Source organism: Lissotriton helveticus, chromosome 8 (assembly GCF_964261635.1).
Source record: "Lissotriton helveticus chromosome 8, aLisHel1.1, whole genome shotgun sequence".
NCBI lineage: Eukaryota > Metazoa > Chordata > Amphibia > Caudata > Salamandridae > Lissotriton > Lissotriton helveticus.
The window spans coordinates 850,943,278-851,015,366 of record NC_136069.1 but is presented as its reverse complement, the minus strand read 5'-3'; positions in this window follow the sequence as shown (position 1 = coordinate 851,015,366).

The window sequence follows — 72,089 nt, the reverse complement described above, 5'->3', positions numbered from 1 at the left end:
CACTCTTGATTAGCTCTTACTAAATGGAGACCTCACACCATTTTGATGGCTGAAAGAGGAATTCAGCCTTCACCCAACAGAAACCTGGCGCTACATGCAATTGCAACATTGCCTGAGGAGTTGTTGGGGTCCTCACCCATGGTCCCTACAGCCTTCGCCAGTAGTGTCCTATCTAAATGTATGGGGGAAGCACAAAGGGCGATGTCAGGACTGTGCATTACACTTTCATCCCACCTCTTCTCGCAACCTCTATCATGACCTCGCTGCCCCAAATCGCACAGACGCTTGCTGGTCACATACGAAGACGAGGAGTGGGAAGATATCCTAGAGGCCCTGGACAGAGGTATGAGGGAGGCCCGTCTGAAGTTCTGTCTTTTTAAGACATTAAACAACTGGCATTGACACCAATGAAATTGAACAAAGCATGACTCCTCCAACAAGCGAACTGTTGGAGATGTGCGAACACCCACTGTGACTTAGGCCATATCATCTGTGAATGCCCTTTGACCCCACCCTTCTGGTCATATGTTGGATCAGTCTTTAGTACCTCCATGCATCTACACCTACCTATCACCTCCTCAGCTATTCTCCATGATGTACAGAACTCACCGGAACTCTCATGCCCACAGTGCCACCTCTTTCAGACAGCCCTGGCCACAGCCAAGATAAGCTTGCTCTACCAATGGAGGTCGCCAGCACCCCCATTTGCAGGAGGCTTGGCATGTGGCCAGGGTCCAAGTAGCTTCACATGAACGCGTCATTTACAATCTGCAGGATCAGACCAAATTGTTCTTCCAGACAGGGGCACAATTCCTTCATGATGAGAACACTAGCAGACACACTGCCTTAGGTGTCCCAGGCCCTCTTCCCCTCCTGGCTCCCCCATCCACACGAACCAAAAGTGGGCCACACTGAACCGTACAACTTTCTACCACTATAGCACAGAATGCTTATTTACTCTCCTCTGTCCTTTCCTTCCACTTCCTACCTTCACTGCTATTTATATAATATCACTTTCTACCTACTCCTCCTCATCCCTCCACCACTGCCTTACCCTACCCTACCACACCCTACCCAACTCTACCACACCCTACCCTCCCCTACCTCCCCGTCTCACCTACACCCTCTCTACCCCTATCTACCCCCCTACCTCCCCCATTCTCACACTCTCCCTCCCCCTGTCACCACAGACCCCTTATCCTACTCCCACCCCGTCCCATCTTCCCACCCTTTCTCTCTAACTTCCTCCACTCCACCTCCACTAACACCTCCCTCCACCACCACTTCCCCAGATATGCAGAACCACCAAACGATATGGATTACTCCCCTTTACCCCGGCAACAGCAGACAAGCCCGCCAGTACCATCAGCTCGGCCTTCTTCATCTTTATCTTTTCTTCTCATCACATCCCCATCCATTTATATAACAATGCACAGATATGTCACTGATGGCAGGTTTGGGGGGCACCCCGCCTTCCTCCCCATACTGCAATCCAACACTGAGCTTCGCCTCACACATGACCTGTGCCACCTGACCCCAGGCGCACTACCTCCTCACTCTTCCTCTACACAGAATATATCTCTTATCCAAGGAGCTCATAATCCCCTACCCATTAACATGTGACATTAGAGGCACCAAAGTACGTGTCACCTGGGAGCCAGCCCCATGCCAGCAACATAGGCCTTTACAGTTGCTCCCCCTGCGGGTCGTTGCCCTACTTCCATTGTCCTTTGGAATTACCTATGAACACCTGTTAGCATCCCCCCCGTAGTCCTTGGACATTGTCTCCTACCCTGCACCCCATGACTACCTTTACATCCCCCTCCTCATTCTCATTGTTATATGTCATCTCATCCTGTTTACTACTGTACAAAGTTGTCATACCTGTCTGTTGGATGATATTTCCTCATGCTTTATATATATATACCTTACTTAATAAACATTGCAATACAAGAAAAAGAAATCTAGACCTAGTTCATTGTGGCAGGTGAATCCAGAAGTTGACATGTGGGCTGACAAGACTCTCCTGCAGAATTGATTTTCCCTCCCTTTGAAGGGTATTCAAGTCCCCCAGGCCCATATGCCTGCCCCATAAGTTGCTCTTGATGCACATTGCGCAGAGTATCTTTGCAAAAGAAGTGGAAGAACTCTCTCATCCTTGGATGATGGAAGACTAAGCAGAGACCCAGCAACCCTGAAAACGTAGCCCTGCTTTGTGCAATATGAGCAGATCATGTCCGGACGAGCTAAAGGTGACCCCAGATAAGACAAAGAGCTTTTACTTTGTAACACTTTCTTACCCACCACAATTGTTAGAGGTTGCGTGCGCTCTGGGCCACAAGTGGTTCCACCCCCTGGTCCACTGTGGGTACAGTGTGTATTGAGACCCACGAAGTCTCTGTACCCCACATGCGAGTTATCATGTGCGGCTGGGTTTGCCTGAATTCCACTGGTCTTGAGGGACATCCAGTTGCCTTACTCTTTCCCTGACTGTCGAAGCAACATATTCATTCTAATGCACTGAGAAAGCCTACTAGAATTGAATTGTTTTCAATACTGTGTTTCCATTCATCTCTTTGAGCAATCATAACTAGTTGTACCATTGCTTCGATGTTTTTCTTTTTTTCTTCTTTGAATGAGTAAAAGAGACTCTATCTTTCTACAACAGCTTGAAGTCTTTTTGTGGTGTTTGTTCACTGTACTACAGTGTGTGTGTGTGTGTGTGTGCACAAATACTTGACATATTGCCCTTTTAGTTTAGCCTGATTGCTCTGTGCCAAGCTAACAGAGGGTGAGCACAGGTAAACTTTTAGCGTGTACTACACTTACCTTGACGAGGATTGTGGTTCCTGCTTGAACAGGTTACATATCTCTGCAAACTAGAAACCCAATTTCTAACAATACTACTAAAATGATGTGCTGGCTAAAGGTCACCCTTCCATATTACAAAGACAGTTTTATGTTGTCTTTGAAAGAACTTTTTTGGGGAGCAGATATGTTTCATTTTGAAGCAAGGTACATCTGGGATACTGTGAAAGCCAAATGTATATCTGCAATGGGTGTCCTAACTAAATCTAATAAGATGTACAGCTGCTTCACACGTGCCTCCTATTAAAGGTAATATTAACAAAGGTTGTTTCAATAGCTTTGCATGGTTCGACAATATACGTTTTGGATGTTCGGATTAAATTTGCTTTGTTAAAGGATAAGTTTATATGAAGATCTCCACAGACCACAAAGAGATGGGAAAATGTGGGTGGGCTGTGTCTGCACCAATCACCTTCACCCCTGTCAAGCAGGTCTCACAGGGACACTACTGTCCGTGCATTACCGGCTGTGCACACTCAAAGTGAAAGTGAAGAGCACACATTTGGGCATGAAGGGGGTCGTGTGGCACACAGGGTGGTGCGTGACAGAATTGCCACATATTTACCTGTGTTGTAATGGGTGGCAGTCATTGAAACAATACAGAAAAAATCAGGAATGCGGAGACACTTTTGGGTACAAGCGCATATTAGGGTGGAAACAGACATTTAGGCTCATAAGCACATTACTTGTTAACATTACCCTTAATTGGTACTTGTTTGGGAAATCAACTTTTGGTGTGAAGTCAGAAATAGTGTGGTATTACATTTAGGCACACAATGACTCAATACAGAAAGAAACGTAGAAATAAGTTTTAAAAGACATGCACCAATAATCACCTACGGCTGACAGCATATTAAGCCGTGAAATCACATGAGAAGACAAATCATATATATTTTTTTAAATTTTTTTTAAAGACTTTTATTGTATTGTACAAGAACACAGCCATAGGCCTACAACCCAAACATGGGCCGGCCGCAAATAACATCTGTCTTCCAACACCTATAGAATATATCTTTTCCGTACACAGTACTTATGCAAATAATAGTAGGTGATAATACAGAATGGAAATCTTGCAAGGATTGTGACTCAATTAACAAGCAGTCTTGTTTTATAAGCAACCCAACAGTACTTAACCATAGAACAACCCTACCATCTAACATCCCAGGTTTCAGATCAAACTCCATCAAATGCCGTATTTAAGGGTGCTGCCAGTGAGGTACTTAGAACAACTCAAAGGGCTTATCGCAATACCGCACCGTAAGTTACTGGAGCAATGAACTGTCTGCGTTGCACCATGAACATTCCTTGCGAGGGTAAACCATTCTCTTGTCGCTCACCTTCATCTGAGTTCATCCCCCTCACCAGCCCCGGCCTCCTCCACCGCCGTCCTGGACAACATGTACATTGTGTACGGACCCCACACATCTCTAGGCCGTGAGGTTTCTGGTAATTCCTCATAGTAGCATGTCAGTTGATCACGACAATACGCCATGTCTTGCAACCACAGCTTAATAGCAGGCGCTTGCCTCCCACTCCACGTCACAGCTACTCTGCGTTTGGCTACCTGCAAAGCCAACACTATCAGACGCCTAGCTCCAACAGGCACTCCAGATGCAATACCCAACAAGCACAACCGCGGTTCCGCATTCACCTCTACGGAAGTCATCTCAGTCAGTGCTTTCGTTACCGCAATCCAGAACTCGTACACCTTAGCACAGCCCCATGCCAAGTGTACGAAGTCGGCATTATCTGCGCCACATCTCACACACCTGGAGTGGTCCCGCAATCCATATCTCAACAGTTGTGCTGGTGTGTAATACCATTGCTGTAAATATTTATAGTTAATGAGACGGAAATTCCCATTGGCGGCAAATCCACCAGTCCCAGAACAGCATTCAGTCCATTCCTCATCCGTCAGCGGTTCTGGCAAACATGCGTCCCATCTCGCTTTCGCCAAAGCCCCTCCCCCGCCCTCATCCTCCTGCGAGGCCCGATATAAGCGCGAGACTAGTTTCACGCGATCCGTAGAGGTATACAGTAACTGTAAGGCACCTAACACTTGGGGTTCGTCCGGAAAGGAAGAATACAAGTCCCGCAGCGCAGCGCTTAGCCTAACGTATAGGAACGTGGCCATAGTGGGGTTATTCGTGTTATCCAAGAGAGTTTGTAACGAAAAGAACTTGGCGTTATGAAACACATGCCCAATGTTATTTATGCCAGCACCATGGAGAAGCTGGAGAGCTCCCACTTCGCTAGTGACCGAAATCTCGTCGTGAGATAGTAGCGGCATATCCGGGGCGTACAATGGCAATCTGTCTGACCTCCTGCCCAATTCCTGCCAAGCACAATGTGTGCTACGTACCGTGTCCACCTCCCCCTTCTCAAACACAGAGTGCCGATTCACTAACATGGCTTTCAGTGGGCGCGGAGTGACTGCACTAGCTTCAAGCGCTACATGTGGTGTATATGGTGGTGCTGACATCCAATAAGAAGCAAAGTGAGCCTGCGCACAGAGATACTACAGTTTCATATCCGGTACTGCAAATCCCCCAAGCTCGTACGGCTTAGTTAGAACATCCCATCTCACCCGCGTCTTCTTACCAGCCCAGGCCAGCGCGAGGAGCAACGATTGCAGTCGTGCAAAAAAGTGTGAGGTCAAAATAATGGGCACATTGACAAAATAATACAGAAATTTAGGTAGAACCACCATTTTTATGATGGATACCCTGTCCGCAAACGAGAGGGGCAGCCTGATCCATTTTTGCACCTGATCTTCCAAGTTTGAGATTGCCACTCCGTAATTGGCTCGTATGACTTCAGCACTGTCCCTGTGCACCCAGACTCCCAGACAGCCCACCGGTTCTACCGCCCATTCCAATGGAAACTCCAGCGGGAAGGGCATAGTGGCGTCAGTGAGGGGCAGCAATATGGATTTGTTCCAATTTATCGAAAGGCCAGAAAACAGTTCAAACCTTATGAACTCCCTCAATACTCTCTCTAGATGCTGAGCCGGGTCTCTAATATACAGCACCATGTCATCCGCGTACATGGAGATTGCAAAGGACCTCAGTGGGAATTTCAACGCCGTGTCAGCATACCTCTGTCGCAAAATGCAGGCCAGTGGTTCCAGCATGAGGGCAAAAAGCAGGGGCGAGAGAGGACACCCCTGTCGAGTGCCCTTCCGGATACTGAACGCCGCAGATACATGACCGTTAATCCTCACCCGCGCCATTGGCTGTGTGTACAACAAAGTTATTAAGGATGTGAAAAAGTATGGCGCACCGGATGGGTGTGCCATACTTTTTGCCCAGAGAAGGCAGCGGTTTGCCCGGCTTTGGCAGCGCCACCAATAGTGCCTCCCTCATAGTGGCCGGAAGCTGTCCCCGTTCCAACGAGTCCTCCAGGACCGCCGCCAGTCGCGGCAACAACAAATCAGCGTATTCCTTATAAAATTCTGATGGTAGACCGTCTGTGCCGGCCGCTTTGCCATTAGGCAGAGCAAAAATTGCATCCCGAAATTCCTCCTCCGTGATGTGATGCATTAAAAAATCTTGCTGCCCCTTGGACAGCCAAACTAGAGCAATGTCGTCTAAGTATTGTACCAGTTCCTCCTCACCAGCTGTGTCCCTGTAACTATACATCTGTTCATAATACTGCAGCAGCTGTAGCTTCCCAAAGGCTCCGTATCCCAACGACCAAGGAAAACCACACAAATCCGGTAAAGATAAAGGCACTTTATTTTAAAGTTGAGCTTAACAAATCTGACGCGTTTCGGGCATCCGCCCTTGCTCACAGACACTGTTCATAATACTGCGCAAAACAGTCTAGGATACCTGCAGCGCTGGTGACAGTGTCACCCTCATGCACTATTTCCTGAACTCCGCAGTACCTCGCCCATGGTTCTCTAATTCTATCAGCTAGCCCCCGACCCGCTCGCCCTCCTTCACTGTAGTAACGCGCCTTGGAACGCTTGGACAAAAAGTTAATCTCTTGGTCAGCTAGATCGTTATAGGCCGTGACTTTTTCCCGTATCTCTGCTAGCTGAGCATCTGTAGGAATTGTTCCTGCCGACGTTCCAACGTTAATAGTTCTTCCTCCAGTTTACTCATAGCATTTCTCAGCGATTTAAGCACCCCAGATTGCATACCAATACACGCACCTCTAATCGTAACATTGAACGCCTCCCATACTGTGCCCATACTCTCCACCGATCCCACATTCCTGTCAAAAAATTCTTCAATACAGGTTCTTAAGTCCTCCCGCAGTACCAGATCATGCAGCATCCCCGGATGAAGGCGCCATGAAAATGGTGCAGGGGTGTGCGACGGCCAGTCCAGCTCCATTAGCACTGGAGCATGATCTGATAAGGTCCTGGGTAAATGGCTGCTGCACGTAACCCAGCCACTGACATCACGAGTGACCAGCCAGTAGTCCAGTCTCGACCACGTGTCATGGGCAGAGGTATAGCAAGTGCCCTCCCGCACTCCCGGATGTCCCAACCGCCATACATCCACCAGTCCAAGATCACTCATCCCATCACACACTGCATCCGCCGCTTTCCTATGAACTGTCGGCCTTTCATCCTTTTTATCCAGCATCTTGTCTAATGTCACATTCCAGTCACCCCCACATACAACAGCCGACGGCGGGAGGGCGTACACCTTGTTCCACAGTTCAACATAGAAATCTGGATCGTCCACATTTGGGCCGTAGACATTTACCAACGTTATCAGCGTGCCATATAGTTTCCCCTGCAGTATAATGTACCTGCCCTCACTATCAACATCTTTATACAGCAAATCAAACTGCACATTTTTCTTGATTAAAATCATGACCCCCCGTGCATAGGATGAATAGTCCGTTGCCACTCGCACCCCGGCCCATTGCTTAGCCACATTGTCAATTGCTTTCCCCCGGAGATGCGTCTCCTGAAGAAAGACCATCTGCGCCCCATGTTTAGAGAGAAAGGCCAGCATTTGTCTAGATTTCTGTGGTCTGTTCAGACCCCGCACATTCCATGTTATCCAGCAGATCTTCCCACCTTTAGCCATGAAGCCCATACTTGTCATATTCCAGCAGCTTGTGCACAAAACCCACCTCCCAACAGTAAATGTCAATCCATGAGCAACTCATCAGACAGTTAAGTATCTTCCTCAACCAGAGATCATCACGTTGCATTAGTCTTCAGCTCGACATCACAGCCCTCCCTGACATACACACCCATACATAGCAACGTATCCATCTGAAACCTTTGAACTTCCCCCATCCACCCCCCTCCCACTTCAGCTCCCCCAACCAGCCAAAGCCTTCCCCAACCCCCCAACCTCCCAACCAATACCCCCATTCGAAGCATTACGTGGGGAACTCCCATAAGCGGAGGCGCCCGACTTCCACTAACTAGTGTAGCAGAAGAGGCTCGGAATAGACAGTCTTCCCTCCGCCCCGGTGGACCAGGCCCCATGGCCCATAATACCAAATGGATGACATCAGCTGTGAATCCGATAACTGTCCCCAGAGTTAATCGCAACCACCCGGCAGTGAGCATACCCGCAGAATTTCAAACAGTGACCCTGTACCTGTTCCAGCCCTCCAACAAAGGAGCCATATTGCCGCAAACCCAAGCATAATCCAGCAGATCAACATCATGAAGTATCGCAAGTAAATACAATGATAGGTCACGCAAATTTCAAATCTCTTGAACTAGCATGCAAGGGCCCATCCCAGTACTTTCTTCCAGGCCGGTCTTCACCCGTAAATAGTAATCACGCAGTGTGCAACATCCAAACTTAAGAATAGCGTTCATATTTATGATCATCACCACCATAGCATAGCATTCACAGTCAATGTTTATGCAGACCAGAGGCATCCAATCACTCAGTCTCTTCCAGAATTTCCTCTTCCCGGTTCCGCGCCGCATTTGCGTCTCTTTTCCTTTTCTTCTGCTTTTTCGCATATTCCATAGCTGCCTTGGATGAGGTGAAGATTTTGTTGTCAGATGGTGGCCCAATCCGCAGTCTGGCTGGGTAGAGCATTGCGTACGGGACGTCCTCGGATCTGAGAAGTTGTTTCACAGCCTGAAACTCTTTTCTTGCCGTTTGTACCGCTACAGTAAAATCGGGATAAAATTCTAATTTACTGCCTTGCCAGTCTATGGTGCCTTTCTCGCGTGCCAACCGAAGGATCGCGTCCCTGTCCTTATAATTCAATATTTGGGCAATAATTGGTCGCGGCGCCGCCCCAGAAACCGGCCTCTTAGCAGGAGAGCGGTGTGCTCGTTCCACTATGAACACACGAGACAGTTGGTCAGCGCCAAAGATGACAGTGATCTGCCGTTCCATGAAGTCCTCCATGCGACCCACATTGGTGGATTCGGGCAGGCCCGTGACGCGGATGTTGTTGCGTCTGGACCTACCTTCCAACTCCTCGTTCTTGGCTTGTATTACTGCCAGGATGCGCTCCATGTTAAAAACTTTCGTAGTGACTGTGGTCAGGCCGTCCTCCGTAGCAGACACCCTCGTTTCCACCTCCCCCATTCGCTCATTTTGTCTGTCAAATTGGGTGGCCATATGGTCCAGTCTGTGATTAACAGCCTCCATGGTGCCCTCAATAGATTGAAGCGTCTTTTGCATAGCTACAAGGACCCCTTCCAAATTTGGCGTGCTGCTCGTTGCTCCGGCAGTCTCGGAGACAGGTGGTTCTTGTGTAGCAGACATGGGGGTCTTTTTCGCCTCAAACACCAACTTAGGTTGATTTTTTTCAGTTCTACCCATGTCTCCACCCACACCGTAATATCCTTCACAGTGGTAGCACGCTTATATACAGCACCCCAGAGTCCAACACAAAGAATGTACTTATAATTATCCCGATCGTGTGCCCCTCTGCAGATGACCGACGTCTCAGGCCCAGACCTCTCCTCTAGGCTGCAGACCGTAAATTCCCAGATCGCCACGTTATTTAATCCCTGGGCTCACTTGTTCCTACAGCAAGCTCAAATCTTACCAATCACAGCTGTCCAAAAACGTGGCCCGTTCAGTCACAGCTCGATCTCATATGGCCGCTTGTAAATAGCTATGGTCGTTGTGTGTAGCACCGCCCACAGCCCGGGTTCAGGATCGCAGAAGCAGCCGCCAAACACCGCGGTTTAAATAACACTCTGCCAGGCGGTCTCAATCTCCCCTGTAGGTAGCGCGTCCCTCGCCGGCCATCACAGACCCGCCCCGCCCCCACCAGCCACAGCTTGCACGGCGCGGCCTAGTACGGTCCAGCGCCACCTCCGCAGCCGCGGGCTTTCCCAGGCCGCCACCCCACTCACCACAACCGGCGGAAGTCGGACCGGGCCCTGCACGTCGCCTCCACTGCCGGCCAGCTGTTCTCCTCCGGCAGTTCCCTCCACCAAGACTACGGCCGGATCGCGGGTAGGCACCGCAGTCTCCGCAGCTAAGGTCCCGCTCCGCCGCAGTCCCCAGAGGCAGCCTCCGTTCTTCGTCCGCAAATGGCGGGCTCACAGCCGGCGTCACACTCGTCGTTCTCAGCCCCAGGGACAGTCCGGGCAAAGAAATTACCGGCGCCGATCCAGCACCAAGCGGCACGCAACTGTATGCCACAGCTCTGGTCACCTCACCGAGGTGAAATCACAGGATAAATGCAGGATGTTGATCCGACCCGGCGGAGCCTCACAGATGTGCGGCCATCTTGCCTGGCGCCCTCCAGACAAATCATATTTAAAGGTAAAATCCCTATTAAGTGCAACATAATTTTTAGCTACAACATCTCCTTGGTGCAAAGTAAGCAGCATTGTGATATCAAATGTAAGAATAGAATCATATAAAGGCCCTAAGTTGCTTGGTGTAGATACACTTTTAGGGGCACAAATCATATTTAGGAACAAAACGCATTAAGGTAGGAAGTAATGGGCGGAACAAAATCATTGCCGAAGCAGCATCAACAGGAATAGGCAAACACTTTCAGAACCACAAATGCAGCTGCACTGCAGAGCACGAAGGTTCACGTCACTGTCCATGCACTGCAATGGAAAGGACCTTTTAGCACGTCACTGTCCATGCACTGCAATGGAAAGGACCCTTTAGCACTTCACTGTCCATGCACTGCAATGGAAAGGACCCTTTAGCGTGTCACTGTCCATGCACTGCAATAGAAAGGACCCTTTAACGTGTCACAGTCCATGCACTGCAATGGAAAGGACCCTTTAGCGCGTCACTGTCCATGCACTGCAATGGAAAGGCCCCTTTAGCGCGTCACTGTCAATGCACTGTAATGGAAAGGACCCTTTAGTGCGTCACTGTCCATGCACTGCAATGGAAAGGACCTTTTAGCATGTCACTGTCCATGCACTTCAATGGAAAGTACCCTTTAGTGCGTCACTGTCAATGCACTTCAATGGAAAGGACCCTTTAGCGCGTCACTGTCCATGCACTGCAACGGAAAGGACCCTTAGCGCGTCACTGTCCATGCACTGCAATGGAAAGGACCCTTTAGCGCATCACTGTCCATGCACTGCAACGGACAGGACCCTTAGCGCGTCACTGTCCGTGCACTGCAACGGAAAGTACCCTTTAGCGCGTCACTGTCCATGCACTGCAATGGAAAGGACCCTTTAGCGCGTCACTGTCCATGCACTGCAATGGAAAGGACCTAGCGCGTCACTGTCCATGCACTGCAACGGAAAGGACCCTTTAGTGCGTCACTGTCCATGCACTGCAATGGAAAGGACCCTTTAGCGCGTCACTGTCCATGCACTGCAATTGAAAAGACCTAGCGCATCACTGTCCATGCACTGCAATGGAAAGGACCCTTTAGCGCGTCACTGTCCATGCACTGCAATGGAAAGGACCATTTAGCGCGTCACTGTCCATGCACTGCAATGGAAAGGACCTAGCGCGTTACTTTCCATGCACTGCAATGGAAAGGACCCTTTAGTGCGTCAGTGTCCACGCACTGTAATGGAAAGGACCCTTTAGCGCATCACTGTCCATGCACTGCAATGGAAAAGACCCTTTACTGTGTCACTGTCCATGCACTGCAATGGAAAGGACCCTTTAGTGCGTCACTGTCCATGCACTGCAATGGAAAGGACCCTTTAGTGCGTCACTGTCCATGCACTGCAATTGAAAGGACCCTTTAGTGCGTCACTGTCCATGCACTGCAATGGAAAGGACCCTTTAATGCGTCACTGTCCATGCACTGCAATTGAAAGGACCCTTTAGTGCGTCACTGTCCATGCACTGCAATGGAAAGGACCCTTTAATGCGTCACTGTCAATGCACTGCAATGGAAAGGACCCTTTAGTGCGTCACTGTCCATGCTCTGCAATGGAAAGGAACTTTTAGTGCGTCACTGTCCATGCACTGCAATGGAAAGGACCCTTTAGTGCGTCACTGTCCATGCACTGCAATGGAAAGGACCCTTTAGTGCGTCACTGTCCATGCACTGCAATGGAAAGGACCCTTTAGTGCGTCACTGTCCATGCACTGCAATGGAAAGGACCCTTTAGCGCGTTGCTGTCCATGCACTGCAATGGAAAAGACCCTTTAGTGCGTCACTGTCCATGCACTGCAATGGAAAGGACCCTTTAGCGCGTCACTGTCCATGCACTGCATTGGAAAGGACCCTTTAGCGCGTCACTGTCCATGCACTTCAATGGAAAGGACCCTTTAGCGCGTCACTGTCCATGCACTGCAATGGAAAGGACCCTTTAGCGCGTCACTGTCCATGCACTGCAATGGAAAGGACCCTTTAGTGTGTCACTGTCCATGCACTGCAATGGAAAGGACCCTTTAGCGCGTCACTGTCCATGCACTGCAATGGAAAGGACCCTTTAGTGCGTCACTGTCCATGCACTGCAATGGAAAGGACCCTTTAGTGCGTCACTGTCCATGCACTGCAATTGAAAGGACCCTTTAGTGCGTCACTGTCCATGCACTGCAATGGAAAGGACCCTTTAATGCGTCACTGTCAATGCACTGCAATGGAAAGGACCCTTTAGTGCGTCACTGTCCATGCTCTGCAATGGAAAGGAACTTTTAGTGCGTCACTGTCCATGCACTGCAATGGAAAGGACCCTTTAGTGCGTCACTGTCCATGCACTGCAATGGAAAGGACCCTTTAGTGCGTCACTGTCCATGCACTGCAATGGAAAGGACCCTTTAGTGCGTCACTGTCCATGCACTGCAATGGAAAGGACCCTTTAGCGCGTTGCTGTCCATGCACTGCAATGGAAAAGACCCTTTAGTGCGTCACTGTCCATGCACTGCAATGGAAAGGACCCTTTAGCGCGTCACTTTCCATGCACTGCATTGGAAAGGACCCTTTAGCGCGTCACTGTCCATGCACTTCAATGGAAAGGACCCTTTAGCGCGTCACTGTCCATGCACTGCAATGGAAAGGACCCTTTAGCGCGTCACTGTCCATGCACTGCAATGGAAAGGACCCTTTAGTGTGTCACTGTCCATGCACTGCAATGGAAAGGACCCTTTAGCGCGTCACTGTCCATGCACTGCAATGGAAAAGACCCTTTAGTGCGTCACTGTCCATGCACTGCAATGGAAAGGACCCTTTAGTGCGTCACTGTCCATGCACTGCAATGGAAAGGACCCTTTAGCGCATCACTGTCCATGCACTGCAATGGAAAGGACCGTTTAACGCATCACTGTCCATGCACTGCAATGAAAAGGAACCTTTAGCGCACACTGTCCATGCACTGCAATGGAAAGGACCCTTTAGCACGTCACTGTCCATGCACTGCAATGGAAAGGACCCTTTAGTGCATCACTATCCATGCACTGCAATGGAAAGGACCCTTTAGCGCGTCACTGTCAATGCACTGTAATGGAAAGGACCCTTTAGTGCGTCACTGTCCATGCACTGCAATGGAAAGGACCTTTTAGCATGTCACTGTCCATGCACTTCAATGGAAAGTACCCTTTAGTGCGTCACTGTCAATGCACTTCAATGGAAAGGACCCTTTAGCGCGTCACTGTCCATGCACTGCAACGGAAAGGACCCTTAGCGCGTCACTGTCCATGCACTGCAATGGAAAGGACCCTTTAGCGCATCACTGTCCATGCACTGCAACGGACAGGACCCTTAGCGCGTCACTGTCCATGCATTGCAATGGAAAGGACCCTTTAGCGCGTCACTGTCCGTGCACTGCAACGGAAAGTACCCTTTAGCGCGTCACTGTCCATGCACTGCAACGGAAAGGACCCTTTAGTGCGTCACTGTCCATGCACTGCAATGGAAAGGACCCTTTAGCGCGTCACTGTCCATGCACTGCAATTGAAAAGACCTAGCGCATCACTGTCCATGCACTGCAATGGAAAGGACCCTTTAGCGCGTCACTGTCCATGCACTGCAATGGAAAGGACCATTTAGCGCGTCACTGTCCATGCACTGCAATGGAAAGGACCTAGCGCGTCACTTTCCATGCACTGCAATGGAAAGGACCCTTTAGTGCGTCAGTGTCCACGCACTGTAATGGAAAGGACCCTTTAGCGCATCACTGTCCATGCACTGCAATGGAAAAGACCCTTTACTGTGTCACTGTCCATGCACTGCAATGGAAAGGACCCTTTAGCGCGTCACTGTCCATGCACTGCAATGGAAAGGACCCTTTAGTGCGCCACTGTCCATGCACTGCAATGGAAAGGACCCTTTAGCGCGTCACTGTCCATGCACTGCAATGGAAAGGACCCTTTAGTGTGTCACTGTCCATGACCTGCAACGGAAAAGACGCTTAGCGCGTCACTGTCTATGCACTGCAATGGAAAGGACCCTTTAGTGCGTCACTGTCCATGCACTGCAATGGAAAGGACCCTTTAGTGCGTCACTGTCCATGCACTGCAATTGAAAGGACCCTTTAGTGCGTCACTGTCCATGCACTGCAATGGAAAGGACCCTTTAGTGCGTCACTGTCAATGCACTGCAATGGAAAGGACCCTTTAGTGCGTCACTGTCCATGCTCTGCAATGGAAAGGAACTTTTAGTGCGTCACTGTCCATGCACTGCAATGGAAAGGACCCTTTAGTGCGTCACTGTCCATGCACTGCAATGGAAAGGACCCTTTAGTGCGTCACTGTCCATGCACTGCAATGGAAAGGACCCTTTAGTGCGTCACTGTCCATGCACTGCAATGGAAAGGACCCTTTAGCGCGTTGCTGTCCATGCACTGCAATGGAAAAGACCCTTTAGTGCGTCACTGTCCATGAACTGCAATGGAAAGGACCCTTTAGCGCGTCACTGTCCATGCACTGCATTGGAAAGGACCCTTTAGCGCGTCACTGTCCATGCACTTCAATGGAAAGGACCCTTTAGCGCCTCACTGTCCATGCACTGCAATTGAAAGGACCCTTTAGCGCCTCACTGTCCATGCACTGCAATGGAAAGGACCCTTTAGTGTGTCACTGTCCATGCACTGCAATGGAAAGGACCCTTTAGCGCGTCACTGTCCATGCACTGCAATGGAAAAGACCCTTTAGTGCGTCACTGTCCATGCACTGCAATGGAAAGGACCCTTTAGTGCGTCACTGTCCATGCACTGCAATGGAAAAGACCCTTTAGCGCATCACTGTCCATGCACTGCAATGGAAAGGACCGTTTAACGCATCACTGTCCATGCACTGCAATGAAAAGGAACCTTTAGCGCACACTGTCCATGCACTGCAATGGAAAGGACCCTTTAGCGCGTCACTGTCCATGCACTGCAATGGAAAGGACCCTTTAGTGCATCACTATCCATGCACTGCAATGGAAAGGACCCTTTAGCGCGTCACTGTCCATGCACTGCAATGGAAAGGACCCTTTAGTGCGTCACTGTCCATGCACTGCAATGGAAAAGACCCTTTAGTGTGTCACTGTCCATGCACTGCAATGGAAAGGACCCTTTAGCGCGTCACTGTCCATGCACTGCAATGGAAAGGACCCTTTAGTGCATCACTGTCCATGCACTGCAATGGAAAGGACCCTTTAGCGCGTCACTATCCATGCACTGCAATGGAAAGGACCCTTTAGTGTGTCACTGTCCATGCACTGCAATGGAAAGGACCCTTTAGCGCGTCACTGTCCATGCACTGCAATGGAAAAGACCCTTTAGTGCGTCACTGTCCATGCACTGCAATGGAAAGGACCCTTTAGTGCGTCACTGTCCATGCACTGCAATGGAAAGGACCCTTTAGCGCATCACTGTCCATGCACTGCAATGGAAAAGACCCTTTAGTGCGTCACTGTCCATGCACTGCAATGGAAAGGACCCTTTAGTGCGTCACTGTCCATGCACTGCAATGGAAAGGACCCTTTAGCGCATCACTGTCCATGCACTGCAATGGAAAGGACCGTTTAACGCATCACTGTCCATGCACTGCAATGAAAAGGAACCTTTAGCGCACACTGTCCATGCACTGCAATGGAAAGGACCCTTTAGCGCGTCACTGTCCATGCACTGCAATGGAAAGGACCCTTTAGTGCATCACTATCCATGCACTGCAATGGAAAGGACCCTTTAGCGCGTCACTGTCAATGCACTGTAATGGAAAGGACCCTTTAGTGCGTCACTGTCCATGCACTGCAAGGAAAGGACCTTTTAGCATGTCACTGTCCATGCACTTCAATGGAAAGTACCCTTTAGTGCGTCACTGTCAATGCACTTCAATGGAAAGGACCCTTTAGCGCGTCACTGTCCATGCACTGCAACGGAAAGGACCCTTAGCGCGTCACTGTCCATGCACTGCAATGGAAAGGACCCTTTAGCGCATCACTGTCCATGCACTGCAACGGACAGGACCCTTAGCGCGTCACTGTCCATGCATTGCAATGGAAAGGACCCTTTAGCGCGTCACTGTCCGTGCACTGCAACGGAAAGTACCCTTTAGCGCGTCACTGTCCATGCACTGCAACGGAAAGGACCCTTTAGTGCGTCACTGTCCATGCACTGCAATGGAAAGGACCCTTTAGCGCGTCACTGTCCATGCACTGCAATTGAAAAGACCTAGCGCATCACTGTCCATGCACTGCAATGGAAAGGACCCTTTAGCGCGTCACTGTCCATGCACTGCAATGGAAAGGACCATTTAGCGCGTCACTGTCCATGCACTGCAATGGAAAGGACCTAGCGCGTCACTTTCCATGCACTGCAATGGAAAGGACCCTTTAGTGCGTCAGTGTCCACGCACTGTAATGGAAAGGACCCTTTAGCGCATCACTGTCCATGCACTGCAATGGAAAAGACCCTTTACTGTGTCACTGTCCATGCACTGCAATGGAAAGGACCCTTTAGCGCGTCACTGTCCATGCACTGCAATGGAAAGGACCCTTTAGTGCGCCACTGTCCATGCACTGCAATGGAAAGGACCCTTTAGCGCGTCACTGTCCATGCACTGCAATGGAAAGGACCCTTTAGTGTGTCACTGTCCATGACCTGCAACGGAAAAGACGCTTAGCGCGTCACTGTCTATGCACTGCAATGGAAAGGACCCTTTAGTGCGTCACTGTCCATGCACTGCAATGGAAAGGACCCTTTAGTGCGTCACTGTCCATGCACTGCAATTGAAAGGACCCTTTAGTGCGTCACTGTCCATGCACTGCAATGGAAAGGACCCTTTAGTGCGTCACTGTCAATGCACTGCAATGGAAAGGACCCTTTAGTGCGTCACTGTCCATGCTCTGCAATGGAAAGGAACTTTTAGTGCGTCACTGTCCATGCACTGCAATGGAAAGGACCCTTTAGTGCGTCACTGTCCATGCACTGCAATGGAAAGGACCCTTTAGTGCGTCACTGTCCATGCACTGCAATGGAAAGGACCCTTTAGTGTGTCACTGTCCATGCACTGCAATGGAAAGGACCCTTTAGCGCGTTGCTGTCCATGCACTGCAATGGAAAAGACCCTTTAGTGCGTCACTGTCCATGAACTGCAATGGAAAGGACCCTTTAGCGCGTCACTGTCCATGCACTGCATTGGAAAGGACCCTTTAGCGCGTCACTGTCCATGCACTTCAATGGAAAGGACCCTTTAGCGCCTCACTGTCCATGCACTGCAATAGAAAGGACCCTTTAGCGCCTCACTGTCCATGCACTGCAATGGAAAGGACCCTTTAGTGTGTCACTGTCCATGCACTGCAATGGAAAGGACCCTTTAGCGCGTCACTGTCCATGCACTGCAATGGAAAAGACCCTTTAGTGCGTCACTGTCCATGCACTGCAATGGAAAGGACCCTTTAGTGCGTCACTGTCCATGCACTGCAATGGAAAAGACCCTTTAGCGCATCACTGTCCATGCACTGCAATGGAAAGGACCGTTTAACGCATCACTGTCCATGCACTGCAATGAAAAGGAACCTTTAGCGCACACTGTCCATGCACTGCAATGGAAAGGACCCTTTAGCGCGTCACTGTCCATGCACTGCAATGGAAAGGACCCTTTAGTGCATCACTATCCATGCACTGCAATGGAAAGGACCCTTTAGCGCGTCACTGTCCATGCACTGCAATGGAAAGGACCCTTTAGTGCGTCACTGTCCATGCACTGCAATGGAAAAGACCCTTTAGTGTGTCACTGTCCATGCACTGCAATGGAAAGGACCCTTTAGCGCGTCACTGTCCATGCACTGCAATGGAAAGGACCCTTTAGTGCATCACTGTCCATGCACTGCAATGGAAAGGACCCTTTAGCGCGTCACTATCCATGCACTGCAATGGAAAGGACCCTTTAGTGCATCACTGTCCATGCACTGCAACGGAAAAGACGCTTAGCGCGTCAATGTCCATGCTCTGCAATGGAAAGGACCCTTTAGTGCGTCACTGTCCATGCACTGCAATGGAAAGGACCCTTTAGTGCGTCACTGTCCATGCACTGCAATTGAAAGGACCCTTTAGTGCGTCACTGTCCATGCATTGCAATGGAAAGGACCCTTTAGTGCGTCACTGTCAATGCACTGCAATGGAAAGGACCCTTTAGTGCGTCACTGTCCATGCACTGCAATTGAAAGGACCCTTTAGTGCTTCACTGTCCATGCATTGCAATGGAAAGGACCCTTTAGTGCGTCACTGTCAATGCACTGCAATGGAAAGGACCCTTTAGCGCGTCACTGTCCATGCACTGCAATGGAAAGGACCCTTTAGTGTGTCACTGTCCATGCACTGCAATGGAAAGGACCCTTTAGCGCGTCACTGTCCATGCACTGCAATGGAAAAGACCCTTTAGTGCGTCACTGTCCATGCACTGCAATGGACATGACCCTTTAGTGCGTCACTGTCCATGCACTGCAATGGAATTGACCCTTTAGCGCATCACTGTCCATGCCCTGCAATGGAAAGGACCGTTTAACACATCACTGTCCATGCACTGCAATGAAAAGGAACCTTTAGCGCACACTGTCCATGCACTGCAATGGAAAGGACCCTTTAGCGCGTCACTGTCCATGCACTGCAATGAAAAGGACCCTTTAGTGCGTCACTGTCCATGCACTGCAAGGGAAAATACCCTTTAGTGTGTCACTGTCCATGCACTGCAATGGAAAGGACCCTTTAGCGCGTCACTGTGCATGCACTGCAATGGAAAGGACCCTTTAGTGCATCACTGTCCATGCACTGCAATGGAAACGACCCTTTAGCGCATCACTGTCCATGCACTGCAATGGAAAGGACCCTTTAGTGCATCACTGTCCATGCACTGCAACGGAAAAGACGCTTAGCGCGTCACTGTCCATGCTCTGCAATGGAAAGGACCCTTTAGTGCGTCACTGTCCATGCACTGCAATGGAAAGGACCCTTTAGTGCGTCACTGTCCATGCACTGCAATGGAAAGGACCCTTTAGCGCGTTGCTGTCCATGCACTGCAATGGAAAAGACCCTTTAGTGCGTCACTGTCCATGAACTGCAATGGAAAGGACCCTTTAGCGCGTCACTGTCCATGCACTGCATTGGAAAGGACCCTTTAGCGCGTCACTGTCCATGCACTTCAATGGAAAGGACCCTTTAGCGCCTCACTGTCCATGCACTGCAATTGAAAGGACCCTTTAGCGCCTCACTGTCCATGCACTGCAATGGAAAGGACCCTTTAGTGTGTCACTGTCCATGCACTGCAATGGAAAGGACCCTTTAGCGCGTCACTGTCCATGCACTGCAATGGAAAAGACCCTTTAGTGCGTCACTGTCCATGCACTGCAATGGAAAGGACCCTTTAGTGCGTCACTGTCCATGCACTGCAATGGAAAAGACCCTTTAGCGCATCACTGTCCATGCACTGCAATGGAAAGGACCGTTTAACGCATCACTGTCCATGCACTGCAATGAAAAGGAACCTTTAGCGCACACTGTCCATGCACTGCAATGGAAAGGACCCTTTAGCGCGTCACTGTCCATGCACTGCAATGGAAAGGACCCTTTAGTGCATCACTATCCATGCACTGCAATGGAAAGGACCCTTTAGCGCGTCACTGTCCATGCACTGCAATGGAAAGGACCCTTTAGTGCGTCACTGTCCATGCACTGCAATGGAAAAGACCCTTTAGTGTGTCACTGTCCATGCACTGCAATGGAAAGGACCCTTTAGCGCGTCACTGTCCATGCACTGCAATGGAAAGGACCCTTTAGTGCATCACTGTCCATGCACTGCAATGGAAAGGACCCTTTAGCGCGTCACTATCCATGCACTGCAATGGAAAGGACCCTTTAGTGTGTCACTGTCCATGCACTGCAATGGAAAGGACCCTTTAGCGCGTCACTGTCCATGCACTGCAATGGAAAAGACCCTTTAGTGCGTCACTGTCCATGCACTGCAATGGAAAGGACCCTTTAGTGCGTCACTGTCCATGCACTGCAATGGAAAGGACCCTTTAGCGCATCACTGTCCATGCACTGCAATGGAAAAGACCCTTTAGTGCGTCACTGTCCATGCACTGCAATGGAAAGGACCCTTTAGTGCGTCACTGTCCATGCACTGCAATGGAAAGGACCCTTTAGCGCATCACTGTCCATGCACTGCAATGGAAAGGACCGTTTAACGCATCACTGTCCATGCACTGCAATGAAAAGGAACCTTTAGCGCACACTGTCCATGCACTGCAATGGAAAGGACCCTTTAGCGCGTCACTGTCCATGCACTGCAATGGAAAGGACCCTTTAGTGCATCACTATCCATGCACTGCAATGGAAAGGACCCTTTAGCGCGTCACTGTCAATGCACTGTAATGGAAAGGACCCTTTAGTGCGTCACTGTCCATGCACTGCAAGGAAAGGACCTTTTAGCATGTCACTGTCCATGCACTTCAATGGAAAGTACCCTTTAGTGCGTCACTGTCAATGCACTTCAATGGAAAGGACCCTTTAGCGCGTCACTGTCCATGCACTGCAACGGAAAGGACCCTTAGCGCGTCACTGTCCATGCACTGCAATGGAAAGGACCCTTTAGCGCATCACTGTCCATGCACTGCAACGGACAGGACCCTTAGCGCGTCACTGTCCATGCATTGCAATGGAAAGGACCCTTTAGCGCGTCACTGTCCGTGCACTGCAACGGAAAGTACCCTTTAGCGCGTCACTGTCCATGCACTGCAACGGAAAGGACCCTTTAGTGCGTCACTGTCCATGCACTGCAATGGAAAGGACCCTTTAGCGCGTCACTGTCCATGCACTGCAATTGAAAAGACCTAGCGCATCACTGTCCATGCACTGCAATGGAAAGGACCCTTTAGCGCGTCACTGTCCATGCACTGCAATGGAAAGGACCATTTAGCGCGTCACTGTCCATGCACTGCAATGGAAAGGACCTAGCGCGTCACTTTCCATGCACTGCAATGGAAAGGACCCTTTAGTGCGTCAGTGTCCACGCACTGTAATGGAAAGGACCCTTTAGCGCATCACTGTCCATGCACTGCAATGGAAAAGACCCTTTACTGTGTCACTGTCCATGCACTGCAATGGAAAGGACCCTTTAGCGCGTCACTGTCCATGCACTGCAATGGAAAGGACCCTTTAGTGCGCCACTGTCCATGCACTGCAATGGAAAGGACCCTTTAGCGCGTCACTGTCCATGCACTGCAATGGAAAGGACCCTTTAGTGTGTCACTGTCCATGACCTGCAACGGAAAAGACGCTTAGCGCGTCACTGTCTATGCACTGCAATGGAAAGGACCCTTTAGTGCGTCACTGTCCATGCACTGCAATGGAAAGGACCCTTTAGTGCGTCACTGTCCATGCACTGCAATTGAAAGGACCCTTTAGTGCGTCACTGTCCATGCACTGCAATGGAAAGGACCCTTTAGTGCGTCACTGTCAATGCACTGCAATGGAAAGGACCCTTTAGTGCGTCACTGTCCATGCTCTGCAATGGAAAGGAACTTTTAGTGCGTCACTGTCCATGCACTGCAATGGAAAGGACCCTTTAGTGCGTCACTGTCCATGCACTGCAATGGAAAGGACCCTTTAGTGCGTCACTGTCCATGCACTGCAATGGAAAGGACCCTTTAGTGTGTCACTGTCCATGCACTGCAATGGAAAGGACCCTTTAGCGCGTTGCTGTCCATGCACTGCAATGGAAAAGACCCTTTAGTGCGTCACTGTCCATGAACTGCAATGGAAAGGACCCTTTAGCGCGTCACTGTCCATGCACTGCATTGGAAAGGACCCTTTAGCGCGTCACTGTCCATGCACTTCAATGGAAAGGACCCTTTAGCGCCTCACTGTCCATGCACTGCAATAGAAAGGACCCTTTAGCGCCTCACTGTCCATGCACTGCAATGGAAAGGACCCTTTAGTGTGTCACTGTCCATGCACTGCAATGGAAAGGACCCTTTAGCGCGTCACTGTCCATGCACTGCAATGGAAAAGACCCTTTAGTGCGTCACTGTCCATGCACTGCAATGGAAAGGACCCTTTAGTGCGTCACTGTCCATGCACTGCAATGGAAAAGACCCTTTAGCGCATCACTGTCCATGCACTGCAATGGAAAGGACCGTTTAACGCATCACTGTCCATGCACTGCAATGAAAAGGAACCTTTAGCGCACACTGTCCATGCACTGCAATGGAAAGGACCCTTTAGCGCGTCACTGTCCATGCACTGCAATGGAAAGGACCCTTTAGTGCATCACTATCCATGCACTGCAATGGAAAGGACCCTTTAGCGCGTCACTGTCCATGCACTGCAATGGAAAGGACCCTTTAGTGCGTCACTGTCCATGCACTGCAATGGAAAAGACCCTTTAGTGTGTCACTGTCCATGCACTGCAATGGAAAGGACCCTTTAGCGCGTCACTGTCCATGCACTGCAATGGAAAGGACCCTTTAGTGCATCACTGTCCATGCACTGCAATGGAAAGGACCCTTTAGTGCATCACTGTCCATGCACTGCAACGGAAAAGACGCTTAGCGCGTCAATGTCCATGCTCTGCAATGGAAAGGACCCTTTAGTGCGTCACTGTCCATGCACTGCAATGGAAAGGACCCTTTAGTGCGTCACTGTCCATGCACTGCAATTGAAAGGACCCTTTAGTGCGTCACTGTCCATGCATTGCAATGGAAAGGACCCTTTAGTGCGTCACTGTCAATGCACTGCAATGGAAAGGACCCTTTAGTGCGTCACTGTCCATGCACTGCAATTGAAAGGACCCTTTAGTGCTTCACTGTCCATGCATTGCAATGGAAAGGACCCTTTAGTGCGTCACTGTCAATGCACTGCAATGGAAAGGACCCTTTAGCGCGTCACTGTCCATGCACTGCAATGGAAAGGACCCTTTAGTGTGTCACTGTCCATGCACTGCAATGGAAAGGACCCTTTAGCGCGTCACTGTCCATGCACTGCAATGGAAAAGACCCTTTAGTGCGTCACTGTCCATGCACTGCAATGGACATGACCCTTTAGTGCGTCACTGTCCATGCACTGCAATGGAATTGACCCTTTAGCGCATCACTGTCCATGCCCTGCAATGGAAAGGACCGTTTAACACATCACTGTCCATGCACTGCAATGAAAAGGAACCTTTAGCGCACACTGTCCATGCACTGCAATGGAAAGGACCCTTTAGCGCGTCACTGTCCATGCACTGCAATGAAAAGGACCCTTTAGTGCGTCACTGTCCATGCACTGCAAGGGAAAATACCCTTTAGTGTGTCACTGTCCATGCACTGCAATGGAAAGGACCCTTTAGCGCGTCACTGTGCATGCACTGCAATGGAAAGGACCCTTTAGTGCATCACTGTCCATGCACTGCAATGGAAAGGACCCTTTAGCGCATCACTGTCCATGCACTGCAATGGAAAGGACCCTTTAGTGCATCACTGTCCATGCACTGCAACGGAAAAGACGCTTAGCGCGTCACTGTCCATGCTCTGCAATGGAAAGGACCCTTTAGTGCGTCACTGTCCATGCACTGCAATGGAAAGGACCCTTTAGTGCGTCACTGTCCATGCACTGCAATTGAAAGTACCCTTTAGTGCGTCACTGTCCATGCATTGCAATGGAAAGGACCCTTTTGTGCGTCACTGTCAATGCACTGCAATGGAAAGGACCCTTTAGTGCGTCACTGTCCATGCTCTGCAATGGAAAGGACCTTTTAGTGCGTCACTGTCCAAGCACTGCAATGGAAAGGACCCTTTAGTGCGTCACTGTCCATGCACTCCAATGGAAAGGACCCTTTAGTGCGTCACTGTCCATGCACTGCAATGGAAAGGACCCTTTAGCGCGTCGCTGTCCATGCACTGCAATGGAAAAGACCCTTTAGTGCGTCACTGTCCATGCACTGCAATGGAAAGGATCCTTTAGCGCGTCACTGTCCATGCACTGCAATGGAAAGGACCCTTTAGCGCGTCACTGTCCATGCACTTCAATGGAAAGGATCCTTTAGCGCGTCACTGTCCATGCACTCCAATGGAAAGGACCCTTTAGTGCGTCACTGTCCATGCACTGCAATGGAAAGGACCCTTTAGCGCGTCGCTGTCCATGCACTGCAATGGAAAAGACCCTTTAGTGCGTCACTGTCCATGCACTGCAATGGAAAGGATCCTTTAGCGCGTCACTGTCCATGCACTGCAATGGAAAGGACCCTTTAGCGCGTCACTGTCCATGCACTTCAATGGAAAGGATCCTTTAGCGCGTCACTGTCCATGCACTGCAATGGAAAGGACCCTTTAGCGCGTCACTGTCCATGCACTGCAATGGAAAGGACCCTTTAGTGTGTCACTGTCCATGCACTGCAATGGAAAGGACCCTTTAGCGCGTCACTGTCCATGCACTGCAAAGGAAAAGACCCTTTAGTGCGTCACTGTCCATGCACTGCAATGGAAAGGACCCTTTAGCGGGTCACTGTCCATGCACTGCAATGGAAAGGACCCTTTTGTGCGTCACTGTCCATGCACTGCAATGGAAAGGACCCTTTAGCTCGTCACTGTCCATGCACTGCTATGGAAAGGACCCTTTAACGCGTCACTGTCCATGCACTGCAATGAAAAGGAACCTTTAGCGCACACTGTCCATGCACTGCAATGGAAAGGACCCTTTAGCGCACACTGTCCATGCACTGCAATGGAAAGGACCCTTTAGCGCGTCACTGTCCATGCACTGCAATGGAATGGACAATTTAGACAGGTGCACCTAAATTGTGAATTACACTTTTTTCAAGCAATATCTGAAAGCAATGACTCAAGTGAACCAATGTCAGAAGTGGGCAGACCCAAAGCCCCTTTCAGTTTTTGTTTGAGGCGGTACTTCATTTGAGCCAGTGGTTGCCGGTGGACAGCACAGCACTCTTTTCTCAACCTTGGCAACATTGAGAGCTCCGACGAGGGTACAAAAAAATGACACAAAAATGAAACTACTCTGAACAAAGCTGCTGGTTAGCGTGTGACACAACTGGACACCGTCTCGCGTGTAAGAACGCAAGTATCAAGAGTGAAGGGTGAACGGAAGACACCCTCATCCCACCACAATAAATGTACAACGTGTGCTTTTATTTACATATCTGGCACTGAAAGGATCCATGCTTGGGGTCCCTATGCTGACGGTGGACACATTCGCTTTGCCAGCGCCATCACTTGCCTTCATGAGCTGATCTCTCCTCTGCTCTAGGATACACCCATGGAAAGAACCCCCATCCAGCACGTGATCGTGTGCAAGCTGGGGAGAGATCGGCCTAAAAAAACGTAATAAATGCGTGCATTCATTTCTGCCATTTCTTCTGCGTTTGTGATAAAAGCTAACGTGAAGCTGAACTTCTCAGCTTCTAGCTCCCTTTAAATGCCAAACTTTCAACAGTTGAAATGATGCCCACTGTCCAGACTCTTGTTCAGACGGTTGTGTCCTCTTGCAATAATTTGGATAGTTGTATTTTGCCTTGCTGAGCGAGTTTCTTTTTCTTTTCTGTTTGCTTATTGTGTGTCAGCTCAGCTGCCTCACTAGGCAACCATTGCAAACAGATTGCAAAGAGCAGCCCTTTCTTATTTGTTGTTGCAAAATAGCGAAGCAGAAAGAATGTTGTGTGAACTTGGGTCTAATTGTCTTATTTGCATAAGTGTACTGGAGATCAAGTGCAGTAATGTTCCTCTATTGCATTGTAATTGCATTTGTATAGCGCTTACTACCTCTGATGAGGCGTTGAAGCGCTTTTTCGGCGAGCAGCGCCCTACTCCGGGACCCATAGAGGATTAGTGTTGAATTAGTATGGTGAAACATGCAAGTAAATTTTAAGTGGTGGATAGTGGTGGCGCCTGCCCTTCGTTACTAGCGCTGCTAGTGCTTGGTGTGCACAACCGGTGCCCACCCGGCATCTGACTGCCCCGTGTTGCGAGTTAGCGGCGCGGGTGCCACCCCGCTCATTGCCGCTTTGTTTTGCCCGTGGATTTGTGAATCCCGAGGGAGCCCACTCCTCGGATCACCTGGGAGCCCGCCTGCCTGCCTAGAAGCGAGCCGCCGCGCTGCCCGCAGCGACCCGGAAGCACTGGGCCGGCTGACCAATTGCAGCGCGGCCCGAGACAGGCAACCCGGAAGTCCCGCCCCTCGCGGCAGAGAAGCTGCCGGCCGGGTCCCCGAGGCTCCCCGAGTGGAGAGGAGAGCCCCGGCCGGGACGAGAGAAGAGGGGCCCCGCCGCCCAGGAAGAGTCCTGGACCTTCGAGGCCCCGGAGAGTGAGGGGGAGCGCCGCCCAGAGAGGAGCAGCGCGAGAGGAGCCGTCCTGCAGCAGAGAGACCGGTGAGTGCCCGCCCCTCCCCTGCAGTACCCGGGCCTGAGAGAGGCCAGTAGCGCTCGAGCCCAGAGAGGCTCGTGGGACCTTTTCTTGTATTCTGAGTCCCCAGAGGGTGGACTCCAACGAAGGGGGCACCACTGCTCTTTAAAGGCCCTGTGGGGGCCCGGGCATTTATTTGTTCTGAGCCTGGAAGGCTCCAACGACGGCCGCATTTCTCTTTAGAGCCTAAGAGGCTCCTGGGGGCCATTTGTTCTTTGAGCCCAGAGAGGCTCTGAGGGTGCCATTCCCCCGTGAGGGACCCCAACAGCCCAGTGAGGCTGCACCTTTTTGGTTTTGAGCCCTGAGAGGCTCGAGGTGGCAGATTGCTTTGTGAGCCCAGAGAGGCTCATTGCCCATTCTTGTTACGAGCCAGAGAGGCTCTGAGAGGGTCATTCGCTTTGAGAGCCCAGTGAGGCTCCGCAGTGCCACAGTGGTGGTTCTTGAGCCCAGAGAGGCTCCAACGTTGCCCTAACTTTCCCTGCACCAGTTGCCCAGCACTTTGTGGGCAACTGCTACGTTTAGGCCCTGACATTGGGACACAGGGACTGTCACAGGTGGTGACTGATCTAAGTTTTGCGCAATGTTATTGCTACACCTCTGAATGTTAATACATCATGTGTTTTGTTTTTAAACCCCTACAGGTATTGTGATGTGTAGGTGGTTGTTTTCTCCCTATTACAGGTGGTGCTAGTGAGGTCCTGTTACCAGTGATTACTGGTTGTGTGCTCTATCTTTATATTGTGTGCTACACTGATTTTTACTTTCTAAAGTGCTATTTCTGAAAGTATTATTTCTAAAAGTGCTGATACCCCTGACAGTGGTCCAAGTGGCCCTGTCCTGTGCAATATCCCTTGTAAATTCCGCCCGTGCCTGTTGGCACAGTGTAACAAGATGTGTGTTTTATCTGATGTATATTTATTATAATACAAAGGCTATTTTTATATAACCTTGTGTGGAGTTTCCTTTGTGGTGGGCCTTTGGTTGTTGTTGCTGGGGTGCGTGCGCAAATACTTAGCCTACATCGCCTCCAAGTTTAGCCTTGCTGCTCGCGCCACGTTACCTAGAGGGTGAGTAGGGGTTATCTTGGCGTGTAACTCCCTTGCCCTGACTTGGGTGTGGTGGTCTCTGACTGACTTTGGCGAAAGCCCTGGCCAGCCGGGGATCCCATTTCCAACATTGGCGGCAAGCGGTGGGATAAGGATTTGTGTTTGCGTTGTACCACAGTAGCGGCTGGCCGCACTTCAAAGCTCTACATTTTTAGATAACCACATTTTGGGGATTATTGTTTTTGGTAAAATTCCATTATTGCTTCTCCTAAAGAGTGTCATTTGATAATTGTGTCCTGTACATTTGTCCCCCGCCCTGCTTCCAGAGTTTGGTACCTGTGTCGCTTTTGGTCAGGTTGAGAAGTCAGGGGTGGTAGAAACTGCCTTACCGATCCGAGGGGAGGGTGTGTGTGGATGAATGGTGTGTTTTCCTGGACGCATGAGTGAGTTCTTTTTTAAGGAGAGTGTGGAAGCTTTGGAATTGTGTACTCCTACTTCAGATTGCAAGGTCCCTTGTGTTGCACGTGTCTGTGAGCATCCTGTCAAGATGGAATCTCCTTTTAACCTTTGTGGCCTGTTTAAGTACAGTGTGCATGAGTTGGTACGGTTATGTAAGGAGAGAGACATCCCAGTGAGTGAGTCAGACACCCAGTCCAAGCTTAGGGATAACATGATCCTGTGGCAGAAGAGTGACTGGGAGCGTGAGCACAGTGAGAGAGAGAGGGCCCGGGCCGCACACCATGAGGGTGGTGGGTCTGAGGGGAGCCCTGAAGAGTCTGAAGTGGAGAGTGAGTTTGACAGTGATTGGGCGCCAGCAGAGAGCGAGTACCCCCTAGATAGGGAGTCCCTTGCTGGGTCCAGTGTCAGATGTAGCACCCCATCCCTTTCCCTGTCCCCAGAGGAGTGGTTGGATAGGAGAGAAGAGAGGGAGCACCAGCTGGCCATGGAGAAGCTCAGGTTAGAGCATGCCAGAGAGGTGGCACGGCTGGGTGTGAATGAGCGGATTGCAGAGGCTGAGAGAGCCTTGGCCAGGGAGAAGATAGCCCTAGAGTGTAGGTTATCCCCTGACCGCAGTCATAATTTTCTGGATCCCCCCGGGAGGGTTGAGTCCAGTGGTGGCAGCTATTTAGATTCCAGTATAGGAAGTCCCACTCCCAGTGCCCCGAGTATGGTACCTGTTTCCCAAGAGGAGGAATATAGGTTGACATTCAGGAACAGTAGGAGGAAGCCGTCTCACCGGGTCTGGGGAAATTATGTGGATGACTGTAGTAGTGCACTGATGGATTGGTTAGAGGTTAACCCGCAACAGGAGTGGCTTGGAGTGATCTACATGGTTCTCAAAGAGCAGTTCCTCAGTATTTTGTGTCCAGAGTTGCGCCAGTACCTGTTGAGGTTGGAATGCTTTGATCCTTATGAGCTGGCAGAGGAAGCAGACCGCTGGGAAGGGACCAGAGGTTCTCTAGAGTCATTGGTGAGTGACTCCAACAGTAGTGGTTCAGGTATCTTCCAGCCCAGCGTGGTGGAAGAGGCTCAGTGTAGCCCACCTAGGTCCCAGGATAGCGAGGAGGGTGTAGGGGCTCACTGCCTGGCTCAGTGGAGCAGGAGTGAGGGGGAGACCGAGGTTCCCCAGACGCCTGATGCCCTGCCTCAGGACTTGGATGGTTTCTTTAGGGAACACCAGGTTGGGGACCTAGGCTGTCCTGTTAGTCCATTTGAGGAGGATCTCCTAGTGAGTAGAGGACCTGGAGCGTCTGTAACAAGAGCTCCTGTGGTTCTAGAGTCTGGCAGTACCGCTCCGGTAGGGAGGGTACAGGAGTCCAGCGTGAGGAGTGATTGGGGGATGAGTTTCCCAGTGGATGCACCAGTGGACCAGAGACTAGCCAGTTGGGCTAGATCTTCCTGGGGGGACCCGGGTGGTGCCACTTCTGGTCTGGGCGATCGTCACGCACTGTCAGGTGGACAGAGGGCGGGAGGTCTGCCCCAGACAGACAGTCACACAACAGATGTGTCAGTTGTTAGCCTCAGGGGGATTGTGTGTGAGTCCCCAGAAGTCCTGGAGTGCCAGGCAGTTGTTCCACCAAAGGTTTTAGACCAGAGGTTGGAAGGCCAGGTTCAGGATCAGCCTGACCTGAAGGGTAGGACGACTGTAACCAGTGTCCTGACCGGTTCTTCTTCCAGAGGAACTTCTCCAGGTGGGAGAGGGCAGACCTATGGAAGGGGGTGCAGAGGGTGGGAGAGCCCACCTCTGACCCCGGTGCAGCCTGAGGGGTTAAACCCTGGGTTGGAATGGCGTTCTAGGTGTCCCCCTCGCACGGGGAGGAGGAACCCTAAAAGAAGAGGTAAGGGAAGGAGAGCCTTCCCTGAGACTCCTGGTCCACCTGAGGTTGTAGACCCTAGGCTGGAGAACCAGTGGCAGTCTAGCCCTGTCTGGCAGACAGGAAGAGTGGAGAGTGGCTACTATGGGCCTGGGGTTACTACCCCCCACTTCGTGAGTAGGCAGGAACCAGTGGCACCTGGGTGGCCTAGGGCCTGGTCCTGGCCGCGGACAGCTGAGGAGTACCAGTGGGGTAGCCCAGTTGGTCCTTACAGTAGCTTTAGAAGGAACCCTAGGTGTTCACCGTGGCATAGAACAGGAGGGTGTCCCGGCAGTGGCGGGCCTGCGTCCATGTTCTATCGCCCCAAGCAGGGAAGTCCATCACGGGGGTGATTGTTCTCCCCTGCGTTTTGGCTGGAAGGGGGTTGTGTTGGACTTGGCCCGCAGGGCAGGTTCACCCCCAAACTTTTTGCGTTATTTGTGACCCTGTGTCAGTGATTTTTGGGTCTCTGCGCACTTTTCCCTGGGTCCCAGAGTGAAAGTGCGTGCATGTAGTATGGCTGGCCTGCCCTCCCATAGGAATGCATGGGGAATGTGGGTGTCCCTGGTAGTTCCTGATGCGTGGGGAGTGCAGGCTCGAGTTTAGTATGTGTAAACTCGTGAGAGTGAATGCTGCGAGATGGTGTCTGCGGCATGTATGTGTCTAGAAGGGAAGTGCTACTTCTGGACATTGATGTGCGTGTGCTGTGAGGGTGCTGGAGTGTGATTGGCTGGAGCTGGCTGGCATGCCAGGCTCCAGGAAGTCTGGATGGGTCTGCCCGGTGGTGAGTGGGAGATTAGCATGAGTGATGTGTGGGAGGAGTGTACCTGTGTCCTGGATGGGCTGGGTTTTCCCCACACAATGCTGGCTCTGCCCCCCTGTGGTGTGTCTAATGACCCAAGCCCTGCCAGTGAATAGAGAGGGTGGTTGAGGTAAACAGAGTACTCAAGAACCAGCTGCAACTGGTTTTCCCCCCACCCTGCACCTTGAGACAAAGGAAAATGGTGTATAAAAATGGGGCTGTGTCCCCACTGAAGATGTTCTGCTTTTGGATCCTGCCAGAGGGGGCTGTTGCTGCTGCTGGGGCCAGGAGGACCGCCACTTGGGGTGTCTCCCTGCCTGGAGACCCAGTGTGCTGGCTCTGGCCCAGCCGTGCCCCCCCTGCCTGCCTCCAGCCCTTGCTGGAGCCTTGTCCTGTCCTCCAGTGCTGGGGAGCACTGAGGATTCCTTGCCTGCAGCCTGAGAGCGCTGCTCTCTGCCCTTCAGCGCTGGGAGCGCTGGAATCGCCTGCCTAGCGCTTGAAAGCGCTTGATTTTGGCCATAGCGCTGTGAGCGCTGTATTTTGTCCTGGAGGCGCTTGGGAGCGCCTGCCCTTCGTTACTAGCACTGCTAGCGCTTGGTGTGCACAACCGGTGCCCACCCGGCATCTGACTGCCCCGTGTGGCGAGTTAGCGGCGCGGGTGCCACCCCGCTCATTGCCGCTTTGTTTTGCCCGTGGATTTGTGAATCCCGAGGGAGCCCACTCCTCGGATCACCTGGGAGCCCGCCTGCCTGCCTAGAAGCGAGCCGCCGCGCTGCCCGCGGCGACCCGGAAGCACTGGGCCGGCTGACCAATTGCAGCGCGGCCCGAGACAGGCAACCCGGAAGTCCCGCCCCTCGCGGCAGAGAAGCTGCCGGCCGGGTCCCCGAGGCTCCCCGAGTGGAGAGGAGAGCCCCGGGACGAGAGAAGAGGGGCCCCGCCGCCCAGGAAGAGTCCTGGACCTTCGAGGCCCCGGAGAGTGAGGGGGAGCGCCGCCCAGAGAGGAGCAGCGCGAGAGGAGCCGTCCTGCAGCAGAGAGACCGGTGAGTGCCCGCCCCTCCCCTGCAGTACCCGGGCCTGAGAGAGGCCAGTAGCGCTCGAGCCCAGAGAGGCTCGTGGGACCTTTTCTTGTATTCTGAGTCCCCAGAGGGGGGACTCCAACGAAGGGGGCACCACTGCTCTTTAAAGGCCCTGTGGGGGCCCGGGCATTTATTTGTTCTGAGCCTGGAAGGCTCCAACGACGGCCGCATTTCTCTTTAGAGCCTAAGAGGCTCCTGGGGGCCATTTGTTCTTTGAGCCCAGAGAGGCTCTGAGGGTGCCATTCCCCCGTGAGGGACCCCAACAGCCCAGTGAGGCTGCACCTTTTTGGTTTTGAGCCCTGAGAGGCTCGAGGTGGCAGATTGCTTTGTGAGCCCAGAGAGGCTCATTGCCCATTCTTGTTACGAGCCAGAGAGGCTCTGAGAGGGTCATTCGCTTTGAGAGCCCAGTGAGGCTCCGCAGTGCCACAGTGGTGGTTCTTGAGCCCAGAGAGGCTCCAACGTTGCCCTAACTTTCCCTGCACCAGTTGCCCAGCACTTTGTGGGCAACTGCTACGTTTAGGCCCTGACATTGGGACACAGGGACTGTCACAGGTGGTGACTGATCTAAGTTTTGCGCAATGTTATTGCTACACCTCTGAATGTTAATACATCATGTGTTTTGTTTTTACACCCCTACAGGTATTGTGATGTGTAGGTGGTTGTTTTCTCCCTAGTACAGGTGGTGCTAGTGAGGTCCTGTTACCAGTGATTACTGGTTGTGTGCTCTATCTTTATATTGTGTGCTACACTGATTTTTACTTTCTAAAGTGCTATTTCTGAAAGTATTATTTCTAAAAGTGCTGATACCCCTGACAGTGGTCCAAGTGGCCCTGTCCTGTGCAATATCCCTTGTAAATTCCGCCCGTGCCTGTTGGCACAGTGTAACAAGATGTGTGTTTTATCTGATGTATATTTATTATAATACAAAGGCTATTTTTATATAACCTTGTGTGGAGTTTCCTTTGTGGTGGGCCTTTGGTTGTTGTTGCTGGGGTGCGTGCGCAAATACTTAGCCTACATCGCCTCCAAGTTTAGCCTTGCTGCTCGTGCCACGTTACCTAGAGGGTGAGTAGGGGTTATCTTGGCGTGTAACTCCCTTGCCCTGACTTGGGTGTGGTGGTCTCTGACTGACTTTGGTGAAAGCCCTGGCCAGCCGGGGATCCCATTTCCAACAATTAGTATAGTGAAATATGAAGTAATGTTAGTGGTGGATATGTTAGTCAGTTATTTGGATTGAGAAGGGTTGGGGAGGGGTAAAAAAGGGAGAAAGGTTTGCATTTATATAGCACTTGTAACCCCAATAAATAGATGTATTCTTTTTCATAAAAACGTTGTTTATATTGCTAACCTGGGGTATATGGCTATACTGCTCGTGTGCGTATGATGTGAAGTTGAATGAGTGAGACCGAGATGTACTTTAGTGCATTTAGCTAACATCATTTAAGTCCTTACAAATAGTCCAAAGGAAATTTTTTGGCATACAATTGTATAGCACCCAATTCCTTTGGCGTAAAGGGGTCCCTCTTAAATTTTTGGCAAACTATTACACATATACCAGTGCTTTCAAGCCTTTATATTGAAGACATGTTTCATATCTGGGCATTACTATTTGGAGATGGGCCTGGAATTAGAGGCAAAGACAGAGAGCAGTGGCGGCTCCTCGGCTAAGACGGAGGAGAATTGCCCCACTGAACAAAAAGGAAAAATAAAATGACCAGAATGTATCATTATTGTCATTTTATTTTTCCTATTGCATGCAGCCTGTGTGCACTATGGGGCGGGGCTAGCCAGAGCAGGTGAGGAGTGGTTTGCTCGCCTAAAGTGTGCATGAACTGTTTGGCCGGCCCCCTTGGGCCACCAAACAGTTAATGCGCACTTTGAATGTTCCTACCAGGCTGCATTGCACAGCCTGGTGAGGAACATGCACAGGCTTCCTGTTCGAGTTTGAGCGCCGATCCACAGTGCTCAGAGCAATCACAATGCTGAAATGCAGCATTGTGATTGGCTCAGGGGAGCCTGTGTGCTGGGTGCTTCCTGCTGCCTACCGAATTGTAGGAAAGTAGACGCAGGGGAAGCAGTGGACACAGGGGAGGCAGTGGCCGGGCGGGCGTTCTGAGGAAACCCAGCCCCATCTGGTAGCAGCCGCTACTGACAGAGACTGGCGACCATAGAGCAGTGCGCCCGTGCTGAAAAGACACCTGCACTTTTCCCTTTTTTCTTTTTTTTACAAATGAATCCCTGGTGATATGAACTCTGGGTGCCTGGAGCCAAACCTGAACACATTCGAGCAATTAATAAGCAACTAGAAAGAGCATTATGTGATATAGTTGTTAAAACTGCTTCGCTGTGATTTTCATTCACCCGTTCTGTTAATGCAGGTCTTCAAAAGAGATACCCTCAGGTGTGCTGATTCTTTTAATTTCCTGGTGGTAATCCCGGGGGAAGGTAATGCAATTGTCTCTTCATCCACAGGCAACCAAGATTTTCATGTGAAATAAACTCGACTTAACTTGAAAAATGGCATCATAGCATCCTGCATAATGAAAATCTGATTGGTGGCTAGCACAACAGCTTCATTAGTTAGCCTACTTGACAGCCAATAACTTTCCCTGATCAATGAATGAGCCGAGGCAGCGGCCATTTTGCTTAGGTGATTACTCTTCCTGGCTTTTCTTAATGATTCAGTGTAAATTAAATGTACAATTTCAACGCAATTTGTTTTTTTCTGCAAGAAAAGTTGCCCTCTAGCATATCTCCCTTTTACCTAATCATAGGTGTGAAATATGGCAGCACTGACCAGTTGTTATATATCACTTTGCCCCAGTTTTATAGTTTAAGTCTCTTTACAATAAATGTATACCAAGGGATATTGTCATAAACAGTCAGTCATGAAGCAATTATCAGTACACATAAACAAAAGCACAGTTGCTTTGGTGAAATTCAGGATTCAATTCACCATTTTGTTTTGTTACAATAAACGTTAGATGACCTCAGACACCATTGCACTTTGATATGGTGCAAGGGTGCCTTTGTTGCCCATTGGCTGCTGAAAATGTGCCAGCGCAGGGAGAGAGCAGAACTGCACCACTTCTTTGCAGATGTGGAGTAGTTCTGATCTCTCCAGTTGATGTCATTTAGCGCAGTAACTTTGCCTTGCAACTCTTGCCCCTAAAGTATTGGATATACAAAAAACAGGAGAAGTGTTCAAACGCGTATCCTATTTGCTGTGAGAAAAACGTATGAATGATGTTGAATGTGGCACTCACATGCTCATATGAAGCTCCAGCATATATCGATGGAAGAGGTACACTAACAGATACATAAGATCCTTCATGCATGATGCATATTGAATCAATTTATATGTTTGAGAGTCACTCACCACTTATGCTTCTATAGTAGCTGCCATACTGGAAAGGAAGCATGGCTTGCATTTGGGACATTGTTGTCAGTGCTCAATCAGTAAACAGATACGTTCTGGGGCCCAAAGTTTTGCACAGAAGCCCATAACTACCATTGTCCAATATCAGGGAGCCTAACACGATCCACCACCAGACAGTCACTGTCACTTTATTTCATTCTTGCAGGTTCTCCTTCATACCTGCTTTCTCTCTTTGTATCCACTTATCTGTTTTTCTCTCTCACCTTCTTCCGAAATGTTATGTTGTTTTCTCTCTTGCTCTGGATCAAAAGCTGATGCGGAAAAAATAAGTGTTGCTTCCCACAAATCAGTGCTTGAGGACCCCTCCGGCAACCAGTGGTTCAAATTAAGCATTGAGCTCCTAATTAGGATGTTGGTCGGAGTTTCCTCCGACCAACATCCCTGCGGTTCCAAAACTCCAATTACGACGCAACCGCACATGGTGCGGTTGAAGACTCCCATTTCCCTATTGGGGCTTGTGCAGCAGTCGTAAACCGGCTGCAGCACAAGCTCTCATAGAGAAATGGGAGTCCCTCTAACTCCTTACACTGTGTGGCAGGCACCACACAGCCCTCAACCAGAGGCTGCTGAAGAAGGGGGCCTTGCTAGGGGCCCCCAAAGTCACTCTACGACAGACTTTCCATGTCAGAAAGCCTGTCAAAAAACTGAAAACATAATCCCGAACGAACAAAACAAAATCTTTGTACCTGCCGGGACCCTGTGCTCTGTTTCCTGATTCTCAGCGCTGCGCCTCGCGGTACCCGCTTCGCGGGTCCTGCTTCGTGGGGTGTGCTGCAGCGGTTCCGTGGCCACTGGAAGTGTTGGCCCCTTGGAGTCTGCTGTGGGTGTGTGAGTGTAGGCAGGGCTGCGAGCACCGGAACCGGGACTACATCTCCCAGGAGTCCCCGCTAGCCTGAATTGCCACCACCTGGGCCGCTCTCCCTGTCTGCCCCGCCCCACCAACAAACTTAAAATCCCCAGCATTTGGAACCACTCTGGGACCCTCTGCTGAAATCTTTGTACCTGCCGGGACCCTCTGCTCTGTTTCCTGATTCTCAGTGCTGCGCCTCGCGGTACCCCCTTCACGGGTCCCGCTTCGTGGGGTGTGCTGCAGCGGGTCCGTGGCCACTGGAAGTGTTGGCCCCTTAGAGTCTGCTGTGGGTGTGTGAGTGTAGGCAGGGCTGCGAGCAGCAGGACCGGGACTACATCTCCCAGGAGTCCCCGCTAGCCCGAATTGCCACCACCTGGGCCGCTCTCCCTGCCTGCCCCGCCCCACCAACAAACTTAAAATCCCCAGCATTTGGAACCACTCTGGGACGCTCTGCTGAAATCTTTGTACCTGCCGGGACCCTGTGCTCTGTTTCCTGATTCTCAGTGCTGCGCCTCGCGGTACCCGCTTCGCGGGTCCCGCTTCGTGGGGTGTGCTGCAGCGGGTCCGTGGCCACTGGAAGTGTTGGCCCCTTGGAGTCTGCTGTGGGTGTGTGAGTGTAGGCAGGGCTGCGATCAGCGGGACCGGGACTACATCTCCCACGAGTCCCCGCTAGCCTGAATTGCCACCACCTGGGCCGCTCTCCCTGCCTGCCCCGCCCCACCAACGAACTTAAAATTCCCAGCATTTGGAACGACTCTGGGACGCTCTGCTGAAATCTTTGTACCTGCCGGGACCCTGTGCTCTGTTTCCTGATTCTCAGTGCTGCGCCTCGCGGTACCCGCTTCGCGGGTCCCGCTTCGCGGGTCCCGCTTCGTGGGGTGTGCTGCAGCAGGTCTGTGGCCACTGGAAGTGTTGGCCCCTTGGAGTCTGCTGTGGGTGTGTGAGTGTAGGCAGGGCTGCGAGCAGCGGGACCGGGACTACATCTCCCAGGAGTCCCCGCTAGCCCGAATTGCCACCACCTGGGCCGCTCTCCCTGCCTGCCCCGCCCCACTGACTAAAGTCCCTATATCAACAACCTGCTACCCCCGCTGCGCGGGAGCGTCCCGGGAGAAGGGCGGGGCCGTCTGCGGCCGTCCGCGGTCGGGCGAGGTTGGGCCACCCTCCTTGGTTTTTTTTTTTCTCTCTTTTTCTGTCCCTATTAAGTGAGTAATTGTGAACATATAGGTATCTGTTTCCTTCTTTACTGTCACAAGCTGTTGTCATCATGCCCCTACATTCCGGGAAGGAACGTTCCGTCCAACTACAGACCACAAAGGGGGTAGTTACTGGGCCCCTGGATGCTTTTATTACCAAGGCCCCTGGAATCCTGGAGAAGGATATTGCCTTTGCGGAAAAAAGGCTCTCTCTTGACCTGATTAGCGGGAAACGCTCTTCGTTAGGACCCCTTGCAATGGCACCAAGTCCAAAAAACATGGCACCAGGTACTATTCCATCTCTGGTTCCAGTTTTGGTGGATATACACTGCGAGGCGGAGGGCCCGTCTTTGATTCCCACCGATAGTGATATGAGTCCTAGTGAGCACTCTAGGAGTGTGGAGGGGGGGAGTGAACACTCGGTTAGCCAATCACAATTAGATCCCTCGTCTTCCGGGGACTCTCCAATCCTTTTTTCTGGTAAAAGGAAATGTAGAAAACGCAGGAAGGATTGCCAGAGGGGAGGTATCTCGCAAAATACCCAAACTAATTGACTCTCAGCGGCTCCCAACTAATTTAGAACCCTACCCCAGTTCGCAGCCCCCTTTGATAGACAGGGATCTCCCACTGCCCTCATTAGTCCGACCTGGTTCTTCTGACCCCTATCCCGTGAGTTGTAGTGGTGATGAGGGTTTACTTGGAAAAATTGAAGTATTATTTAAAACGCTTATGCTTCCTCTATTGGAAAGAACTAGACTAATGCACTCAAAACTGGATATAATGTAGAACCTTGTTAATATTAACACTGGCTTGCTAAAAAGCCTGGTTAATGACCAAAAGGCCTTGCCCAACACTACCTGTACTATTAAATCTAAAACTCAAGGTGTAGCTGCTAGTAGTAAGCAGTCTGCCTTAGCCCTTGGTAAGCCAGTAACTTCTCGGCCAGCCCCAAATAACCACGCTAGTATAGACTCTGGTGTTGGGAACCGTCATAATACCATTACCCAAGCACCGGCATTATGCCCACAGGTCTTAAAACGTAAGAAGGGCAGTATTAAATCCAATCACTCGGCCTCCCAAAGTAATCTTGCATCAATACCCAAAACTTGTTCTTTGGTGCAGGTGAGGGGTGGTTCTACCCCCTCTACATATCCTAAAACAAATCTACGAGGGGGGGAGTGCTGTTACCACCACCCAAGTTCCTCCTCCATTGAAGGCTAATAAACGGGGACCTCCCCGCACAGACCTACCTATTGAAGCCACCCCATATACAATCATTTTAACAGGTGTCTCACCTTGTAGGGAGGGCCAAATTGAATCCCATGGGGATCTAAAAAATAAAGTCGTTTTTGGCTAAATAAAAATCGCCCCCTCCCCCCGTCATCCGCCACTGAGATACTGAACGTGAGAAGGGTTGATTGGGTGGGACATTGTGAAAAGGATCTAGAAGGAGATTGTATTATCATACATTTTAGAGATCCTTGGGTGGTGGATTATATTCGTAGAGATGCAAGGTATGGGAGGGTGGGTGATGTACAGTCACTGGATCTTGCCTATTTTTACCCCAAAAGATATAATGTGCCAGTTGTTAACCCTTTGATACGGAATAGTTTTGTTGGAAGACCCCAACTGGCAGGGTTTCCTCATTCCCCTTTCTACCCTCGTTTGTACAATCGCTTTGAACCCTTATCTGGTTTAGAGGGTATAGATTGACTCCATCCCGTATGTGACGGAGGGAGTAAATGTGGAATCATTGATAATAGGGGTGATGTAGTAGACAAAGCAGTGACAAGTTGGGAGGGAGAACATCTGGAGAAAGTGCCAGCTACAGTTTTAACAAATTTTGTAGACAGTATACGGTCTGATGTTTGTTTCCTGAGCAATGGTAGGGAGATATGTCCAGAGCAGAATGTTTAGGATTTTGTTGCACTTGTCAGCCAGGGTACGCTGCTTAAAATGGCCTCATGGAACATCGCAGGGCTAAAGGGTCGTGTGTGCTCCGAGGATTGGATAGATTTTATTGACACATTTGATATTTTAATCTTCCAAGAGAGCTGGGCACCTGATCCAATATATCGGGTAGGGTTTCTGAACTTTTACAAACCTGCAATCCAGGGTCCCAAAGGTAGAGCTTCTGGGGGCCTAGTGATTTGGGTTAGACAATCCATCGATTATAAACCAACAGAAATTGCAGTGGACAACCCAGATCTTTTGGGTATCAAGCTACAAAAGAAGAACCATATGGACATAGTAATTATCAACATTTACGCCCGAGGTTGCCCCGGTGGGCGATGCCCGGTCATTGTTAACGAATTGGACTCCTATCTTGATCTAATTGGGAGAGACAAATTAATGCTTGTAGCAGGGGATCTAAATTGTACTTTTGAACCCCTGTTTAGCGAAGATGATTTGGGGTTTGAGGTAGATGCAGTGTGGAACATCCCGAAATTGGCCCTGAATAAAATCAAGAAGGGGACTGAGGCCGCACTACACTGGTCAGGGTTGTGTTTGGAGTGGGGTCTGAGAGCGGCAAATGGGCGCTCATTCTCCGATAAGGTTGGACGACCTACCTTCGACAATGGGGTTAGCAAAAGTAGGCTAGATTATATCTTGTTTACAATGGAATACTAGCCACTTCTTGTCGACATGGAAGTTCTGACTCGCCCAGAAAGCGACCATAACCCTTTGGTCACGAGCCTTAAGCTCCCATGTGACTTGACTAGGCCCCAATTAGCCTCGTGTATAACGGCCGAGGCTGTCCTGACAAACGACAGAAGAAGGGTAAAATGGAGCAGGGCAGTGAACGATGTCACATTGTTGGAGGGAATTTCAAAGGAAGTTTCGATGACACTGAGCGCCATGTTGAATGTACCATCCACTTCGGGCGCCGCCTCTCAGATTAGTGAGCTCCATGATCAGTGTTTTACCAAACTTAAGGCCCTGTTGACCATCCCTAACAAACAAGGAAAGGAGATGGGAATGGGCCCACGGAAAAAATAGTATAATAAGAACTGCAGGGTAGAACATAGTAATTTAATTGCAGCCATTAAATCACGTGTCACCAGCGATATTAAAATGGCACGTAAAACGTACAAAAAAACACAGTGGGAGGCGAAGAGAGATTGGGATGAGTGTCATTGGTCCAATCTCTTTGAGGCATGTCAATCCCCAAATCAGGCCAAATTCTGGGAAATTGTGAAATGGGGTAAGAACCCCGACTCTCAAATCCCAGCAAACCATGTGTCTGTGGAAGACTGGGTGAAATTTTACTCAGGACAGTTTAAGGACCCCAATCCGCAACCTTTTATTAGGGAAGTGACGCAGACACCTGTCTATCCTAATCTTAGTCACTCGCTTATTTTTACAACCTCTGACACTGAGTCTGCTCTTCGGCAGGTCCTATCGGGGAAAGCGCCAGGGATGGATTCTATTCTGGCGGATCTCTTTAAAATAAATCTCCAATTATGGGTCCCCTATATAACTCTGATTGCTAATGCAATCACCAAAGGAGCAAGGATTCCTGAATCCTGGAAAGGGGCGGAAATTCTCCCAATTTTTAAAAAAGGGGACCGTTCGGCCCCGGGAAATTACCGCCCCATCAGTTTAATTGATTCCTTACAAAAAATCTTTGCCAGGATGGTCCTGTCATGCCTCGAGGTCCGCAAACGGGCGGTCCCTTTAAGAAACCCCTACATAAGCAGGTAGAGCCCTTGGAGCGACGCTTTACGTCCTTGCGTCAAGCTCCCGTTACTGCGATTCCTGTCCTGTTACCTGTTGCCTGATTTCCGGAAATCCTTAGTGTTTGAACGAGCTCGCCTCCGTTCCTCTGCATTGAGGCTTTCTACTTGTTCCTGCTGTGGTTCCGAGTTCTGGAACTTGTCTTAGAGCCTCGTTTTGTATTTAGACTGCTCCGCCCGACGGCCGGGTTTTGCTCCGCCGTCCGGCCGGGCAGTGTGTCAGTGTTCCCCTTGGTCTTGCTGGCTCCGCCCGACGGCCGGGTCTTGCTCCGTCGTCCGGCCGGGCAGTGTACTGACCTCTCCTCTTTTCCCTTGGCTCCGCCCGACGGCCGGGTTTGTACTCCGCCGTCTGGCCGGGCTGCTGCTTCCCCGTCATTTCTATTACCTGCTCCGCATTCCAGCCGGGCTTGTTCCCCGCTGCCTAGCAGGGAATTCTTTAGGTATTTAGCCGTGTTTATTCCTTCCCTCCACCCGGCGGCCGGGCTTAGTCTCCGCCATCCGGTGGTTCCCTTACCCGCCATTTGTTTCCTTCTTGGTCCTTATCATCTTCCCTCACTTCCTGAATTCCTGGCCATACTTACTGTGTGTGGGTTCTGCACTTGCGTGGACTCGTGAAAGATACATCTCCACATCTCCCAGAATCACGGTAACAGCGCAGTGCGCTATTCTTATGTTATTCTCTATAAAGCCATTCTTGAATTAATGAATGTTTGTTTTGCATCTCAGACAGTTAGTTCTACGTGAATGTTACCTTCTGATTCTGGTGTGCTCTACTGCGATACAGATGTTGGTTTAAGAGTCTTCTACATGTTATCAAGTAAGAATACTATAATCCTGAACAGTGTTATACAAGTGCACAGTACACCTCGAGTAATCACTATTGTGTTTCTTGTTTGTTCCTCCACCTTAGCTCAACCAAACCCCTGTCACCAGTCCACAGTTATATGCCAGCAAAGTTTTATTACCCTTGGTATGTAGTACACATAAATTGTAGAGGTGACTGTTGTTCTTCTGTGTATGTTTCTGAGGGTTAGTAATTCCTGTTTTGGTTTTAGCCCCTACATCCATCAGAGGTCCAGGCCAGGTGCATGTCCACCCACACAGAAGTCTACAACCAAGAAGAATATTTTTCCCGCCTTTCCTTGTTTTGTCTCCCTGTTTTCCCCTGGCGAGCCTCTCGGTACTCTAGTGCTTGATAGAGTCGGAAGGCCGTGTTGGAAGGCTGTGGAATATTCATCGGATCCTTGGCGCTCCTGCGGAACCTGCCTGAGAACCATTACAGAACGTAAAGCCCACGTGGTTTGTTCTGCCCGAGCGTCATGGATCTCGATGCGGTATCCCTGGCTGATGTTGCTAGTATGTTGGGGAATCTACAGGTAGAGACCCAAGCATTGATATCTAGAGTGGATGTATTACAGCGACAACAGTCTGGTGGAGCTACTGGGGGAAGCACATCGGTGGTTCAAGTAACCACACCCCCTTCTCTACCTTTAGCACCACCTGAAAGGTATTCCGGAGACGGGGCACGATGTGCCGCCTTCCTTAGTCAGTGTCAGCTGCATTTCTCCTGTAAAGCTGCATGTTTTCCGTCTGACCAGGCTAAGGTAGCTTTTGTAATTTCCTACCTCAGTGGGGGAGCTGCAGATTGGGCCATACCGTTAGTTGACAGGGATGATCCGTTGCTACACAGTTACCCCGCATTTAGGAGGGAGTTTCGAAAACTTTTTGATAGACATGTATACACCCAGTCTGCAGATACAGAATTATTAGCCTTGAAACAGGGCAATCAAGATCTCGTGTCCTACATTACTTCTTTTCGTAGACTTGTAGTTGAATCCCACTGGCCAGAGGAGAAACGTGGCACCATGTTTTACAAAGGTCTCAGAGATGACTTGAAGGATGCTTTATCACAAATTGTAGATCTGCCTACATCATGTAACGAGCTCATTGATTTAGTGGTAAAAATAGATCACAGACAACAAGAAAGAAAGAAAGAGAAGGGTAAACCTGAAGCAAGATATCTACCTTTACGTGAAAAGAAGGTCACTGTGGAGAAATCCACTGACGAGAGTGAGCCCATGCAGATAGGCATAGTGAGGGGACCTCTCACACAAGAGGAAAGACATAGAAGACGAACACTCAGACTGTGTCTGTATTGTGGGAAGGCAGGCCACTTTTTGAAAGATTGTCCTGTAAAACCCGCACAGTCTAAGTTTTCGGGAAACTAGGAAGCCTGGAGTCCTGCGAGACAAGGACTCCAGGTAGGTTAGGATTAACAGTCTCTTCCTCTGACTATAGAAACACCCCAACGAATCACATGTATGTTTCTGCCTTTTTGTCTAGCGGAGCACATGGTTTACATGCGTTAGTAATGATTGATTCAGGGGCATCAGGGAATTATATGGATCAAGAATGGGCCAAAGAAAACTTGTTACCTTGTACACCAAAAGCAATAGCCAGTCATGTCACCACCATTGACGGTAGCCCCCTTGTCTCAGGCCCTGTGACACATCATACCTCTGTTTTACACATGACTATAGACCCCGAACATCACGAAGACATAAGTTTTGATCTTATTTGTTCTCCACAATTTCCAGTACTCCTAGGTATACCCTGGCTCAGAGCCCAAAACCCTAACATCAATTGGGAAACCTCGACCATAACGTTTCCACCTAAACCAGGGGAACCAATAGGGGGAACATTAGTTAACATGGTTTCTTTGTGTAGCAGTAGTGATGAGAACAAGACTGAACTACCCTCGTGTTACCAAGATCTGCACTCGGTCTTTGATGCTAAAGAAGCAGAGATCCTCCCGCCACACAGGGTTTATGATTGCCGCATAGACCTAGAGTCGGGAGCAAGAATTCCATGTAGCAGAGTATATGCTCTCACCGAAAAGGAGAATGTATATTTACGCGATTACTTGGACGACATGCTTGCTAAGGGTTTTATAAGGCCTTCCCGTTCCCCGGCCTCCTCTTCTCTATTTTTCATCCCTAAACGAGAAGGAGGTCTTCGGTGCTGTATTGACTACAGGAAGTTGAATACTGTCACGATCAAGAATCGTTATCCATTGCCTCTGATCAATTCCCTCCTTGACCGAATCCGCAATGCCAAGTTTTTTACCAAGCTGGACTTGCGTGGCGCATATCATCTTGTGAGAGTCAGGGAGGGAGATGAATGGAAAACCGCGTTTTGTACTAAATTCGGGCTATTCGAGTATCTGGTGATGCCCTTTGGGCTCTGCAACGCTCCTGCAGCGTTTCAGTTTTTCATAAACGAGGTCCTGAAAGAAATGCTGGATCTATACGTCATTGCATATATCGACGATCTTCTGATTTTTTCTTCATCTTTGGGTGAACATGTACAGCATGTACGCAACGTGTTGGAACGCTTACTAGAGAACCGTTTGTATTGCAAGCTAGAAAAGTGCAACTTCCATACACAGGAGGTCCCCTTTTTGGGTTATATAGTGTCTCCTTGGGGTCTCAGCATGGATCCCGCTAAGGTGGAAGCAGTCTTGTCCTGGCCAGAGCCTCGTACAATAAAAGAGATCCAAAGTTTTTGGGGATTGGCCAATTTTTATAGAAGATTTATACAAGGATTCTCTACGCTTGTAGCACCTATCACTGCTTTGTTGAAGAAAGGAATCCCTTTCGTTTGGTCCCTAGCAGCAGCCGAGTCTTTTCGCATGCTGAAAACGGCCTTCACTAGCGCTCCTGTTTTGAGGCATCCGAACCCGGCCTTTCCCTTTGTGGTGGAGGTAGACGCCTCACTGGTGGCAGTGGGTGGAGTACTGTCCCAAATAGACACGGAGTCAGGCGAATGTCATCCGGTGGCCTATTTCTCCCATAAGTTCACCCCTGCTGAATACAACTATGCAGTGGGAGACAAAGAATTACTGGCCATCAAGAAAGCATTCGAAGAATGGAGGCAGTATTTACTGGGTGCCAGATATCCCGTGGTGGTATATACGGACCATCGCAACCTACAATATATCAATTCCGCTAAGGCACTTTCCATGAGACAATTACGTTGGTCACAATTCTTTAGCGAATATAACTTTACAGTTCACTACAGACCCGGGAGAAAGAATGGAAAGGCCGATGCACTGTCAAGATTAGGGTTTGAAGGTCCTACGGACGTAGTCGAACAACCATACATCATCCCTAGAACTAGTATTGTAGGAGGGACATCAGAGGAAGAAGATTTCATAGCACAGGTTCGGAGTTGCCAGGCTGCAGTGGACATGACAACGTTGGTGGGTTCCCAAGACATGATCTCAAAAGAGGGTGTAGTCTGGGTACAGGGGGGAGTGGTGCTACCTTCTACTGACCTACAACAACAGGTTTTGAAGTGGTATCATTCACATCCAGTGGCAGGACACCCAGGAATAAAGAAAACCACCAAGGCCGTGAGAGAGAGATTTTGGTGGCCTGGTATGCTTAAGGATATAGAGACCTATGTGAAGACATGTCACGTTTGTGCCCAAACTAAGGCTTCTCACCTTAACCCAGTTGGCCTGCTCATGCCGTTAGCTTCTCCTCCTAGCCCTTGGCATACGGTGTCACTTGATTTCATAGTGGATTTGCCTGTGACTAAGAGGAAGAACAACACGCTACTGGTAGTGGTAGATTTGTTTACGAAAATGGCCCATTTCGTACCCCTACAAGGCTTACCTACAGCAGCTAGCTTGGCTTCCATATTTCTACAGCACATAACCAGACTCCATGGGGTCCCTTCCGTCTTAGTGTCCGACAGGGGTGCCCAATTTGTGTCACGTTTCTGGACGAGTTTCTGTTCCATGCTCCAAATCGATGTCCGACTGTCCTCAAGTCACCATCCGCAGACAGACGGACAGACAGAAAGGGTCAATCAATGTTTTGAACAATACATACGAAATCAAGTATTACATTCATTGAGTGATTGGGATGAGTTAGTATGGTTAGCCGAGATTTCATACAACAACAGTCCGCATTCCTCTATCAACGCAACCCCTTTCTTTTGTTCCTATGGGTATCACCCCAAGCTTTTGCCTTCAGTAGTCCCTACTGATGGATCCAATCCAGCTGCCACAGACAGACTAGAGAAACTACAACAGGTACACAAGAACGCTATCGACTGTCTAGATATGGCTAAGGTGCGGTACACAGAAGGGGCTAACTTACACAGGAGGCTAGAACCCATTTACACTCCAGGAGACAGAGTATGGCTTTCCACAAAGCATATAGCATTGAGGGGTCCACGCAAGTTCAACCCTAAATACATTGGCCCCTATAAGGTGGTGAAGATGATAAATCCGGTGGCCATGAAACTGGAACTTCCCCCCTCTTTCAGGATTCACCCAGTGTTCCACGTTTCACTGTTGAAACCGGTTGAACCAGGTACCAAACTGCCCCAAAGACCTGCTCCTGTGAACCTCCAAGATTCGTATGAATATGAAGTGGAGGAGATTCTGGATTCCCGTAGAAAAGGAAGGGGCTTGCAGTATCTGGTGCACTGGAAGGGTTACGGAATAGAAGAGCGTACATGGGAACCTGACACTAATATCCATGCCCCACGTCTGATACGTCTGTTTCACCAAGGTCATCCTGACAAACCCAAACCAGGAGAGGGGAGTTGTGGGGGGAGTGTACTGTCATGCCTCGAGGTCCGCAAACGGGCGGTCCCTTTAAGAAACCCCTACATAAGCAGGTAGAGCCCTTGGAGCGACGCTTTACGTCCTTGCGTCAAGCTCCCGTTACTGCGATTCCTGTCCTGTTACCTGTTGCCTGATTTCCGGAAATCCTTAGTGTTTGAACGAGCTCGCCTCCGTTCCTCTGCATTGAGGCTTTCTACTTGTTCCTGCTGTGGTTCCGAGTTCTGGAACTTGTCTTAGAGCCTCGTTTTGTATTTAGACTGCTCCGCCCGACGGCCGGGTTTTGCTCCGCCGTCCGGCCGGGCAGTGTGTCAGTGTTCCCCTTGGTCTTGCTGGCTCCGCCCGACGGCCGGGTCTTGCTCCGTCGTCCGGCCGGGCAGTGTACTGACCTCTCCTCTTTTCCCTTGGCTCCGCCCGACGGCCGGGTTTGTACTCCGCCGTCTGGCCGGGCTGCTGCTTCCCCGTCATTTCTATTACCTGCTCCGCATTCCAGCCGGGCTTGTTCCCCGCTGCCTAGCAGGGAATTCTTTAGGTATTTAGCCGTGTTTATTCCTTCCCTCCACCCGGCGGCCGGGCTTAGTCTCTGCCATCCGGTGGTTCCCTTACCCGCCATTTGTTTCCTTCTTGGTCCTTATCATCTTCCCTCACTTCCTGAATTCCTGGCCATACTTACTGTGTGTGGGTTCTGCACTTGCGTGGACTCGTGAAAGATACATCTCCACATCTCCCAGAATCACGGTAACAGCGCAGTGCGCTATTCTTATGTTATTCTCTATAAAGCCATTCTTGAATTAATGAATGTTTGTTTTGCATCTCAGACAGTTAGTTCTACGTGAATGTTACCTTCTGATTCTGGTGTGCTCTACTGCGATACAGATGTTGGTTTAAGAGTCTTCTACATGTTATCAAGTAAGAATACTATAATCCTGAACAGTGTTATACAAGTGCACAGTACACCTCGAGTAATCACTATTGTGTTTCTTGTTTGTTCCTCCACCTTAGCTCAACCAAACCCCTGTCACCAGTCCACAGTTATATGCCAGCAAAGTTTTATTACCCTTGGTATGTAGTACACATAAATTGTAGAGGTGACTGTTGTTCTTCTGTGTATGTTTCTGAGGGTTAGTAATTCCTGTTTTGGTTTTAGCCCCTACATCCATCAGAGGTCCAGGCCAGGTGCATGTCCACCCACACAGAAGTCTACAACCAAGAAGAATATTTTTCCCGCCTTTCCTTGTTTTGTCTCCCTGTTTTCCCCTGGCGAGCCTCTCGGTACTCTAGTGCTTGATAGAGTCGGAAGGCCGTGGGGGAAGGCTGTGGAATATTCATCGGATCCTTGGCGCTCCTGCGGAACCTGCCTGAGAACCATTACAGGTCCTTGCGAGAGTCCAGGGATGGATGGAGATGGAAAATGTTCTTTCCCCATTACAGGCGGGCTTCAGATCAGGTATCAGCACCATCGATCAGGTATTCAGACTTACTCTGGTTTACTGGAAGGTGGTGCTGATGGGCGGCGGGCACATCTATGCCGCCTTTATAGATCTGAGGTCGGCCTTTGATCTTGTGGTTCTGAGAAATCTAGGACTACCGTTGGATCTATTGGACCTTGTGATCAGATTACACGAGGACAATTTTGCTAGGGTAAGGTGGGGCAGCCAGGGACAGGTAACGGATAGTTTTCCCGTAACCCGAGGTGTCCGACAAGGGTGCGTTTTGGCACCGACCCTTTTTCTATTGTTTATCGATCAGGTAGTTAAGTTCTTTGCGGAAACCCCAACGGATGCACCATGCTTAGGTGGGACCAAATTTCCAATGCTCATCTTTGCAGATGATACTTTACTCCTCTTCAAGACACGTGGAGGGTTGCAAAAGGTATTAAACAGGTTTGAGGAGTTTTGTAAGCTAAATGATCTGCAAATCAACGTGAGCAAGACCAAATTTATGGTCTTAACAAAAAATCGCCCCATCAAAAGTTTTGTTACGGTAAATGGTGCTAGTCTTGAACAAGTTGAGGCTATGACCTACCTTGGAGTAACCATAGACTATCGCCTCCGCTGGAAATCCCAGATTGATGTACTTCGCTTAAAATTTGCCCGCCTCACAGGCTGTTTAATCCAGGATCAAAATTGTCACTAACTAAACGGGTTAAACCAGCACTTAGGATTTATGAGGCCAAGATTGGTTCTGCTATTCTGTATGGGGCTGATCTATGGGGCTAAAAGGACCTCTCACCATTGGTTAAAGTACAAAATAAGTTCCTGCGGAACCTGGTAGGTCTCCCACAATCTACACCAACTAAACCTCTCTTGCTGGACATGCGCTGCAAACCGATAAACGAGATGGCGCGTTATCGGCTAGTGGCGCTGTGGAGAAGGTTCTGGACGTCTCCGGATCTAAGTCGGTTTGCAAGTGAATTGTTGGATGTGAGATCATTACCAGGTTCTAGTAACATCCCTTGGTTGCGAGAGGTTAAATTAATTTTGGAGGAGATGGGTCTAATTGACCTATGGGTCTCTCCAGGCTCCTCCATATTCCCGCCAAAGCAAGCATTTAAAGTACTCTACTGGGCATCTGTTAAACTCCCTTCTATCGTGCAATCTGAGGGTATGAGTTTGACAGGCAGATTTTTGGCCCATAAACTAGACCCTTCCCTGGAGACTTACTGGGACGCCATCACAAAAATACTAGATAAAAAACTTTACCACCAATTTCGAGTAGGGTCCCTGCCAGTGAGATCTTTTACAAAAAATTGGACGGGCCACTCAAATGAGTTTTGCCCCTGGTGTGTTGACCAAAGGGAGAGTCTGGGTCATTTTGTCTTTGCTTGTCCAGCATATCATATCATCCGAACTAAATGGATTAGGCCTATTTTTTGTAAATTGAAAATTAAAGGAAGCACTGAAGCTTTGCGGGCGCTACGAACTAATACATCGGAGATGGTGGTAATAGGCGTGGCCAAATATCTGGGGTGGGCATGGATCATTCGTGCTAGACACTTGCAGATATTAGCAGGCACCTGATTGATAGAATAACAAATTATTTTCTTTTTTCCTTTTTTTTTAGGGTTTCATATATCGGGTCTTTAATTAATACATTGTTTAATTGTTTTTTTAATGATGAAATGTTTTAGGCAAATATGTCGTTTTAACTACTCTTGTACTCCACTAATTTTATTGTACAAACTGACTTTTATGATATAACAATCGAAATAAAGACTTATGAAACTGAAACTAATCCCGACGACTGAAAGTGTCTAATAGTTATATATTTTACTTGAAGGTTGCTGGGTTTGTAGGGGTTTAGAATGGGAAGTTTATTAATTTAACAATGTAATATTAATTGTTAATTCATTATTTAATTTACTATCAATTATGTATATTGTGCTATTACTTCTTTATTTTAATTATGGGCAGCTAGGTTTGTAGAGGCATAGAGTGGGAAGTTATGTAATAATTAAACAATTTTTAATTAGTTATTTATTCTGAAGAACAACATTTTCCCTACTGTTCTACGGACTGGATTGTGAATAGTGCATTTTACCCCTCCAAAGTCCAACACTTTCCTTACTGTTTTGCTGTTTGGAATGGCAATAGTAAATTTGACCCCTACAAAATCACATTTTCTCTACTTTTGCATAAACCGGTGTGGGAATAGTAAGTATCTAATGCACCAAGACCCCAATACTTTTCCTAATATTGGTTACATATATTTTGTATTATAATATATTGCGTTTTTAATTTTATATATGTGCTTAGACTTTTAAAATTTTTGACATTAGTATAATATTTTTGGGAATTTTGCTTTTTTTGTTCCTAAATGTTTTCATATTTCTTTTATTTGTAAATTAATTTCATATTTTATTTAATTGTTAATATTTTTTTATTAAACCTATATAGAGAAATAGATAGATAGATGGCCTTTTCTTAGTTGTAAATAAAAAAAGAAATAAAGATGAAAACTAATATAACATAAAATATATATTTTAATATTTGTGTGACTATATATAGATTCACTGAAAAAACCATAGGTGTCAGGTATGTTATAGTTAGGAATTAGCATTTAAAAAACCTAAGCACGGACAACATTGATCAAGCCTTGCTTTATTTAATGCAGAGACAATTGTACTATATGTCTTCAGATTTTGTTGAAGGATCTTTGTTAGACCTGGCACCATTGGCGTGGGTCTCCCTTCCATTTTTCCTGTTGCCTCATGTCATTTTGCTGGTGTTAGATGCTTTGGGCACTGTGCCACTGCTATCCAGTGCCACAGTGCAAGTGCTCCCTATTGTAAATTGCTGTATTAATCAGTGGTTCCATGTTTGGCTATTTGGTTTACTTGTCAGACCCTAGTCTAGTGCACTGAGTGTGTCCAGGGCGTGTAAATCCAAATGCTGTTGGTGGGCCTGCAGCACTGCCATTGCAGAGCCTGTGTGCAGTCTGGTACTGTCAAGCTGACTGGGCAAGTGCATCCACTTGCCAGTCCCTAAACCTTCCATTGTCTTCATATCAGTCACCCCTATGGTAGGCCCAAGGGCAGGGTGCATTGTAAGTATAAGGTAGGACAAGCCCTGATGTGTGTGGCTTGTCCTAATAGTGAATTACTTTTTTTTTTATAAAACAGTGGTCCTTGTTAGAACAAAAATGATTGAAAATGAATATAGAACGCAATAGATTCTATATAGTCTACCCAGCCGGATAGACAATTTAATGTAGATAAGTACGTTTTCTGTCCAAGGACAGTTGCAATATCCAGTAGGATACAGTCCTGTATCCAAAACAATACACAAAAAGTGTGACAAGGTGACAGGGTGACAATTTAACCACATGAGTAAAAAAAGGGCGAACAAATTAAAACATAAAACAGTCAGACGAAACAGAAGGAAAGCTTGATCATAGTTATACATAATGCAACAAGCTAAATATGTAACCACAGATGTAACATATTGCGATACAATTATTCGTGTGTACGCTCTTTCTTGAGGTCGACGACGTTTCGATCCCTATCGTTGGATAATTGGGATCATCAGGACAATAATTACTTTAAGCCTGAGATAACACTATTATTGTGAGGCACAAGGACACGGTGATCCATGAATTAAAAACGCTCCGGGCCCTGAGGTTTGCAGGGTTCTCATGGAGAGAACAATGGGTCCTGGCGGAGTGCCGGTGACCTTGTTAATAGCAGTTGCCGTACGGCGCCAGTTGGCGGAGGCTCTGGGGGCACTGAGATGGTGCCGCGTAGCGAGGGAATCGGCAGCAGGGATCGGTAAATATCGTTAACCGGGTGTTCTATGAGTCTCATAGAACGGCCGGATAACGGTATTTACCATCTCAGTGCCCCCAGAGCCCCGCCAACTGACGCCATCCGGCTACTGCTATTAACAAGGTCACCGGCACTCCGGTGCCTCACAATAATAGTCTTATCTCAGGCTTACAGTAATTTTTGTCCTGAAGATGATCCGAAATATCCCACGATAGGGATCAAAATGTCGTCCAACTAGAAAAACAGCGTACACACGAATAATTGTATCTCAATGTGTTACGTCTGTGGTTACATATTTAGCTTGTTGCATTATGTATAACTATGATCAAGCTTTCCTTCTGTTTTGCCTGACTGTTTTACATTTTTTTTTCCTTTTTTGACTCATGTGGTTAAATGGTCACCCTGTCACCTTGTCACACTTTTTGTGAATTGTTTTGGATACAGGACTGTATCCTACTGGATGTTGCATCTGTCCTCGGACAGCAAACTTACTTATCTACATTAAATTGTCTATCGACTGGGTAGACTATATAGAATCTATTGCGTTCTATATTCTTTTTCAATAATTTTTGTTCTAACAAGGACCACTGTTTTATAAAAAGATTGCTACCATAGGTCCTTGGCTTCTTTTAGGGTTCCCTTGTCTATAAATAAACAACCTAATGGTGAATTACAGCCATTTTCGTTTTTCATTATTGCAAGGCAACCTGTTCTACATAGGCCAGTATGGGCTGTTAGATTATTACATGTTTATAATCCTAACTGTTTCAGAGAACATGGCAGAAATTCAAGTTTAGTATACCTGAACTCAGAATGATAAAATACATCTTTTAGTGAAGTTGGTTTTAACATTCTGTGTTTGCAAATACCACTTTTAGAAAGTAGGTATTTGCTTGCCTAACTTTTCAAGCCTGCCTCTGCTAGGTTGTGTATTTCTTTGTCTGGTTTTATGAGTGACAGGGCTGGGGGATTCCAAGAGACAGGATGAGTCAGCCCAGTGGTGAATAGAGAGATCTGCATCTAAATGGGAGGGAGGAGTTGCACCTGAACCTTGAATAGGGCTGTGCCTGCCTTCCACAATGCTGGCTCCACCTCCTGGGGAGTGGCTGATGTGCCCTGCACTGTGAAAGGAAAGGAGAAGGCTGGTAAACGGAGTGCTTCAGAACTGGTTTGGACTGGGCAAAGGCCCCTCTCCCCTCAGAGAACAAACGATTTTAGGGTATAAATATTGGGACCCTGATCCCAAGAAATTAGATCACTTTGGAATACAAGAAAAAACCTTTACTGAGGAGAGGTACCTGAAGAAACTGAGGAGAGACTATTCCCAAGCTGAAGTGCTGCTTGGGGGATTGGCCTGTAGTGGTTGCCCTACTGCCAAAGGAAGGAGAAAGGAACTTTGTGTACTTTGCTTTCAACTTGTGAAGGATCTCCAAGGGCCCGGAAAAGAGCTTGCCGCCTGCTGAAGTCTCAGGGACAACATACTTCAACCCCCAGCTCCCCAGAGTTCTTTTGGAAGTGCCTGCTGCTGTTTTGGGCATTCTGACAAACTGCGTGTCGCAAGGAGCTGGAAGCGCGAATCAACAAGAAGAAGCATGTCGCCGTCGCTGTGCCTGTCGTCAAATCTCCGAACGAGGATGTCGCCGCTGGAACTGTCGCACTGCACCGCATCGGAGAGAAGCATGCTGCAATGAAGAGGAAGCGTGTCGCCGTCGCTGCTGCTGCCATCGCAACTCCGAAGGAGGGTGTGAGAAGTTGGCCTGATATATGATGTTTCCAATTCTGGAACCACCTTGTATTAGTCCAAGCTATCCCTTATGGTGTCTGGTTGTAAGTCAACCTTGTAGACAAGCTATCTTAATGGTAGCATAGACTAAGCAGCCTTAAAGGCTTAACTCAAGAGGTGGTGTTAAGCGAGCTGTTTTACCAATCACAGTCCTGTAATATCAAATGAAAGGACACCACACAAGTATATATTATAAAAATATATGTATTTATTTCTGCAAATAATCCCCAGTACTCTTTATGAACAAAGGGGCACAAGCGTTAAATCAAAAGCACAGTATAACATACAAAGTTGCACAATTATGGGTGAGGGCGAGGGGTCACTCAGACCATATATTAAGAAAGTGGTATAAGAGATACCAATCGAACAGTGGTTAGGCCTAGGGCCTAGGGAATCGCTGGGAGCAGTCGGGACAAGCAATGCTGAAGTCGGGAAAAGCCCGCGGGATTCGGGTGCAGTGCTGAAAGCACACGCATGCACCAATGCAAGTCAATGGTGCGTAAAAGTTACACAAATAGAGTTTTAGGATACTTCCGCTGAACCTAGAAGGACAAAACTTTAGACACAGACCCTAGAGGTGTGTACCAGTGTGGGAACACCGGCGTTGCAATGTTACCTCACCCACAGGAAGCGGGTGCATAGGGTCAAAGTGGCGTCGGGTTTCATCGTGCAGGTCTGGAGCAAGACCACTGACTCATTGTCAGTGAAATTGCTCTCCCACCCTCGCAGCTCCACCATTAAGTGAGGTGCCCCTGCCCCTGCACTCTTGAGTGTTGGTGATCGAGGCCCTCCTCCACCCGCAGGTTTCCCTGCGCCTCATCCCTGGTGGTCCAGTGGACCTCTGTCTCCTTTCTTTCTTTCTGCTCCTTCACTCCTTTTTCTCCCCTTTCTATCTTTCACCTTTCTGCACCTCTGCTCTTTTGCGCCCTATTTCTGCCCATTTCCCTTTCTCTCCCTCTGCTCCTTCACTTGTTTTTTTTCCCTTTCTATCTTTCACCTTTCTGCACCTCTGCTCTTTTGTGCCTTATTTTTGCCCATTTTCCCTTTCTCTCCCTCTGCTCCTTCACCCGTTTTCACTCGTTTTTTTACCCTTTCTATCTTTCTCCTTTCTGCTCTTTTCTGCATCTCTGCTCTTTTGTGCCTTATTTCTGCTTATTCTCCCTTTTTTCTTTATCCCTTCTTTCCTCCCTTTACCTTTCCCCGCCGCTGCTGCCCCCGCGGCCCCTCCCCCCCCCCAGCACGACCGGCCCAATCCAGCTCCCCTCCCCGCTCCCGCCTCCCAGCTGTCCAGCCCTCCCCGACCCCTACTTAATGGCGGCCACTGCGGGGACAGGCGAGCAAGACCACTGACTCATTGTCAGTGAAATTGTTCTCCCACCCTCGCAGCTCCACCATTAAGTGAGGTGCCCCTGCCCCTGCACTCTTGAGTGTTGGTGATCGAGGCCCTCCTCCACCCGCAGGTTTCCCTGCGCCTCATCCCTGGTGGTCCAGTGGACCTCTGTCTCCTTTCTTTCTTTCTGCTCCTTCACTCCTTTTTCTCCCCTTTCTATCTTTCACCTTTCTGCACCTCTGCTCTTTTGCGCCTTATTTCTGCCCATTTCCCTTTCTCTCCCTCTGCTCCTTCACTCGTTTTTTTCCCTTTCTATCTTTCACCTTTCTGCACCTCTGCTCTTTTGTGCCTTATTTTTGCCCATTTTCCCTTTCTCTCCCTCTGCTCCTTCACCCGTTTTCACTCGTTTTTTTACCCTTTCTATCTTTCTCCTTTCTGCTCTTTTCTGCATCTCTGCTCTTTTGTGCCTTATTTCTGCTTATTCTCCCTTTTTTCTTTATCCCTTCTTTCCTCCCTTTACCTTTCCCCGCCGCTGCTGCCCCCGCGGCCCCTCCCCCCCCAGCACGACCGGCCCAATCCAGCTCCCCTCCCCGCTCCCGCCTCCCAGCTGTCCAGCCCTCCCCGACCCCTACTTAATGGCGGCCACTGCGCGGCCGCTGCGTGGCCGCGGGCTGCGGGCGCGCCGCTGGTGCACCGAAGGTGCGTCAAAGGCAAGCACGTCTGCGCTCGTCTGCGACCCGTCCGCGACCAGCACCAGGAACCCTGGACCTCCGCCCCGCCAACGCTACGACCCAGCAGCACTCCACGCACTCAACCCAGGCTGCAACAACAACTGCAAGCTAGCATCACCAGCCGACACCCATGGACCCTTCAGCTGTCACCGCTGCCGGCACACCTGCAGCACCGCCAAGAACACGGATCCAGCACAACCCGCCCACAAGAACACAACCGAACCGAAGACCCTGCAATGCATCCTCCTCAACGTCCGATCCCTCCATAAACACGCCACAGAAATCTGGGACCTCCTCGACAGCACAACCCCAGACGTAGCATTCTTCACCGAAACCTGGACCAACACCACCTCGGGACCGGACATCCCCATCGCCATCCCCCAAGGATACAAGATCTCCAGGAAGGACCGCCCCATCCACCCAGGAGGAGGAATCGCCATCATCCACAAATCCAGCCTCCGCCTGAGCCCACTCTCTGACGAGTCCACAGAACTGATGGAACACCTTCACTTCAAGATACTGGCCAGCCCCACCGCCGCCCTCCGAGGAACCCTCATCTACCGACCTCCTGGACCCCGCGGACCCTTCGCCAACTCCATTACGGACATTATCTCCCTTCAGGCCATCGCATCCACCAACTACACCCTGCTGGGAGACCTCAACTTCCACCTCGACAATCAACTGGACCCCAACACCACATCCCTCCTGGACAACCTCCACAACATTGGACTCTGCCAGATCGTGACCGAGCCCACGCACTCAGCAGGACACACCCTCGACCCCCTCTTCACTACAGGAAACTCCATCACCTTCAGCCACACCACCGAACTCCCATGGACCGACCATCGTTGCGTCCACTTCACCTTCAGAACACCCACCATCCACAGACACCAGCACCTGCTTCCACAAAGAAACTGGACCAAAATCACCGATGACCAGCTCACCTCCTCACTCAACAACTCCACCCCAACCATCGCGGAAAACGACGACCCCAACACCGCAGCCCGAACCCTGCATAGATGGATCTCGGACAGCACCAACACCATAGCCCTCCTCAAGAAAAACAACAATACCCGTGCCAAGAAAGCCAGATGGTTTACCACCGAACTTCGAGAGTCCAGGCGCACATGCCGCCGCCTCGAAAAGGCCTGGAGAAACACCAAATCCACAGAAGCCCACAACAACTTCAGAGCCGCCACCAACGCCCACCATCAACTCATCAGAGAAACGAGGAAAAAAGCGATTGAAGACAGAATCTCCACCCACGCACACAACAGCAAAGAACTCTTCAGCATCATCAAGGAGTTCGCCCAACCCACCAGCGAGTCTACCGACATCCCTCCCTCACAAGACCTCTGCGACAAACTCAGCATCTTTTTCCACCACAAAATCAAGAGCATCTACGACAACTTCGACGAAGACAACCAACACACTGAACCCTCACCAACCACCCCCGACACCCGGAAACCAGCGATTGATGACTGGACAGCACTCACCACCGAAGACACACTGAAGACAATGAAGTCAATCCACTCAGGGGCCCCCACGGACCCCTGCCCCCACCACATCTTCAACAGAGCCGCCAACACCATCGCACCCATGCTCCGCCAAACCATCAACCGCTCCCTGGCGACCGCCTCATTTCCCGACGACTGGAAACACGCCGAAGTCAACCCCCTCCTAAAGAAACCCTCAGCGGACCCCACCGACCTCAAAAACTACAGACCCATCTCCCTGCTCCCGTTCCCAGCGAAAGTCATCGAGAAAGCCATCAACAGCCAACTCGCCATATTCATTGAAGAACACAACATCCTCGACTCCTCCCAATCCGGCTTCAGAAAAAACCACAGTACGGAAACCGCCCTCCTCGCCGCAACAGACGACATCCGCACCTTACTGGACAAAGGAGAAACAGTAGCCCTCATCCTCCTTGACCTATCAGCGGCGTTCGACACAGTCTCCCACCGCACCCTAATACGCAGACTCTACGATGCAGGAATCCAGGACAAGGCCCTCGACTGGATCTGCTCCTTCCTCTCCAGCAGGACGCAGCGGGTCAGACTCCCCCCTTTCCTCTCGGACCCCACACCTATCACCTGCGGAGTCCCCCAGGGCTCCTCCCTCAGCCCGACGCTCTTCAACGTCTACATGGCTCCACTTGCCCCCATCGTCAGAACCTACGGACTCAACATCGTGTCATATGCAGACGACACCCAGCTCATCCTCTCCCTATCCAACGAGCCCAACACCGCCAGACGCAACTTTCGAGAAGGCATGGAAGCCGTCGCCAAATGGATGAAAAACAGCTGCCTACAACTAAACACCAATAAAACAGAAGTACTCATCATGGGCCCAAACCCCGACGCCTGGAGTGACACCTGGTGGCCCACCGCCCTCGGAAACCCGCCAACCCCCACAGACCATGCACGCAACCTGGGAATCATCCTGGACTCCGAGCTCAAAATGGACCGCCAGATCAACTCTGTCTCATCTTCCTGCTTCCACACCCTCCGCCTCCTTCGTAAGACCTTCAAATGGATCCCCCTCGAACACCGAAAGACAGTCACTCACGCCCTGGTCACCAGCAGACTCGACTACGGCAACGCACTCTACGCCGGAATAAACAAAAACCTCATCCGCAAGCTACAGAACATCCAGACTGCCGCCGCAAGACTGGTCCTCAACCTGCCAAAACACTGCCACATCTCCCAGCACCTGCGCACACTCCACTGGCTCCCCGTCGAGGCGAGAATCACCTTTAAGATGCTCACCCACGCACACAAGGCCCTCCACGGCACCGGACCAGCTTACCTGAACAGCCGACTCAAATTCCACGCACCCCAAAGGACCCTACGATCAGCCCAGCTTTCCTACGCTGTGGTCCCCCGCACCAGAAAGACCAGATCGGGAGGCCGCTCCTTCTCCTTCCTCGCGGCCAAAGCATGGAACGCCCTTCCGCTCCACCTCAGACAGACAACATCGCTCCCCATCTTCGCAAGAAACCTCAAAACCTGGCTCTTCGACAGACCCCCTCCTTGATGGAATGGAACCTGCACCCCCCCAACCCCCCCCACCCCTAGCGCCTTGAGACCCTCACGGGTGAGTAGTCGCGCTTTAACAAACTCCTGATTGATTGAATGGGTGCTTGAAGCTGAAGAGGCTGCAGGCGCTGTGAAGAAGAAGTGTCCGGTGGGATCCAAGGGTGGATCCGGATAGAAAAGTACCTGAAAGCAGAGGGGACAGAGTCTGGGTCACTCAGCAGTGACCAGGGTGGAACCAGGACGGAACCAGGCAATGTCGGGCGCAATCAGGTTGTTGTTGAGGAGCTTCTCTCCGCTGCCACGTGGGCTCTGGGGCATCTGCGATGTCCAGGAGCGGGTCACGAGCTGTCCCACATAGGCTCTCGCCGTCGGCACTGTCGGCTTCAAGATTGGAGCCAACAACACTTGGCAAAAGCAATCAACGCGGAACTGGAAGATTGCTTCTTACTCGGACCAGGATGGTCAGAGTGGGTACTCCTTTTCAGGGGAGTGGGTGCAAATCTGGAGTAACCAGAATCACAAGTCGTATTTTGGTTTTCATCGGCACAGGGGCCACAAGCTGGCTGGCAAGTGACCGGGCCAATGCGTTGAGCCAAAAGAAGCAGAAGGGCCCCACGCAGCACTCGGTGAGTGTGGAGGGCTGAACTTCGGTGCAAGAGTGTCTCAGAGTTGGGGCTTCCCAAACCCCGGTGTACAGCTTCGAGGGTCACTCGTGGGCTGCACGGTCAGCGTCTCGTGGTCTTTTCAAGATGGCATACCCCACGCTTCCGGTCACCTCCACGGGTCTCAGCTCTGCAGGGACTGTGGATCGGGCTGTAAGAAGGCAGGCAAGCTTAATCTCGTTGATCTCTGTTGCTCGAGTTCCGGCGGGAACTGCAACAAAGCAGACATCGAGGGCTGGATGGTGCCTGTTTGCACAGGGTGGTCACTCCTTGACCACAAGGGAGATTCTTCAGTCTTCTACGTTGAGTAGGATGTCGAAGGGTCCAGAGTTTCATTTCTTATGTTTCATCAGGATAATCTGAAGTGCATTGGCACTGCTCCCATTCTTATCCCAATCTAGGGGGCTGGATTACCTGCTAGGTCCCCTCCTATGGGTGGGACCCAGGAAGGGGGTGGGTACACCCCTTTCCTTTGATCCAGGCTGCGCTGGGACAGGGGCTGGTGTGCCCCAGAACCGGTTTGGCCGGATTATGCAAGGGGCAGCCTTGTGCTCCCCATGCAGTGTCTGGTTTCTTTCAAACCTCCCTGCTACAATCCACTATCTCCTGTCTAGGGTGGTGTGACACCGCCTTGCGACAGGAAACCCTTTGTCCAGGCCCCCTTGGCTGAGTTTCGGTCAGCTTCAGGGGGTCAGACTTGTGTCTGTGGCAGAAGCATCCATTTTGTGGATCTGAGGCTCTTTTAGAAATTAACCGCATTTCAGTAAAGTAACATGTCTTCTCCCTCTAGAGGGGTGGAATGCTATCCCCGTCGCCAGAACTGGCGAGGGGATAGTATTCCAAATCGTATGACACATTATATATATAACCGCGAGGATTATAATGCACTTAATAGTATATGGTATGGCATTATCCTGAAACAGCTTAGGGAGTTGTTCCCGACAGCTGCCGACAGGCTCAGCTCATGCTAAAGCTCCATCTCACATTAAACCACGCACTCTGCCTCCAGAATTGATAAGGCCTTCCATAGGAGTGGCTCACAGGTTTATATGTGTCCAGATATAGGTTTAGATATAGGTATACTATATCTAAGCAAGGGGTGATTACACCACCTTGCCCCAGCTGAGTGATCAGCCAGTTATGTCAATTTAAGAACCAGCCAGGGGTGGCAAAAGATATGCTGCAGCCCCTGGTAGGCTTGGTGGCACCTATGCCCTGAGCACCTATAGTGCATGGTACAGGGGCTGATAAGGAGTCCATTTCCAATTGTGGTATGTACCTAGGGTACATGGAATCCATTTTACAGAGAGAGCAGATAGCCTGGGGCCCTGATTAGCAGGGAACCAGGCCAACTAAGTCAAAAACCAGCTAAACACAAGGCAAAAAATCTGGGGTAACCATAGTCAGGTAGCCACCTTCCTACAGAGGGTGTCGCCGCTGTAGTTGTTGCACTGCACCACATTGAGAGAAGAGTCTCGCAACGAGGTCGGAGCGTGTCGCCGTCGCTGTGCCTGCCATTGCAACTCCAAGGGAGGTGTCGCAGCTGGAACTGTCACACTGCACCACATCGAAGAAGAGCACCTCGCATCCCAGAGAAGCGCGCCGCCGTCAGAGCTGCTGCCGTTGCATTGTTGCGTGTCGCCACCTATAGTTGTTGCATCAAGTGGAAGCTTCACACATCGTGGGAGAAGAGTGTCACCGCTGGAGCTGCTGCCGTCGCATCGTCAAGGTGTCACCGCTGCAGTCCACGCATCGAACCGAGAACTTCTCACATCCCAGAGAAGTGTGACGCATCTGGAAGATCTTCACGTCTTTATTTCTTTGCACCGGAACTTTGCCGCATTTCCCTCGCTGCGACATTGCTTGTCGTGGAAGCGCAAGGCAACCTAAGGTACATTGCCGTAAAGTGTCGCATCTTAAGAACTGAACTGAACTAAGTTAAATCTGCCATCTTAAAGTAATAGTATTGTGTATTTTTGTCGTTTATGGTCCTGTGGTAACTCTATATAAAGTATTTTTTTTTTTATATAAAAACCTTGTGTGGTGTCCATTTGTAGCGTTGTCACTGGGTTACTGTATGTGGGCACAAATGCTTAACACACTGTTTCTGAGATAAGCCTGTCTGCTCATGCCAAGCTACTAAGGGGGTGAGCAGGGGTTATTTTAGGAGTATAATGCCCTTATCCTGACTAGAGGCAAAGGTCCCTATTTGTCACAAGTACCTACCTGTGCCAACTAGAACCCCCCAAATCTAACATTGTTGGTCAGCGGAAGGGATTTTGGATTTGCATTTGTGACTTATGTACAGTGATTAGTGAGCACTACTTAGTGAGTGTATCCCGGCAGATATCTTCAGTATCCCGGCAGATATATGTAAATCTGACAGGAAGACTTGGACCAAATATATTCTTACTTTTGTGAATGGCCTGGCCAGAGCTGCCCCCATTCCAGAATCCTGGTGAGGGGCTGAAATCATCCCCATTTACAAAAAGGGGGCTCGTGCCAGCCCGTCCAATTATCGGCCCATAAGCCTTATAGACACGATGCAAAAGTTGGTGGCCCGATTAGTGCTATGCAGGATTAATAGATGGATTGATGACAACAACATTTTATCCACCTATCATGCAGGATTTCGCTCCCATGTTAGCACTATCGATCAAGTTTTCAAATTAATGTTGATATATTTGAGCACAGTGATTTTAGCTGGGGGGACCTTGTACGCAGCATTTATAGATCTTAAATCTGCATTTGATCTAGTGCCCCGCAACAAGCTGTGGGACAGTCTTAAGAAACAAGGGATGCCCATGAAGATCTTATATTTTATTATAAAATTACATGAATCTACCGATGCCCAAGTCTGATGGGGTCAACAGGGTGAGTTAATAGAGCGTTTTCCTGTGAACAAGGGAGTTCGGCAGGGGTGTGTTCTCACCCCTACGCTCTTCTCGTTGTTCATAAAAAATGCTATCTCATACTACATTGATTATCCTACGGACACCCCTACTCTTGCTGGATCAAAGGTTCCTCTTTTAATGTTTGCAGACAATACTCTGATTCTGTCTAAAACTCAAGCTGGTCTGCAAAGAGCCCTCAACCATTACAGTCTTTTTTGTAATGACCATGACCTAGTAGTCAATGTTGACAAGACTAAGTTCATGGACTTACACAAACATAAAAATGTGAGAGCTTGACTGGAAATGAATAATTCATCCTTGGAACAAACCGACTCCTTTACATATCTGGGCGTAACGATGGGAAAAAGGATGAACTGGAAGCCACAGACGGATCTGTTAGTCTTAAGGCACAACCAATTAGCAGGGGCCCTTTTAAAAGAACATCGATAATCCCAAACTAAACCAGTAGCTCTGACTATAACTATCTATCAAGGGAAGGTCAGGGCCTCAATTATTAGGGTGCTGAACTTTGGAGCTTCAAAAATCTAGTTCCATTAGTCCAAGCACAAAACAGGTTTCTGAGGGCACTGACAGGCCTCCCACAATCGACACCACTCAGACCACTACTTGCAGATCTGGGTTGTATCTCGTTTGAGGAAGCTGCAGGCTTTAGACCTCTCGCCTATTGGTGAAGACTTTGGACTACCCCGGAGTTAGCTCCTTATGCGCAAGCAGTTAAGCACACAAGAGATGCTGACAAAACTAACAAAATCACATGGCTGCAAAATATCAAGGCCACCCTATCGGAAATGGGCCTCGCCCACCTCTGGGAGGACCCTGAAGGGAATGATTTCCCCCCAAAACAGGTTTTAAAGCTCTATATAGGGATATGGTTAACCTAAAGTCTTTGTCCCGGTGAACGGTGCTTCCTTAACTGGTATATTTCTGCATCACATATCAGAATTAAGGCTGGAGGCCTACTGGGACACCATTACGAGCCCAGGTGACAGGAAACTTTGCCACCAATTTAGAGTGGGCTCTCTCCCCCTAAAATCTTTTACTAAAAAATGGGGGACCAATCAAGATACCAAATGCTATTTCTGCCCATGTAAGGAAGAGACCTTAGTGTATGTTTTGTTTGTGTGCCCTGCTTACAAGGGCCCTCGTCATAAATGGCTCAAGCCGGTTTGTACTTTACTAGGCACAAGATCTTCTGAAACGGCTTTGCGTATCCTAAAAACCGATACTAGTGAAGTCATAGTTATTGCTATGGCCAAGTTCTGGAGTTGGACGTGGGCCCTTAGAAGAACTAGTATGCATGTGTCTACTTAAAATGATAATGCTGAGTGCACTGTGTTTTTAGCTTCTTCAATCTACTTGCTCATAAGAATGAAATTTGCTGCTAAAACTTTGTGATATGGATATAATATTTCTTTTATGTATATTATCCGTTTTTTTAGAGGAAATGATATAACTATTTTATATTCATTTTATTGTTGACATGTGCTTAGAATTTTACAATAATTCAATGATGAGTTGTTTAATATCTTTTTAAGGAAAAGTTATTATGTATTTTTTTATTTGCCCTGTATTGTGTTATGTGTCTTTTATGATTACTCATGATCGAATAAAGACAAATTTGAATTTGAGTGCAGACCATAACGCAACCACATACTTTTTGATAGATTCCTTTTTGGATTTTTGTTCTATTTTTGAAAGATGACTGATTCAGTTGTAGTGGAAGAGCAGAATCAGTAGCCTCTGTTGATCTTGAATGGGAAGAAGAGAAATTAGAAAGCTACAAAATTGCGCACCTGAAGTACTTTTGCAAAAAGTTCAATGTTTCCACTCCTGGATTAAAAAAAAAAGGTTAGAGTTCTACAAGCACTTAGGGCCTGGGTAGAAGCAGAGAAAACTCCTGTGATTGAGGAGGATGACCTAGCAATTGTGCAACAGGAAGTGCCATTGGGCCCAGGAGGAAGGAGAGTACCTTCCTCCACAGGTAGCATTGGTTCTGGTAAAAGTCTGTCTCCAGAGGAGTTGGAGGACAGAGAGAGATCAAGAAGGCATGAAATGGAGATGACCAAGTTCAAGGTGAATAGGCAACTGGAATTAGAAAATAGAACGTTAGATATTGAGGAAAAGAAAATGCAGTTTGAGCATGAAAAAGTTTTGAGGGAGTTGGAGTTTAAAACCAAAAGTTTGGAGGTTACTCCCTCTGGTGGCAGCAAACCGTCAGTACATACAGAAAATAGAGTGTATATTCCCAAGGATGTGGTGAAAGAGTTTTACAAAAATGATGATATTGGTCAGTGGTTCAGTGCCTATGAGGTAGCCATGTCTTCCCATCGGCTCCCTGAGAGAGATTGGGGAGCGGGGTTATGGAGAAGGTTCCTTAGTGAGGGACGGGACACATTGTTAGACTTGCCTTCTAAAGTCCACAATTCATACAGCCACATGAAAGATGCATTGATGTCTAGATATGGTTTGACACCTGAGCTCTATAGGCAGCGGTTCAGGAAAGCCAAAAAGTTAGAAAACAGTACTTGCTTTGAATATGTCACTTTCTTTTGCAGAGCATTGGATGGTTGGGTAAAGGGCAGCAAGGTTAATGATTTTCAAGGTCTCTTTGATTTGATTGCATGGGAGCACTTGTCTGATAATTGTTTTCCATAGCTGCGCCAGCATCTGATAGATAGCAAGCTGACTAACTCTAGGAAGCTTGCTGAGGAGGCGGACTGCTGGGTGAGCACCCGGGTCCACAAGGGTCACGTGGGAGACTAGGCCAAAGGTGGGCAGGGTCCCCAGCAGAAGAGTGGGGGGGACAAGAGTAAACAGAAGGAGTTCCGCAAAGGGCCCCAAAGTAATTCCTAAGGGAACCAAGGGAGAGGTTCCCAGCCTCCCCCTGAGAAGAAGCAGGGGGCCGACAGCTAGTCCTGATCCCCAGGGACCCCTGAATTGTTACACATGGGGCAACCTGGGTCCCAATGCAAGTGACCCCAGGTGCCGCCTGTTTGGTAAACCAGCACCCACTGGTGCTCCGCCCCGGCAGATAGCTAGTGTAGCCTTGGGGGAGAAGATTGATGTCCAAGGTGGGTGAGGTCCCGCACAGAGGACTTTAGTCTCTTTCGGAGACTGTGAGATGGTCTCAGAAGCTCAGCTGCCCAGGAACACTAAGAAAAATGGGCAGCGAGTGACCATCAATGGCCAAAAGGTAGAGGCTCTTAGAGATAAAGGAGCCAGTGTGACAGCTGTCAGGTGTCACCTGGTGTCTCAAGAGCAGATTGCCCCTCATGCATTTTGCCGAGTTGTTGCCGCCAACAACACAGAGAGCCTTTGTCCAATGGCTCAGGTTCCCTTTAAGTGGGGGGGGGTCTCTGGTACTCTTCAGGTAGCTGTGAGGCCCACCATGCCTGTTAACTGTTTGTTGGGAAACGATTTGGAGAGCTCCCCTTGGGAAAAGGTGGAGAAAACAACTCATTTGAAGATGGTTGGATTGCGTGACCACTCGGTCAATGTCAGCCAGTAGGGTTCTCAAGAGGACCTAGAACCTGAGAGGGAGGCCCAGGAACCTGCAGAAGAGAGAAGTGGAGGGGCACGGGAAACCGGCCCCCGAAATTCCCACGGCCCTGGAGGAGGTAGACCGTGAGGGGGATGCCCTGGAGCCTACCGGGGAGCAAGTAGCTAAACTGGGGGACCTGCCTGAGCTGACCCATTGGGAGCAAGAAAGAGTCCCCTCCAGGGAAGAATTCTGCAAGGAGCAGAGAGAGTGCCCTTGTCTTGAGGGCTTGCGGCAACAGGCTGCAAGCCAGGCAGCAGGTGATCAGTCAGGGTCACACTTGATTTACTGGGAGAATGGTCTCCTTTATAGTGAGCCTAAGGTTGCTGAACTTGGGTCAGCCCGTGCGATGGTGGTACCGCAGAAGTTCAGAGCCTTCCTACTGGGGCTGGCTCATGATGTGTCATTAGCAGGACATTTGGGGCAGAACAAGATCTTTGAGAGGCTTGTGACCCACTTTCATGGCCCCAAATGCACAAGAGTTCAAACACTCATTGCAGGACCTGTCAGACTTGCCAGGCAAGTGGAAAGAGTGGGAGGAAGCACAAGGCTCCTCCCCAACCATTCCCTGTGGTCAGTACCCCTTTTGAGCGGGAGGGGATTGACATTGTGAAGCCATTGGACCCCAAGACAGCCATGGGCAAGAGGTTTATCCTGGTCTTGATGGACCACGCCACCAGGTACCTGGAAGCCATAGCTCTGAGGACAGTGATGGCCCCCGTGGTGGGACAAGCACTGATGGGAATTTTCTCCCGAGTGGGATTCCCTCGCGAAGTAGTGTCTGACCGGGACACCAATTTCATTTCCAAGGATATGAAGTCCCTGTGGCAGGAGTGCGGTGTAACCTACAAGTTCATCACTCCTTACCACCCCCAAGGAAATGGGTTGGTTGAAAGGTTCAACCGAACCCTAAAGGGCATGATTATAGGTCTTGAGGAACCTATGAGGCGTAAGTGGGACGTCCTCTTACCATGTCTGTTGTTTGCATACCGTGAGGTGCCACAGAAATCTCTAGGGTTCAGTCCCTTTGAGCTTCTCTATGGACACCCAGAGGACCTCTGAGTCTGGTTAAAGAAGGCTGGGAGCAATCTCCCAGGAAACCTCCCCAGGATGTATATAGCTACATGCTGGCCTTCAGGAACCAGACTAGCCGTTTCAGGCAACTCGCCGAGGCGAATCTGGAAGCCAGCCAGGAGGCGATGAAGCGATGGTATGAACAGAATGCCACTCTGGTAGAGCTTCAACCTGGCCAGAAAGTATGGGTCATGGCCCCCGTGGAGACTTGCGCGCTCTAGGATAAGTGGACCGTACCCTTTGAGGCTGTGGAGCGCAAGAGTCCAGTTACCTACTTGGTGGACTTGCGGTCTCCTAGAAACACCTTGAGGGTCCTACATGTCAACCGCCTTAAGACTCACTTGGAGAGGTCTGAAGTGGGCATGCTCTTGGCAACAGATGCTAGGATGGAGGAGGAGACTGAGCCCTTTCCTGACCTCTTGTCAGCCTCAGAGCAAGATGGGTCAGTGGATGGTGTTAACCTCTCTTCCACCCTGACCCATGAGCAACTGAATGACTGCCGCCAGTTGCTGGGACAGTTTTCTGATCTGTTCTCCCTGGTTCCTGGTGTCACCGATTGGTGCATCCATGATGTGGACACAGGAGACAGCTTACCTGTGAAGCACAAAACTTACAGGGTAACGGACAGGGTGAGGGTTTGCATCAAAGAGGAGGTCTCAAAGATGCTTGCGCTAGGGGCGATTGAGTCCTCCAGCAGTCCTTGGGCCAGCCCAGTGGTCTTCGTCCCGAAGGCTGCAGCGCCGGGTGCCACACCCGAACTCCGGTTCTGTGTGGACTACAGAGGGCTCAATTCAGTCACAAAGACTGACGCACACCCCATCCCCAGAGCTGATGAGCTCATTGATCGGTTAGGGGCTGCATGGTAACTCAGCACGTTTGACTTAACGTCTGGGTACTGGCAGATCACCTTGACTGATGTAAATGTAAATGTGTTGTATTTGTAAAGCACACGGCTGCCCACGCGATGGGGCGTCCCGGCGCTGCACTCATACCGCTGTGGAACCCTTCCTGGCTTTTCCATGTGAAATGTCCACTCCTGGGCACCCCCAAGGGGATGTACGTTGTTACAACGCAGGTTGTAACAACGCATACCTTTACCATGCGGCCGCTACAACGCAAGTCGTTACCACGACTTGCGTTGGAGGGCGCGGATTTAGGATTTTTATAATTTTATATTCCAACACCAGTCCCCGTGGATACTAGGGAAGGTGTTGGAATATAAATTTATAAAATTCCTTATCCACAGCGCCCTCCAGCGCAAGTTGTGGTAACGACTTGCGTTGTTACGGCCGCGTGGTAAAGGTACCGCGTTGTAAAATATTTGTGGTAAACGTTGTTTACCCCCCCAAGGTGAAGCCAGGCATCCAAACACTGCTGGGGCCGTTGTGGAGATTAAGCAAGCTATTGCCCAGAGTCACAGAGTGGGACCCATGATTAGAATAGGCACTGAGGCGAGAATTATCAGGTCCGGGGAGATTGAGTCCAAGAGCCGCCGAGGCGGGAATTGAACCCTGGTCCCGGGCCAGAACTCTGCATCAGGGTCTGCCGCTCTAACCATTGAGCCACGCTTCTCCACAATGGGGCAAAGGAGTGGTCAGCATTCTCCACACCAGATGGGCATTTCCAGTTCCAGGTTATGAGCCGAGGGATGAAGAACGCCCCTGCCACCTTTCAGAGGTTTGTCAACCAGGTGTTGGTTGGAGTGGATGAGTTCAGTGCCGCCTACCTGGATGACATCGCACTTTTCAGTGCCAGTTGGGAGGAACATCTCCGCCACCTCTGGGTAGTGTTGATGGTGCTGCGGAAGGCAGGCCTCCCGATCACGGCAAGTAAGTGCCAGATCGGGAAGGGCTCTGAAGTGTACTTGACACACCAAGTTGGGAGCGGCCAGGTGGCGCTCCTACAACCCAAGATTAAAACCATCCTGGCTTGGGAGCCCCCCCAAAACCCAGAGAGAGGTGCAAGCCTTCTTAGGTCTCACAGGGTATTAAAGGAGGTTTGTCAAGGGGGTTGTCAACATTGTTGCACCCTTGACAGAGCTGACTTCCAGGAAGCAGCCCAAGAAGGTGATCTGGACTGACACCTGTCAGAAAGCTTTTGAGGCCCTGAAAGCTGCCATGTGCACGGCACCCGTGCTCCTGGCACCCAACTTCTCAAGAGAGTTTAATATTCAAACAGACCCTTCAGAGCATGGTGTGGGGGCTGTTCTGTCACAGATGAATGAGGAGGGCCTAGATCAACCTGTAGCCTTCATTAGTAGGAGGTTACTTCCATGGGAACAAAGGTGGAGTGCTATTAAGAGTGAGGCATTTGCTGTGGTGTGGGCACTGAAAAAGCTGAGACCATACCTGTTTGGGACTTACTTCCGGGTTCAGACAGACCACAGGCCCCTCAGATGGTTGATGCGAATGAGGGGTGAGAATCCAAAGCTGTTGAGGTGGTCTATTTCCCTACAGGGTATGGACTTTACGGTGGAACACCACCCTGGTACAGAACACGCCAACGCTGATGTTCTGTCCAGATTTTCCCACCTTAGTGAAGAGAACTCCAAGAAGTTAGGGTAGTTCGCCCCACATTTCACCTGGAGGGGACACGTGTTAGAACTGTCACCATTGGCGTGGGTTTTCCTTCCATTTTTGCCGTTGCCTCATGTATTTTTGCTGGTGTTAGATGCTTTAGGCACTGGGCCACTGCTATCCAGTGCCACAGTGCAAGTGCTCCCTATTGTAAATTGATCTATTAATCAGTGGTTCCATGTTTGGCTATTTGGTTTACTTGTCAGACCCTAGTCTAGTGCACTGAGTGTGCCCAGGGCATGTAAATCCAAATGCTGCTGGTGCGCCTGCAGTACTGGTTGTGCCACTCACAGAAGCAGCCTTGTAAAATGTGTCAACGGTCTGCCATTGCAGAGCCTGCGTGCAGTCTGGTACTGTCATGCTGACTGGGCAAGTGCACCCACTTGCCAGTCCCCAAACCTTCCCTTGTCTTCATATCAGTCACCCCTATGGTAGGCCCAAGGTCAGGGTGCATCGTAAGTATAAGGTAGGACAAGGCCTGATGTGTGTGACATGTCCTAATAGTGAATTAAAGCCTTTTTCATTTTTCACCATTGCAAGGCTACCTGTTCTCCATAGACCAGAATGAGCTGTTAGATTATTACATGTTTATAATCCTAACTGTCTCAGAGAACATGGTAGAAATTCGAGTTTAGTATGCCGGAACTCAGAATGATAAACTACATCGTTTAGTGAAGTTGATTTTACCATTCTGTGTTTGCAAATACTACTTTTAGAAAGTAGGTATTTGCTTGCCTAACCTTTTAAGCCTGTCTCTGCTAGGTTGTGTATTCCTTTGTCTGATTTTGTGAGTGACAGGGCTGAGGGATTCCAAGAGACAGGATGAGTCAGCCCAGTGGTGAATAGAGAGATCTGCATCTAGGTGGAAGGGAGGAGTTGCACCTGAACCTTAAATAGGGCTGTGCCTGCCTTCCACAATGCTGGCTCCACCTCCCGAGGAGTGGCTGATGTGCCTGCCCTGCACTATGAAAGGAAAGGAGAAGTCTGGTAAACAGAGTGCTTCAGAACTGGTTTGGACTGGGCAAAGGCCCCTTGCCCCTCAGAGAACAAAGGATTTTGAGGTATAAATATTGGGACCCTGATCCCAAGAAATTGGATCACTTTGGACTACAAGAACAAACCTTTACTGAGGAGAGGAACCTGAAGAAACTGAGTACCTACCTGTGCCAACTAGAGACCCCCAAATCTAACAATCTTACAAAAGCATTCCTCAATGTCTGTGCTGACTACTGCCTTCAATCTACACAGCGGATAGCAGGGTTCACAACTTGAATTCATCTTTGGATCTACACTACGGACAGTATGAAATTTAGCCTTGCTTTCTTTAAGGCAGAGACAATTGTATACTCTATGTCCTCAGATTTTATTAAAGGATGGAACAACAAACATTCTTCAATGTCTGTACTGACTACTGCCTTCGATCTACATTGTGAGGTCGCATGATTCTGGTGGAATTGCGATTTCACATGACGCATTCCAGTAAGCAAGAGACATTGCACCAGTGAAACCCGCCCGAACAACGAATCATCGCAGGGTACGCACACGCTGAGTTCTACAAGTACCACTAACTCACTGCACCACAAGTCGTCTTCACATGGCCTTATTAAGGCAGAATTCACAATGTAAAAAACATTGCTACCAGTGCGGCCTGCCTGTACCACGCATCATCGCAGGCTCCACAGAACCTTGCTTCAAGTGCCACTAACTCAGTGTTATCATCGCTGGCTGCACACACGCTAAATTACCAATACTGTGCACCTCTCCTCAAGGCCACATGGTTGTGGGCCCTTGCAATCCGCTGCCTCCTGCCTACACTGCGGTCATAAGACCTCACAATTAAATAGACTCATTCATTATTTGCAGAGTGCAGTACCAAACAAAGTATAACGTCCCTCAAACCTACACAATATCCCTTTAGTAGCCTTCCTTCAAAAACTTCTTTTATATCAGT